Source organism: Gavia stellata, chromosome 30 (assembly GCF_030936135.1).
Source record: "Gavia stellata isolate bGavSte3 chromosome 30, bGavSte3.hap2, whole genome shotgun sequence".
Lineage (NCBI taxonomy): Eukaryota > Metazoa > Chordata > Aves > Gaviiformes > Gaviidae > Gavia > Gavia stellata.
Genome location: NC_082623.1, coordinates 217,191 through 286,025, shown reverse-complemented (window position 1 = coordinate 286,025; position 68,835 = coordinate 217,191). Strand labels below are relative to the sequence as shown.

Here is a 68,835-nt window from a genome sequence, read left to right as displayed (position 1 = left end):
GCTGGCAGGGGGCTGCCCCAGCTCTGCAGGGTCCCGTCCCTGTGGCAGACCTGAGCCGCAGCCAGGCACAGAGCCTCCTCTGCACCCTAAATGCCCGCTGCAACCAAGAGACCTCCCAGACCTGCTGGAGGAGCAGTGTCGTGGCAGGGCTGACACATCCCTGCAGGGTGGGAGGCTGGGACATGCCTGGCCTCCTGCGCACATCTCTCCTATCCTGGGGAGCCTCCTGCTCAGGCTGACAAGGTGACCTGGGGTCTTCCCATGCTGTGCCCTGATGTCCCCTGCTGCAAGACAGCTGGGATGGGAAAGCAGAATAGCATAAAGTGGGGTCCCCAGCCACTGTGGCCATGGACTGCAGCGAGGGCAGGGAGGGAGCTGTGTTCCTAAAGCCAGGGCAGTCAGGGGCACCTCAGCCAGGACATCCAGCCTCTGGCTTTTGTTGCTGCACCAAGGAACAAATATAACCAGTGCTGCGGACCACTATGGCTAAGCTGAGCTAAAAGCCTGGCTGCCCTCAGCAGCCCTGGGAGATCCAGCAAGATTGCAAGGTCTCCAGCTGCCCTGGAGATCTGGATGGGTTCCAGGAAACTCCTGGCTTCCCGCATCTCCACCGGGAGTCCAGCCAGAAGGCAAAGAACCCCAGGTCTATGTGCCCATTGATGGGGGAGGTGAGCAGGAATGCAGTCCCAGCTGTTACAAACCCGCCAGGCACTTGGCTGGGGGGAATCCTCAGTCCCAAAACGTTTCAGTTTCACATGAGCTGGTGGTGTGCTTTATTTATTCCAGGGCAAAGGGTTTTGCCGTGTCCACCCACCTCCCCCTGTGCCCCAGTGCCGCTCTGCTCTCCTGGGGTGACCTGGACGAGAGAGGTGGGGTTCAGCCCGGGCGCTGGCAGAACCCACATCTGCCCTTTATGTAGTTCATGACCCCACGTCTGTTTGCAAAATGAATGTTGGGGCGGTGCCGCACCCCTGGCTGACATGACGTCCTCGCTCAGCTCCATGCTCGGGGGCCCTGCCCACACGTACATGAGCGTGCACACAAACACACACAGACCTCCCACAATACAAACAGCGCTTCGGTTACACCGACCCTGGGTCAGCAGTGGTGGTGTGAGGCTGCAGGTCAGGCAGGGAGGGACCCACCGACCCGCTCTGGCACTGGCTCCACAGCTGTGCCTGGCTGTGCTCCTGGGAGGGGGTCAGTTTTTCAGCTCTCCCAAACCCTCCTCACTGCTTACATGCCCACCTCACTGGGCTGGTGCCCTGCGAGTTCTCTGTAGGGGGTCACTTCTCCCCAGGGCATTCCCCCTGCCCCCAACTAGCACAGGTGCCCCCATGCTCTGCTCTCCCCCTCATCCCCAGATCTTGGGGCCTGGGTGCAGCCCGGTCTGATGGACTCATACAGGCTCACAGGGAGTGGGGGACAGCTCTTTTGGCTATGGACAAAGGTCGCACAAGGAGAAGTGAATGTACAACAGTGTCGGTGGCCATATTTCAGCTGGAAAAGAGAAAATTTCCAACCATCATCAGGGGAGGAAGGAGCTGCAATTCTTTCCCAGGCAAGCAGCTGAAGCAAGGACCAGACATGGTGTTAAGGCAATGCTTGACCTGTCCACAAGAAGGGGGACCTGTGGGGTCCCTCAGCCCTCCGGGGCAGAGGTGCCTGCTGGGCCCCTGCCCTGGGCTGGGGATGGAGCCAAGAGCAGCGTGGCCAGACTGCCCCTTCGTTGGTGTCCGGCTGCGTGCTGGTGGCAGGGCTGGCTCTGCAGCCACGGGGCAGACCTGGGGCAGCATGGGGTCGGTGGACCTCAGCGCATCCTCAGCTCTCACAGTGCTTCCCTGGCCCCTCCTCTGTTTCCTGGAGGCCTTGGCTGAGGCCAAATCTTCTCTGTACAGACCACATGTGGTACCAGGTTTCCAGCCCTGACTCCTCCAAGTGGACCCTCTGGGTCAGCAGCTAAGACCCCCTCCAACACCTGAACCACCAGCCCAAGGGGTAGAGCAGGGAGGGACATAGATGCGGGGCCGTTGTGATAACTGGGATGGTCCTTCCCTCTCCTTCCCTTAGGTTTTGTTTCCAGAGAAGAGCCTTGGGCTTGCTGAAACCTGCAGACATGTGCTTTGAGCTACCCTGCCTAGGGCTGGATCCCACCACCCACGCTAGTTCACACCCTGGGGGGAGAAGATGGGTGTTTTGCAGGTTGACTATGTTTGTGGGATCCCAAAAGCAAAAGGGGGAGAAGAACCAGACAGTCCCAGGGGCTGACACATATGTGTGTGCACATAGGCACACAGAAGAGATGGGTGCAAAGATGGGGAGTGTGTGTGTGCAGGGCTGGGGTGTGCGTGAGAGGAGTGAGGGGTCTGTGTGGGTGGGGGGGGGGGTGGGGTGTGGTGCAGGGGAAGAGGGGGCAGCACCGCAGCCTCCCCAATGGCACATGGGGTGGGCATGGGGCCTGCAGGGGCTGTGGCCGCGGCATGTCCCAGCAGGAAAAGCAGCTGTTGGAGAGGAAGAGGAGGAATATCTTCCCCTGAAGCATCGTCAGGTCTTCAAGGTGCCCGGGGGTCCGATGCCTTGGCATGGCAGACCAGAAGGGCCCTGTACCCTGCAGGGTCGTGGCCCCACCAAAAGGAGTTCGCCCAGTTTGGTGATGAGGTGGCAAAGGAGAGCCTGGGGAGGGCAGGAGGGAGCTCCTGGGACTGTGGAAAGTGTTCTGGTCCATCTGGGAACATTTAACCCACTGGTTCTCAGGCTGGGAAGATGACAGTGAGGGACACACCGACTGCCAAGGAAGAAGGTCCTGTCCCAAGCAGCGGAGGGATGCGTTCATGCTGCAAAAACCATCACAGGAGGTTTCTGTTGATCCCATCCAGGTCAGGTCTCCCGATCTGACCCAAATATGACCCGTCCTGACCCCAACCCGCCTTTTCCGGCCTTGGTGATAATTATGCCCTGCAGACTGTTCAGGCTCTCTGCCACACCTTGTAGGCGGGGGCAAAGTCTACTGCTCCCCCCATCCATGCCCCGTGGCTATACCGCAGTGCCTGGTGCTGGCCTGCCAAGCTCCCACCTCCCCAGAGCTCCCGTGGAAGGAGGAGGGGGCTGTACCCTGCCTGACTGCCCTGCTCTTGCACCCCCAGATACCCCCAGCTCCTGTGCTCACCTATGCTTGCCCTGGGCCCCACAGACCTTGTATAACCTGTTCCCACTCCTCCTCTTGCCTCATGACAAAGCACCTGGCATGCAGCAAGGATGGTAACCACAGTGAAATGTGCTCATCGCCACCCCAGGGACAGTGTGGGACAATCATGGGGTCATGGGAGCTGCAGCCAGGGGCCCCTTCCCCATCCAGCTTTCTCTGAGGCACACCCTGTGTTAGGTACCTGTTTCCTCGGGATAAATGGGATTTGCTGTCACTGTCTGGGGACAGGGGGGCATCAAGCTAGATGTAGGCTTTGCATCTAGATTCCCAAAGCGCTGTTCTAGATCCAGGGTAAGCATCTGGTCTCCCCAGTGCACCAGTAGTTTAGCACGGGTGTCTGCATGGTGCCGAGTCACTTCTTGCTGTGCTGCACCCTCAGCCTTCCTCACCTCCCAGCTGCAGTCATTTGTTTTGAACCCTGGCCAGCACGTCTGCCTCATGGTAGACCTGATTGCTGCTTTCATGCAAGTGAGCTCCATCACGCTACCCCTGCTTTCTGGGGCCCACGTGTCCTGCTCACCCCACAGCCCCAGGGACACTTGGTGGCCTTTGCCTGGGCAAACTGAGATAAATACCAGTCGGTTGCTCTGGTGTGTGAACGACCTGCTGTGGTTGGCTTGCCAGGGCAGAGGGCTGCCCACCTACCTCTCCACCTGGGCAGCTACATGGCACCCTCACCCCAGTGTGTGAGGCACCCAGGGAGCTGGAACAGCTTCAGCAGCACCCCACGGGTGGGGGAGGTGCAGTGTTGGCATGTCAAGCAGGGGTCCCATGGGATCTTTGGGTTGCATCTCACAAGCAGGAACAGGAAGAGGACGTGGGATCCTCCTTCTGCCTGGAGGAGAGAGGCACAGCCCACACCTCTGCTTTGTTTGCAAGGGGGTTGAGATGTCTGCAGCCAGTTTGGGAGACCTTGAGCTGTTTGGCTTCTTTGCAAGCGGCTGAGCAAGATGCTGAGGCTCGTTGCCTGGAACTGGAGTAGCCCAGCCAGACCCTGAAGGCTATTTGTGACCCTCAGTTAGCTGCTGAGATGCTGTGAGTGCTGGAGGTCTCTGACCCCAGGCGTGTGTGTCCCTGCACCTCTGAGCTCAGGTCACCAATAGGTTCCTGGCGACTGAAACTAAGAAAATAACCAGCGTGTGATCACACAGCCCTTGGACACTGCCCAGCCATGCCCCAAATGGGCCCTCGCGGTCCCTGCTGGGGACACACTGGGTGGATGAGTGCCAGAGCAGGCAGGGTGCTGGCCAGCATGCCCACAGCTACAGGCCTGGCACTGCCAGCTCTTGCCGAAATACCAGGGATGGGTTAGAGTCCACCCATGGTCTGCTTGTACCTTCACCAGGCAGGGCTGGGGATGAGCTCCTGACTGTTGGGGGTTCCTGCTGCCTCAAAACAGGGAGCACTCACCCTGTATCCTCAGGTGCCCTTGCCTGTTACTTCCAGCTGGTCCAGGGAGGAGGGGATGGAGCAGGGCATGCCCTGGAGCAGGGCATGACATACCACCATGGTTCCTTGGCCCCATCAGCACCCTGCAGGGATTTCTGCCCATCCCAAAGCCCTTCCCAACCCAGGGAGCTGGGTGCAAGAAGACAGGCTGGGGACCAAGTGGCTGGACAAGGCGGGGGGGGGGGGGGGGGGGGGGGGGGGAGGTACCTGAGCATCTTCTGTGGGTGGTGGCAATGGGACACAAGTGCGCCTTGGGTTACCACCATGCTGGGTACAACCTGTGTGAGGGTGAGGAGTTTTGTGGGGGCTTGTGTGACGAACTGCATGTGAGTAACCATGTGTGTAACTGCTTACATGCCTGAGTAATGCAGTGTGTAACTCTGCGTGTGTCTGTGTGTATGCCTGCAACTCACACACTGTGTGTGTACCTGTGTGCGTGCAACGCACTGTGCATGTCTGTGTGTAACTGTGTCCGTAACCATTACGCTGTGCATGCATCTGTTGTGTATCTGCATTTGTGACTGTTTACCAGTGTGACACACTCTGCACGCATCTGTATGCATCCGTAACTGTATGTCTGCAAGCGTGTCTGTCGCTGTGTAACTCACAGCGTGTGTGGTCATGCATGTGCAACTGAGTGTGCTTGTGGGTAACATGCCACAGTGCAGGATATCCCCACGCAGCAGTGTGTTGTCTCCCGATTTCTCTCTGTGCCAGGGGCAGAGCTGTTCTGTCCCTGCAGGGTAGCACTGCTGGCCAGAGGCACTGCTCCTCCTGCCCGCTGCCGAGGGGCGATTCCTGGCAGGGCCCCGGCAGGTTGGGGCAGGCGTGCAGGCAGCGGGTGCCAGCAGCTGCCCCCACCCTTGCTCTACCTGTCAGACAGGTGGGGCTGGCCGCCTGCCACCACCAGCCACAGTCACTTCTGGGAAGGGAGGATGCGGGAGGGATGGGTCTCAGCACAAAGGCTGGGGACCTGCCCGCGGCTAGAGAGACCCTTGGGACCTGCTCCCTGGGATGGTTTGGGGAGGGCTCCCAGCACTGGGGACCCTGGGAAGCCTCAGGGCTGGAGTGTGCCCAAGGAGAGGGGACTGCAGCCCACAGACACTCAGCCCCTCTGTGTGCCCCTCTCCTGCCATGCTCAAAGAACCCCTGAGGAACATGCCAGGACTCCTCCCTCCCAGTTCCATGGCTGGAACAGGGTCTCCTGCACTTGGGTCCCACCAGACTTTTGGGGTGGGGAAGGTGAAGGGCTTCCCCTGCATGCCCCAGGGAAGTCAGTGCCCATCTGACCCTATAGATCCTACCGACCATCCTGGCCACTGGCAGAAGCTGACTGGGGGCCAGACACTTTCTATCCATCCTGGTGGACCTGCTGCCTGCTCTGACCCTGGCTCCTGACAAGGCCAACAACCCAGAAAGGCACCAGTTGGAGCCTGGTGCCAGACAGAGCCAGATCTTGCTGTGCTGAGCTGGGTACACTGGGAATTTACAGGGAAGAAAACCGGGACACCCAGCAGCTCTGGCATCTCCACATCTGCAAGCCTGTGTAGATCACCTGATGGGCACTAGCCACGCTGTGGCCACTGTATCAGATGCTGCTCATGCACTAGAAAGTGCTTGGTGCCACTAATGCAGAGGCTGTCCTTAGTGCAGGTGCAGAGGTTGTCCTGGTGGGGTACAGGCTGGGGCACGTAGATCTCATTGTGACAGTGCAGCTGGTGAACATGCTTTATGGTCTCATCCCACAAGACCTGTCCCCAAAGTCCCTGTCCCCTCTCAAGCTCAGCAGCACCTCCGTATGGCTCAGGCACCAGGCTTCTTATCAGTTGAGCCTGCTGGCCCCCTAAAACATGTCTTATGTAATGGCAGTGGTGGAGGTGGCTCCCACAAAGCGTGCTCTGAAACTCAGCTCATTTTAGAAAGGCCTGGAGGAATGAGATCCTCCCGTAGGACCCACCCTTCACCTGAAAGCAGGCTCAGGCCTGGACTTGCTCGCCTGCAGTCCTGAAGGCAAAAACTAGAAGAACGCCAGCTCTCTGGAGAGCCTGAAGCTCCCACAGGAGCTGCCACCACGTTACTCCATGATGACAACACCTCGGCCAGCTGTATGAGCCCCAGCTGAGTCTGGTGTCTGTGGCCTGGACACTGTGGCCACCAGAGCTCGCCAGCAGATGGGGGTCACCTTGCCCTGGGATATCTTGTGACAGCAAAGACCCTGCCACCCTAGGGGTCAGTCCCCTGAATGAAGAAAGCCTAGTTAAGGGGATTTGCCCCCCAGCCAGATCAGTGTGAAGGGACATCCTCAAAGGCTTTGTGTTGGGATGGCCAGGACTAGATCCTCAGCTCATCTCCTTTGGAGATGGAGGGAGCTCTGCCACCTCCACCCCAATCAGACCTTTGCCCTGGGGCTCTGGAAGAGAGCGCAGCTGACGCAAGATCATGTCTCGTGCTCAGCGGGTGTGCCCGCAGTTCAGCAGGGCACTGCCGTCCCTGTCACTGTGGTATGGACATACCACGCAGCTGGGAATTTCTGATTTTCATGGCCAATGACAGAATACATCACTTGGACTGACGGCAGTCACCCTGCCCCATGGCACAGCTATGCTCTCTGGGGCTGTACTTTTCTAGGAGCTTAGGAAGAGGTTGAGCTGGGGGATGTCCCCACTGGCCCAGCCATCAACTTCAGGGGCCAGCAGGCAGGAAAATCCAGCAAATACCATACCATATGGTACAGCAGGCTGGACATTTCATTATACAAATCTTCCATCTCTGCTCACCAACCCCTTGAGCCCAGACAGAAATAGACACAGGAGGGTTGTGACACTCCTGTCCATTGCCATGGCAGTCCTGACCTCCCTGGCCCACTGCAGAGTGACACACTGACTGTGTGATGGTTTCCATGTCCCTCGCAGGTGCTCTTGTAACATCGCTGGCCATCGGCAGCCCGCATGCCATACCTGGTGCTGGAGGCCAGGAACCCCCCAGACCTCTTCTTGGAGTACCCAGAGAGAGATGGCACTCTCCATCCAGGCCTGATGGACACAATAAAATGCTCAGCAAATGATTCCCCATGTGTCTGGCTTCTTTAGGCACCCAGGAACGTGGCATTGCAGCGGGGTGGTCAGCTTCTGTCTTCCAGCTCCTACCACTCCTTTGCATCTTCTCTCAGGCGTTTTGGACACCAGTGCTCCTCATCTTCGTCCCCTCTCCACCACCTTGTTCCCCTCTTCCTCTCTGACTGCATGTGTTCATGTGCTCTGTCACGGGTGCTGGGGTGCTTCAGCAGGGGAAGGCAGGGAGCTGGGACAGCCTTGCTCATACACCTCCATGCTGCAGCAAGGCAGGTCAGGGCAGGAGGACTGTCCTGGCCACACTGGCTTTCAAAACTGTGGCTTTCAAAGAGTAGCTCAACGACCAGCGCCTTGCTGAACTGGGGCCAGAATGTACCCAAAACGGTTTGGTGGGTTCAAACACCTTAATTTACTACCTGGATTCTCAGCTGAAAACTTAAAGATGAGCACATGGCCACGGCTGGGTGGGAAGGAAGGTGAGAATGAATGGAGGAGATCAAGGCTACTGGAGACCTCACTGTGAAATGAATCTGCACAAGCTGAAGGAAAGAAAATACCAACTGGGAGCTGCAGACCATGACTTAACACAGCTCTGTCCCCCAGATCCCACAGCTGCAGTGTTTGCAACTGTCCCCATTCCCATCTGCTCTCATCACCAAGCCTGGAGGAAGTCTTTCCAGGACACAGGGCTTTCAGGACCACACATCCTGATGTTTTGACAGAGGGCTTCTTGGTTTGTTTCTGTATGGTCTGCTCAGCAAGAAGTGGGGAGAAGAGCTAGAGGTGCGTGATCACCCATGAGAAGGTAGGACATCTCAGGAAGCATTGGTCCATTGAAGTGAAATGTGTGTGTGATGGGAGTCGGGCTGCAGTAACCCTGGGCAGCTTCTTCGGCATCTGCCAACCTGCCGCTGATGCCGTGAGCTCAGTCGGGACCTTCAGTTCATGCTCTCTCATTCGTGGACTTCCCAGCTTGCCCAGTGACTCCGTTTGCAAGCTGGTGCAGTGCCAGGCTCCGTGCTGTGTTTGGTGGATAACAAAGGGTAGAGTTGTCCAGGGAACAAGAATGCAATGAATATTTCTTTTTGTTTCACAATGAAACAGGACTGGGATTTTTGGTGGCAGTGGTGGAGGGAGGGGAAGGGAGGAAGCTGGGACATATCCACCCAAGAAGACCCACCAGTGCCACCCTTCTGAGGATGCCAGAGACCAAGGGCTGAACATCTATCCTGACCTGGGCAGTCTGCAGGAGGGGGAGCGTCTGCGCGGGGTACAAGAACTGGGGAGGATGCAGAGGTGAAGCTTTGTCAGACCTGGGTGGGAATAAAGTTTTTGGCTGGGAGCAGGTTCCCAAGTCTGTTCCTGAGGAGCAGGAACCAGCCAATGTGGCCAGTAGGAGCCACACATGTGCAGCACGGCCAAGCCACATGCAGAGCCCTGGTCCCAGAGAAGCAGCAAGCACAGCACAGGACAGATGGGGCTGGTGCGATCCCTCCCCATGGGTGACAGAGCAGCTTCTGCTTTGCTCCCAGGCTGTGGGGGAAACGCCTGGTGCTGAATCACCATGGGGGCAACCAGGAGTCAACTGTCTGGGGAGCCTGAACCCTCCAGCCCCATCCTGGATGTGTTGGCATGCCAGGGAGGCAAGCAGAGGACCTCCTAGTACAGACCTCTAAGAGTTCTGGCCGGAGGGGAGGGATGGGTGGGCTGCAGAAGCTTGAATGCAGTGCTGACCACAGGGAAAGGGGGAGATGGGCACGGGCAGGCAGAGACATGTGGCATGCCCCAGGGTGGTACCCATGTGCCCTGGGGGTGCTCCCCAGTGTGCCCAGCCCACTGGTCACCTGCTGTCTCTGGTTCCAGGCAGCCACCACAGTGGCTTCCCCGTTCCTACAGCGGGAACAGCCACTCTCTTGTTTAACAACCAAACAGCCCAGGGTTTTAACGGATGAGTTACCGTCAGCAGGTAGCTCTCCTGGACAAGCCAGATGCCCCCAGGGCAGCTACTGCTGGAAGCAATTATCAAAGAAACTGTTGGGCTGCAAGGCAGGGGGGAGTGTTGTCTGGGAGCCCAGGTAACTGCTGTTACCCCAGGGAAGAGGGACGCAGCCCTGGGGGGCCTGCCCAGCCCCAGGCATGCCAGCCCAGCCCTGAAACCGGGCTGGATTTGAGCCTGCCGTGGCAGCACACTGCTACAAACCCCTGGCAGCACTGTCCTTCTGAGCTCCTATGTGATACATATCACCTGGGCAATAACTCTGCCCTCCATACCACACCTGAGCAACAACCCTCCCCTCATATAATTCAGCTTCCAGAAGTGCAGGTATATAACACCCCCATCCCTTACAGCATGTCCCCCAGCAGCATTTGCCTTCCTGCCCCCAGCAGAGCCCCTAAAGCTCCATCCACGAGACTCCTCTCAGGACTGCAACCTGCAGCTGTGCAAACTGCCCCACATGCTTCACTCCCCCATGCAGTGCGGAGATCCCCTCCCATGCAATGCCCTTGGTCACCAAGGTGTACCTAGTTCCCAGCTCAGTGGATGTCTGTCCTCAGAGCACAGCCCGTCCCGCGACGGTGGCTCCCCTGCTCTGCCATCCCTGTGCACTAACTTTGGCTGCTCCCAAGTCAGCTCAGGGGTATGCAGATGGGGTCCTGCATCAGGAGGATGCTTCTCCAGGTTTATTTATGCTACCTGATTGTTAATCTGTCCCGCTGCTGGAAAAGCACACAAAACAGTTGGGCAGCCCAAACTGCCTGACACTTTTGCTCTCTAACAATTTCCATGGCAGAGTCTGGGTACTCCAGAGCCTGGTTCTGTCCATGCCAAATCCTGCACACCTCCCCCAGATACAGCCAGTCCTGAAACCTGGGAGACATTAGCCTGGGTGGCATGAAGCAAGCCCAGGGCTGGTCAGGAACTGGCAAGGGCAGTGCCAGGTGAAATCCAGTGGGGAGAGGGGTTCTTGTCACAGCTGCAGAAGTCCAGCTGCAAAAAACATCTCTCACAGGCTTTCAAGGCTTTTTTCCCAGACCCAAAGATTTACACATCTTTCTTTCTTTTTGCAAGCTTGTTCCCAGAGTCTGAAGGGCTGAGTCCCACCTGGACCAGGTACCCGAGGGATAAACACACCAAATGAATGCCCCACCAAAGAAATGTTTCCCCTGAGGAAAGAAGACATTGGATGTTTTGAGCCAACCTTCCTTTTGGGTCAGGTGCTGCCCTGGCCCCACACCTGGGCTGTGTCCTCCTGCCCTCTCTGTGGAGTCAGGGCCAGTTGCCATCCTTGTGCTTCTGGGAGCTCATTGCACATGGCAATGGGAAGGCAGCTGGGACCCCACACCCCCAGTCACTCCCAGTATGGGGTTCAGTCCTGCTCCCCGATCGTGCTGAGCCAGAGGCAGGAGGGTAAGAGGGTGAAAGCCAGTAGGGACTACAGGGAGCTTGAAGAAAAGGCAGTGGGAGTGGGAGAGAGAGCAGGGGTCCCAGGGAGATGGTCTCTTCCTCCCACAGGCTACCCCCATCCCCACCACATTCCCATCTACCCTGATCCGCTGCAAGGATGGCCACAGTCCGGCTTGGCTGGAAAATCAGGTCATGCTGTTGTGCTCAGGGGCAGTTCATGGTCTGGCATGTGGGATATTGGACACATTCTTGCTGGCCCAGCTGAAACCTCTCCCCTCACCCTATTTCTCTGCTCTCATTTGTCACATTTCAGCCACAGCAGCCTGCTGTGGGTCCATGGGTCCCAGGCAAGCGCTGGCCAGGGCAAACTGCCCTCCTCTTCTCTAACTGGGCCCAGGGATCAGCAATGGTCGCTGTGTCCCTTTGGGGGGTCTTGGGAGAGAGAAAATCCACTTTAATGCTCAGATTTGAAGGGTGACCAAGATATTGCCAGGGCAACTGTGTGCCAGAAACGTGTTCAACCTGGGACCACCTGGTGGGAAAGGTCTCCCAGCAGACCCCAGTGTAAATGTGTGAGGGTAGGTTGCTTTGCAGGAAAATACTCTTTTTCTCCATTTTCTGACATGGCTTGCCACAGACAAAAAATCCAGGCACCTCCAAGGAGATTAAAAAAACACAATCTATTTTTCGTGACAGTGTGCTGGGAGGCTCTGCTGGGTTGGCTCAATATGGGCTTGGAGGTCACTGTAGAAGTCACCCTGAGTGTGTGTTGGCATGTGCACATGTGTTGGTGTGTGCACATTTGCATGTGTGTCTGGTCTTGCTCGCCTTCCTCCAGCCCTCCCTGGCTCTTCACCCCACAGACCCACGCAGACTTCATGGGAGGCTCTGGTCCCCCAGCCTGTGCCCACACACCCCTGCCTCTTTCTCCTCCTCTGGCACAGGGTGCCTATACAGCTGAGGGGTCTACAGACCCCCTGCCTCTGCCCCAAGCCTCCTGGCCAGCATGCTCCCCGCTTGGCAATGACAGTGGGGTGGTGGCGGCGGGCGGTGGGAACACCGGGGGCACGGGAGGCGAGGTAGACAGGTTCCCTGCTGCTGCTGGAGCTGGTTAAACATTGTCCCAGGCCAGTTAGGTAACACAAACCGCAGCGGGAAAGAAATGAAATTGCTTGAGCAAACAAGGTGCGCTTGGCAGGGCAACAGGCTGCGTGACAAAGTGCTCCCCTCTCCCTGCCAACTTGCCAGGGTTATCTATTGATGGAGAATAAACACCTCGCCCACAACCCCAAACTCAGAGGGACAGCAGCCAGGAGCACAGACGGCTCCTGCAAGACCTGGCCTGGGGCTGGGCTTGCCCTGCTCACTGTGTCCCCTCCCTGGACACACTGATTGCCACCAAACACCATCCTGGCCCCTTCCCACGCATGCCGCTTGTGTGGGCAGCCCGAGCATCTCGGCATTGTCCCTCCTGCCACCCTGTCCAGCCTGCTCCTTGTGGCAGCTCCAGGAGGTCAGGGATGGGCCTGGAGCACCCTCCGCTTGCTGGAGCCAGCAGACGCCAGCCGGGAAAACCTGTTCCCTAGGGAAGGTTGCGCAAGGAACGTGACGGAGGTCTGGCTGCAGCCCAGACCATGGACTGGCTCCTGGTTCACACCCAGGGACTGGGACCTCTTCTTGCACCACAGGGCAACCCTGATGGCCTCATCTCAGCATGTGGATCTGGGAGCAGTACAACTTCAGCTTAGCACACTAGAAGGCAAGTGATGGAGGCCTTCCATATGATTTTGTCATCCCTGGGATTTTGCATGACTGCAGACCCCCCTCTTATGTCTTGCTGAATTACAAGGGTGGGCATGGCATGGCATGACCTCAGGAGACCAGATATCCCAGCTGGACCAGCAACGCAACTCCTCATGTAAACAGCAGTTGAATCCACCCAAAAGAGGTTGGATCTGGCCCATGGGCACCTCCTGCCCCTGGCAAAGCAGGTGGGTCATGCCCTTGATGTCACCGCAGCATCTCCAGGAGGTTCTTCAGCTGCCACTGAGCTCACAGCCTGGGGGCTGCCAGCAGAGAAGTAGGGCACCAAGAGCCATGGCCACTGGGAGTTTGGAAGTGAAACAGGAGACTTGCAGCAGGGTCTGTGGTTCCCCCAGCCCCTGGACCCATTCTTGTTATCCATATCCTGGTGAAGCAGGGGTCTGGGCTTTCCCAGGCAGCACAGTGGCTCAGCAGTAGGGATGCTCTAAGCCACCAGCCTCGCTCTCAAGCTGAGGCCAGGCACACCGGGAGCAGTTCCAGCTGCTGCAGCCAGGACAGTCCAGGGGACACAGCACAGACGGTCTATGTGAGACCTTGCTTTGAAGGACTTATTTCTCACTTGCATCAGGTGACACTCTTGTAAGTGCGGGATGGGTGATTTTTAACTGTACCGTGCCTCCGGTAGTAATGAGGGGCAGTCAGGGAACAATGGCTGGGTCCTCCTGCCAAAATGGCATCTCAGGCTTTGCAAGGCTCCCTTACTGCCTAGGGGCATCCTAAAAACTCCCTGCACTCCCCCCCCGCCCCCCCCGCGCTGGTGGTCTGGCTCCCCTCCTTAGTCACTCCAGGCTTGGGCGTCCCAGACCTGGTCAAGCTCCAAGCTCAGAGGAGGTGTCCCAGGGCTGAGCAGTGCTATTCACTGGATGCCGACATTCAGCAGGGTCCTGTACACCAGCAAGAGGTTAGGGTGGCAACAAGACCTTCTGGTGCCCAGCAGTATTCAGAAAGACTCGTCATGAAATGCGGGCAATGCATGTCAACCGGCAGCAATGCATGGACCACTGTTTGCCAAGCTCGTGGTAGAAACATTTCTGATAGCCTGCTTGGCCTCTAACCCCATGAATTCCTTCTTGCTGCCCCACAGACATATCTTGTGGGTTGAAGAGATCCTCCTAGCACCCCTGGGGCACCCTTCCTGCCTCCTCACAGTTGGGCTAGCTGGGGAAGGCTGGTGTTGCCATTGAGCAAGAAGGGGCAGATGATGTGTTTGGGCTGTCCACACTGTCAGGCCTTAGTGAGTGGTCCCCCTTCCTGAAGACACAGTCCTTGAGACCCACCCTGGTCCTAGGAGAGGCTCCCAAATAACCAGACTGGAAGATGGGCAAGCCTTAAACATATTGCAGCACCTGTGCTTCTTCTTGCTGTCCCTTCATGTGTCAGAAGAGAGCACTGGCCAGGGAGGGGCTGGAGGTCCTCCTGCAGCCCATGAGCCCCAGCCAGGCTGGGGACCTTAATGTCAAGGGAGCTGAGAGAGACACCCCCCCAGCCCCCCACACCAGACCACCCAGGAATTTGCTTCCCAGCAAATTCTGACTTGGAGCCGCTGCTCCAGGAAAGCCCTCCTGCAAAGGCGACTACTAGGGCTGAATTTCTGGGGGGTCCTCAGAAGGGCAAAGGTTTGGGAACAGGTGTAAGATGCCCCTGTATGGCTGGCTTTGAGACAAGGCCTCCAGATCCCACTCCTACCAGCCTAGGGACAAGCAGCCCAACTCACCCTAAGGAAGACCCTACGACCCTGTGCCAGGATGACCAGGCAAGTCCAGGCCACAGCAGGCAGGAGGGATGGTGGCAGGCGGGGTTGATGCAATGGGACATCCCGGGTAACATGAGCCTGGTCCCCACCATGTCTTTAAGTAAAACAAGCAAAATGACAGGGAGGTACAAAAAACCCAACCAAACAACAATTTATTCCTCTTATGTTCCCATTTGAAAAGGATGCCTGGCTGGGCTGGCATCCCGCTCCTGTGGCTGACACAGAGCCAGTCTGTGCCCCCGTGACATCGCTTCAGTCCAGCTGAGCATCACCACCTGCCACAAGACACGTGTGTGCCCTACAATGCACACTCTCACATGGGAACATCTTACTCATGAAAAAATATATCTGTACATTCATTCTGTGCTTTTTTTTTTTTGGTCTTACATAAATTAGAAGCTACTTTTGAGGAAAAGGCCTGTTTCTAGATACAGGCAGCCGGGCTGGAAATACAGAGTGGCCCTGCTGCCTCAAGTCCTCTCCCCACTGAGGGCTCTCCAGGGCCAGGTGAAGCTTCACAATGTTCCCATCTTCTCTCAGTGGGTGCCACTCTGAGAAGCTGCTGCACAGGGGGGCCTCACCCATCCCACGTGGAGCAAACAGGATGGTGGGCACCTTCAGCATGGTGCGAGCAGTGATGAGGGAGGACCCCATAGCTGGGACAAGGTCTGTCCGATCACAGGTGAGACGGTGGTGCTGACCCTCTGCCCGGGCAGGAGGTGGGTGACAGCAGGAGACCTGCTGGGCTCTCACTGCGGTGCCAGCTGCCACTCGAACTTCTCTTCCCCTTTGTGTTTGTCCACGCTTTGAAACAGCCAAAGTCACTGCGACTCCAGCCAGAGGTACGAATCCAGCAAGGGAGATAATGGTTTACAATAACCTACTGGAGCCAAAATACTAGCTTTAAACACCTCAGTGCCGGCAGTCACCAGCACACACAAGTGCACCCATGCAAGGGTCGGAGTTTCACACACTGCACAGGGCAGCAGCTTCCAGATACAGCTACAGGCAAAGTTTCCTGCCAAGGAGTCCAGCTCGGGGCTGGTGCCGAGGGGCTTGTCAGACCCCGGCTCATCCAGGACTCCTACAGCTCCTTGTTCCTGTTGAGCACCTCCTCCTCCTTCCAGCCACTGGAGTTCTTCCCAAACTTGTACACCAGCCGTCGCCCATCGACTCTCTCCAGGATCTCTCGTTTGTAGTAATACCTGGAGGAGATGGAGGTGGAATGAGGGCTCTGGATGCAGCTCCGCGTGCTGGGGAGCTGCTGTGGGGGATCAAGGCTGAGTGCTGGTGGGTCCGACCCAGCCCTGGGGGGCAGGTCCCCCCTGAGGGCAAGGGAGGGCACTCACCGCATGGCTCTGCTCAGCTTCTCGTAGGTCATGCTGCTGTTTTTCTTCTTCTGGCCCCAGAGCTGAGCCACCGCCTCCGAGCGCAGGAACTTGAAGACGCCCTCCTGCCGGTCCTCCCACTTCATCAGCCCCTCGTTCAGCTCGGGGTGGATCAGGATGTCCCGGATGAACTCCCACAGGTGGGTACCTCTTGGGGCTGGAAGAGAAGAGCAAGCTGTAGAGGAGGAAAGATCCTGTGGGTCCCTGCACTTTGGATCTCCCTAAACCCCCCTGCCAAGAGGCATGCCAGCGGACATGGCCCTTCCTCCCATCTCCCCTCCATGGAGCCAAGATGAGGGAGGCAGTCCAAGCTCCCAGGCTGGAGGGTCCACGTACAGTGCTTGCTCTTCCGGCTCTCCAGGCAGTCTCTGCTCTCCTCACTGAGTTTTCGGGGCCGTCCCCGTTTCCGCTTGCCATGTTTGCTGTCCCCTTTCTTGCTCCCTGCAAAGCCATCTGTGCACACAGAAAAGGGGACATGTTACGCTGTGCAGAGCCTGCTGGGTTGCAGCTCCCCCCTCCATGGGCACAGAGATGTTCTCCTCAGGAGCAGAAGCACGGGGGAGAGCTGGCTAGGGGGAAGAGATCAGGGGCTGCACCCTCTTTTCAGGCCCAAGTACCAGGGAACCATCCCCCTGAGAGCAAGGTCTCCCCATTCCCTTCAGCCTCATCCCACCCTCATCTGTGCCACCATGCTTAGGGCAGCATGCTGTTCGTTCTCCAAACCTTGCTGCTTCCTTGCATTCCCGGTATTCCCAGTATCATTGCCTGCTGGGATCAATACTGAACACAGATTTCAGTGTTCAGGATCTCTGGCTGCAGCCTTCACCCAGCTGCCACCACCTACCCCGTCCCACCAAGCTCATTGCTGCCCTGGCTATCCCAGCTCTGCCCCAGAGGCTGCACCATCACCATGCTCAGTGGAGAGAAACAGACCCAGGGTGCACAGAAAACCAGCCCCCTCCCTCCTTCCCAGTGTGAGGATGGATGTTCAGGTGTCATCCCTAAATCACTGCCAGATGGGATGTGTTCTGCAGCTGCTCAAGTGCCCGGGAGCAAGCCCTCCTCTCCCAGCTCGTGGTGGGAAGCAAACAACTCACTGTCAGGGAAGAGCTTTGCTTCCATGGGGTCAAGGTCGAGGTCACTTCCACCGGAGTCCTGGGAGTTGGGGCTGTGGGACATCACAGGCCCTGAGAGGCAAAGGGACAGGGCTCAGACCACCAACTGCTGACTTCCTCCCCGCTTCCCCCCCAGGCCCCTGCAGGCAGCCTGGTGCAAGACCCAAACCCGCCCTTGGTGGTGGGGCAGTTCCCCACTGATCTCCCAGATCAGCGCAAGTGAAGGGAGCTTTTCGCTAGGCAAAACACTGACCTGAGACATCAGAGCTGCCTGGGGACATGGCAGCAGGCAAGCAGGTGAAGTCTGTGGATAGGAAAGGGTTTGTGGGCTTCATGTCCTCCAGGGAGTCCTTGGCACAGGGATTTCCCAGCTCTGGAAGGGGGAGAGAAGGGAAGAAGGGGTTAGCCCTGCCTGCATCAGCACGTGGTCGCTGGGGAAAAGGCTTGGCCAGGACCCCTCTCTTACCCAGGTGGCTAGAGTCCAGGAAAGTCTCTTGGGAAGTCACATCCTCTTTTTCCAGCAAATCAATGATCCAGTTCAGCTCGTCGGAGGCTGCAGCAGTGGGAGGACTGAGATTAGCGATGCCTATTTGGTATGGACAGGAATGGTACACACTGGCAGCTGACCCCAGCCCTGCCTGGACTCTGGTCTGTGCCCCCACATCTCCCTGCGCAGCCTCCCCAGTGCAACTTCCCCCAGGCAGCCCTCCACAGTGCCCGGGAAGCAGCAGGTCCTGGGCTGGTGGGGGGGGTCTCAGCCTCATGCTTCGAACTCCCAGGCCTGGGACGAAGGAGACATGGGGACACTCACTGATTTCGTGCAGGCGGTCATAGAGCTCATCCCCCAGGGGCCCAAAGATGAGGCGCATCTGGTCCCTGGTGCAGTGGCAGAGCGCATGCCCATCCATGTTGCAGCAGGAGAAGTCAATGGAGCTGGCATCGTACTTGTTCTTCTCCACGTGGTAGCTGATCCACTCCAGCACCTGCACCTTGGTCCAGAAGTACGGGAGCTCACTGAACCACTCCGGCTTGTCTGCAAGGGACGGAGAGCGGGGCTCAGGGGCAGGGCGGCCGTGCCAGCGCCATGTGCAGGCTGCTGGCTGCAGATGGGCACTGGGTCCAGTCCTGTGGCGATCACGCGGGGCACAGCAGGCCCTGCGCTTGGAGGGTTATGGGACTAACAGGCACTTAGTGCCTGCTCCCAGGTCACCTCACTCTGCCCTGCTCCTGTCCTGGGGGACAGCAATGACCTGATGCTCCCTGCACTGTTGGTTTTGGTGCCATTTGTCCCATCTGTGCTGGGATCTGCCCTGCTCTGCTGGTGTGTTCCCCATGCCTCCCCCAGGGCCATCCCATGATGGTCCCACCGGTGGAGTGGGACACCTGTCACCAGGACTGTACTTCCAAACTGCTCTCCAGGTGAGCCCTGGCAGCCCGTCCCCTGGGATGTGCTGGGGGAGGAGGGCAATGATTCCCTCATCCCCCGTATGCATCTGATGTGCTCCAAGCAGCCACGCTTTGTGCCACCCAGGGTTGCCTACAGCAACCTTTCAGCCAACACACTCCTGGAGAAACTGAGGCATGGTGGAAGCTGTTAACCTGCCCCAGTGGGACAAAGATCTTGCACTGCTCTTCCAAGCCAGCTGCTCTGCCTCACTGCTGCCTTACATGCTGGCTCCCCTGTGCAGCCACCACTGCTCCCCAGGTCCTACCTGTGCTCTGTGCGGGGGGCTGGCTGGTGGGGAGGCTCAGCCCCAGGCTGCTGTCGTCCCCAAGGTGTCCCAGCATGTCCAAGGTTGGCTGCACCTCATCTGGCTGGTACATGGCGCTGATGTAGTTAGAGAAGATGTTGCTGATCTCGCAAGATCCCGCCATCAAGCTCTGTGCCGAAAGACAACAGTGAGCCCCGGCCCCGTGGAGGCAGGGGTACCGGAGCCCACAGCACCCGCAGCACCCCCGGGACTGGGCTGGGTGAGGCCGGGCTCTCCCCTCCCCCCCACCCATCGTCACCTCTCAGGTCACTTGTGCAGAAACAACCACCCAGCACCCGCCGGCCGGGGCTGGGGCCTGACTCACCACCGCCCTGGGGGCCGGGAGGGAGGGAGGCTGAGCCGGAGCAAACAGGGACACAGCGTCACCATCACCGTGCTTGCAGAAGATCCTTGTCCCCAGCAGCCTGGCCTCACCAGCCCTGCTGGCAGCCAGTACAAAGGGACAGCAAGCAGGTGGCTCGCAGAGAATGGTGTTGCACAGCCCCTCCATGGGGATGGGCATTGGAGGGCACTCAGCTGTTGAGCGCTCCCCCAGCCCCACAGCACAGCAGTGCTTGGGCTGGCACAGCCCGCTGCCCCACTGCCCACTGCAGGGACTCCAGTGCCAGCAGCTCCGGTCCTCTCAACCAGTTGCAAGAAGCACATCCCAGTAACTCTGCAGCCAGGAGGGGACCAAGCCACTGCCCGGCCCTTGTGGAAAAGCCAAATCTTGCTGTTCGCTTGACAAAACCTGGGGGCCGGAGGGGGGCCCCTCCAGACCGCCGTTTCGCTGGCCCCCCCGAAAGGGCTGGCAGCTGCAGTGGGAGAACAGGCGTGCAGCGAGAAAAGACCAAGCGAATCCCCCGGCGAGAGTGAAGATGCACAGGGAGGAGAGCAAAGCAGCCGTCCAGGGCTGGGAGATGTCAACAGGCCCCAGACGAAAAAGCTTTGGTACCTTCTGTGACGGCAATCCTGGGAGCGGCAGCTAATCCAGAGAGCAGTGAGGGGAGACGGAGCGCGCCCTGCCCGGCCGCTAGCCACTGCTCATGGGCCCGGGAAGGCTGGTGCCGATGGGCAAGCCCTGCCTGCGTCTCCTCTTTTATAGCACGGGCGGCGTAATGCGATCTGGCGGCCCGAGGGGAATTCCAGCCCGAAACGTTCATGCTCCCAGATCCAGGTGATTTGCATAATATGAACCACCGGGTCCCAGCCCAGCGCTGCCTTGCCGGGAAATCTGGGTTGGCCAGTTTAATCATTGTCAGAGCCTTTGCCCTGCCGGTGCCCAGAGTTTCACCCACACCGGCTTCGCGAGGTGTTTTCTTCGCTGCCGTTTGCCTGGCTCGTGTTTGTTTGCTTGCAGCTGCAGGTTCACTTGGCTCCCGCTGCCAAGCAAACACACCCAGCAGGGCTGGAGCGGGCCCCAGGGGCTGCGCATCCCTCCCTGGGGCTCTGCCCACGGCAAAGGGGCCGGGAACGCTGCCCTGGGCGCCCACCCGGCCCTGTGGCGTCTCCCTGCTCGGGAGGGCAGGGCAGCCCAGCCCTCGTACCGAGCAGGTGCTTGCATGGGTGCCTTGGCCACATTTGGAGCACAGGCTTGGTCGCTCCCTGGTCTGGCACAGGCACAGCTTCTCCCAAAAGGAGAGGAAGGAGCCAGTAACCAAGCCAGGCAGCAAGACTCAAGTGGGGATGGATGGTCTGTGTGGGGGTGGAGCAGAGACCAGGCAGGTGCCTGAGTATTACTGCTCTCGGGTAGGATGGGTCGACTTTTGCCTGGGGGGAGCTCTGTGACAGGCTGCAGAGCTGTGACAGCCCATTCCCTGCCATTTCACAAGTGCCTGGCACAGGCATACATGTACACTCAACAGGGACACATGCCAAGGGGCAAGGCAGGGTTGTGGAATGCATTTGGGGGATTACTTTCTGCCCCTCTGGCTCTTGGGCAGGGGTTCTTGGGACCCTGTCTGGATATGTTCGTGCTGTTTTTAGCCATGTGCTGGCAGAGGAGCCCCAGGCCAGTCCAAGCCAACAACTTGGCACCCATTTGCCTGGTGCTGGTACTTTGCCGAGCCAGCCACATCCATGCCGCACATGGGCTGGCACAAACCCAGGGCACTGTGTGAGCAGGGCAGACCCTGGCATCACACAGGCACCTCTAGGTTCTTGTTACTTCAGACCTGTACCTGGCAGCAAACCAGCTCCTGTGACAAGGTGGTGACAGACTGTCACAAACATGGATGCTCTACCTTGGCCCATGGGCTAGCAAGGGCAGGGTGTCTGTGTGCCCCATCTCCCTTGTCACGTCACCCTGGCCTGCCGTGCTGTGCTGTGGCCCCGGGGCAGGCAGGGCCAGCGTGCCAGCCAGGAGGCACCAGGTCACGCTAGCTGATCACCTGCCCCAGCTTCATTCCTCCGCGGCACAGTCACGAGTGCTAGGTGCTGCCAGGCCCTTTTGTTTCCTGGCACAGCATCCCACAGAGCACAGGGATGACCCCACACCTGGGAGCAGCCCCTGCCATTGCTGCCACGGGGCAAGCCAAGACCACCGGGGAAAACACCGGTGCTGGGCAGACATGGAGCCTTAAGCCTGCATTCAGCCGGGAGCTGAGCCCAGGGCTCCACTGTGCCCGGGGACCTGGCTGCCCGGCTGGGCTTCCAGTGTTTGTGGTTAGAAACCTGCCCCTGGGGAAGCTTTTTCCACCCACTGCTGAAATGCAGGTGTCTCTGGAGCAGAGTGGGACATGACAGCTCTGCACCGTGCCCTGGGCCACAGGCCAAGGGGTGATGGGAAAGGCATGTAGCATTTAGGAGTCTCCTGCCCAAGCCCTGCCCAGCCCACCCACAACTCTCCCCCTGCACCGGGGGATCTGATCATAGGCCTGATGGGGCTTTCTGCCATGGACCACACTGAGCATCCCCTTTCCCAGGTCTCCCTTCTCTGCAGACCCACAGCAGACCCCAGGGAAGTGCCGTGGTCAGTCCATGCACCCGGGCTATGCCACCGATGGGAGAGGTGCCCTCAGTGGGTGACACCCCACAGCCCCCTACGTGTTCCTGACATGCTGGGAGCCCTCTGGGTCCTCCTGGGGCCCAGCCTGCCCCCTTCCTTCCCCTTGTGTTTGGCAGCCAGGAGGCCAGCGGGCCTGAGCAATCCTCCCCAACACCCTCCAGGCACCCTCCGGCTTTACTGACTTGGAGAACTGGCCTTCCTGCCCATCTGCCCAACAAATGTGCCACAATCCAGGCCCTATAATGGGCCGTGGGAAGAAGATCACAGTGGGGGACACTCCCTGGAGATGCTGAGACACTGTGCCGGGAGCATGGGAGAGCATAAGCCTTTTCTGGGGTGTCCCCATGCCCTCCCCAGAGCCACAGGGCAGCAGCAAGCTGCTGGATGGTGCCCATGCTGAGGAGCAGCCGCAGCACTGATGGGCTCGGTGCAACTCCTCCTTGATCCTGGAGATGGGTGGCAGCGGGCTGCCACAATCTCATCACCAGAGCAGGTGGCTCCCAGGGATGTGTCCCCGCTGTCCCTTGCTGCTGGTCTGAGCTCCCAGGGCACCTTCAGTCGTGGGGGGAGCATGGCACAGGGTGCTGCCAGCCCAGGCTTGGCGTCTTGCTGCAGCGAGGAAGAGGTGGTCATGAGTTTGGAGTGAGTTGGTGACACGTGGGCTGGCAAGAAAAGGTGTCACTGGTGCAGTGAGTGGCTGGGACACCAGGTGGGAGGAGATGCTTTTGATGTCATCTGCCCTGCCAGGGGTAATTGGGCCCCTGATGCCCCCATCTTTGTTGCCCCACAGATCCTGTTTTCCCTGGCAGCACCGTGGTGTGGCTGTGGGTACAGAGGCTCACACTTGGATAAGCCATGACACAGGCTGAAGGTTACACAGGACACGGTGCTGGGGACTGGTATGGCTCTTGGGCACCACCAGCCCTCCAGAGACATTGTTAGGGCCAGACTGGCACCGCTGTCAGGACGAGCACTGCAAGGTGTGTTTTAAGCCCAGGGCTGGGGGGGCCCAGCTCTCACCCTGCGGCGGCAGCAGGGTGTGGGGTGCCTGACGCGGGCAGCAGGGTGTGTGCCAGGAGGAACCGCATCCGGGGTGGTCGGTGCGGGCACAGCCCATGGCTGGCAGCTCCCTGCTCAGCTGCTCCGTCCGACCAGTTTAACCAGTGCTGGCTGGCTGGGAAAGAGAAAGTGGAGGTTGCTGGGGCTGAGGCCCTGCCCTGAGGAGTTGGGGCTACAGCTTGCTGCCCCCCTCCCCGCCCTGCAGCACCTGGGGCTGGGGCAGGTTGGCTGCCCAGCGTCTTGCGGGGCACAGGCTGGTGCCAGCATCGGTCACCTCTGGGCGCTCAGCGGGCACCACACGCTGGCACCGGGGTCGCCTCCCTGCCGCACCTGCATCCCCCACCCCAGCATCCCCACCTGGGCAGCCCGGGGGGACCCCGCTGCCCCCCGCTCCAGCAGCTCTGCCGAGCCCCGGGCACCGCGGTCCCGCAGCCGGGGCTGCCACCTGCCGGCTGTCCCCAAGGCCACCGCTCCCCGCAGCCAGCCAGGCGGCTCCCCAGCGTGGGATGGGCGGGCGCCCGGGGCCCCCAGGGAGCCCGGGGCCCCCAGGACCCCAGCCCCAGGAGAGCCGGCTGCCCTGAGGGGTGTGCGACCGGGCAGGGCTGTGGGCAACCACCGCGGGCAGGAGGCACCCGAGCCCCTGCCCCGCAGCGCCCTTCCGCAGAGCCAGGGCCGGCCAGCTTGGGGACCCCTCGGGGGGGGGGTGATGCGATGCTGCAGGGCTGGGGATGCTCTGACTTCTGCGGCTGCCACTCTGGCTTAGGCCTGCCCGGTTGGCCCCCTTCCTCCCCTCTTCCTCCTCACCAGCAGAGAGGGGCAGAGCCAGCCCTGCCAGGTCTGTGCTTCCTCCACCTCAGCCCCTTGTTTCCCCCCAGAGCAATGACATCTGCTCTGCCCGCCCGAGGACTCTTGTGCCTGTAAGGATGCAGGTCACCTTCTCAAAATACAGGGTAGGGCCAGAAGGGCTGTAGCAGCACCAGTTCGCCCAGCCTTTTCCCCAGCACCTTTGCCAGGTGCATCAGGATGGGATGGGTGGCTCCCAGCTGTGCTCTTCCCCTCTTCAAAGCCATCTCTGCTCCGTCACTTCATTTCAGTACATTTTATTTGTGAAGACAAAAAGGCAAGGAACAACACAGCCATTGAAAAAAACATGTACATCATCAGACTGAAATAACTTACACTATTTACAGGAACACATCGAGGTATAAAATATATGTACACGCCTTGTCCTCTGACAAACCTAGACCGATGGGCTGGGCTGCACGACCCAGCAGAGAAAAAAAAGCCTTCACAAGAGTTGGCCTCTAGAAAACAGCTCTGAGCAAGAAAAGGCACCTGCTATTTGCGATACTTGTGCAGCGGGAAAGGGTGACGGAGCAGGTGACGCGACGCTGCAGCTGCCCAAGCCCTGCCGCAGGGCTGGACCAGAGGGTACTGGGTGGTCCCAAGTTGTGGGGGATGCAGAACAGCTGGCAGGTACCAAGGGCAGAGCTGTTATGGATGAGAGGACAAGTGCCCAGGGGCAGGAGGAAGGCGCAAGGGCTGTGCTTTTCTGGGGGTGAGGCCCAGGAGGCCAGGACAGGGCGTGGGGGGTCTGGGCTGTGCTGGGCTCCCTCCCGGAGGGTGAAGGGGAAGCAGGGAGGGTGTGCAGGCTGCAGGACGGAGCAGAGCTCCAGTGAGCTTGCTGAAAAGCAACTGGGAGCCCTGTGCTCTGCAGGGATTGTACCTGGACCCCATCCAGCATAGGACAGGGGAAGGACTGGGACAGGGGCACTGGGAGAGCACCCTGGGGAGCAGGCACTGGTTCTGCAGCACCAAGGCAGGAGGCAGCATCCGAGACCCCAAAGCAGCCATGCTTGGAGGTGCTGGGGAGGAACAATGTACCTGTGGGGACAGGACTGTGGTGCTCCAGCTCCTCGCAGCTGGCCAGACTGAGAGACCCACCGCCAGCCTGTCCTTTTGTGCCACAAGAGCTGTGGGTGCCAGGGAGGGGGCAGTGCCCAGGCTCCCTGGGTGGGCTCACAGTGGTTTAGAGGCCCAGTGCTTTTGGGCTCCTGAGTCATTTCCACCCTGTGTGTGCAAAGCTCAGCTCTGGGCCAGCACTACACCCTCAGCCGAGGCTGGAGCTGGCCCCTGTGTGCTGGTGGAAGAGACCCATGGAGCAAGAGTCAGGGCCCAGGGACAAAAGCATCACCCTGTGAATGGAAGGACCTCCCTGGACTGCAGGTATCATCATGCCCTTGGCACAAACCAAGGCACCCAAGGGCAAAGCAAAACGAGGTGCATGGTGTGAAGGCAGCTCCAAACTGCCCCTGCAATGGAGGGACTGCCAGATGGGCTCAGAGACCACAAGAAGGGACTTAAGCTAGGCAGCAGTGCAAGTCCTGAGCCCAGGGGAGCACCCTAGCACAGTGCAAAAGGATGGAACAGCTCACTTGCTTCCTCCGGCAGGCAAACAGCCCTTACCCTCATCCCTAGCCACACCTCCACCGTGGCTGTCCAGGCCCACAGCCCCAGTCTGAAGTCTGAAGGACCAGAGTCCAAGGGGCCACCCTTGCTAGACCACCTGCATGTAGGGACCTTGTGCTTTATAGCATTTGGGGAACCTGCCCCCTCCAAACTGACAGTGTGGCTCAGAGCTGTGAGCCCCTTCCCAAACCCCATTGTGCCAGGGGAGTGGGGTATGGCCCTGTGTCGGCTCCCCAGCCCTGAGTAGGGCATAATCTGGGGGCTCCAGGGTTACCCTGGTTTATCTCCAGTGCCTGGGACAGGCTCTGGATTCAACTGTGTTTTGGGGGTGAAAAAAAAAAAAAAAAAAAAAAAAAAAATCAAACATCACCCAGGACAACCAGCTTCTCTCACAGACTGTCCTGACCCTGGACAGAGGCTTTTACAGCACCAGTTCCCTGCTGCTCCAGGCTGCCACCGAATTACAGCAGGCTCTGGAAAACCGGGACTAGGACTAGCCCATTCCAGCTATGTGCTTCGCATGGACATTTCCCAGACAAGAAGGGCTTCACTGCATCCACAGCAAGTATCTGTGAGAGCAGAGGCAGGAATACAGGCTGAGCTGAGCTTTCAGAGGTCCCTTTCCACCCTTCAAAGGGACAAAAGGGACCACTTCCAGGCTGCAAATCAACCCAATAACAGCAACAATGCTGAGCCTCAGTCCAAGCATCCCACCAGCAATGGGAGCAAAATCTCAGTGTTGCGACTCAACTGGAGGATCCCACTGCAAAGAAGAGAGCTGGGAGCACAGGGCAGAGCAAGATGCTGGTCCTGCTGCACTGCCCAGGAGGAGACAGGGAGGGGGACACGAGGGGCGGCTCAGACATGCAGCGGGGTGGGGGTGAGGCCACGTGTCCCCAGGACAAATTCAAGTGTCAAAACCATAACAATAATTAAGAGAAGAAAACAAATCTAAAAACACAAAATCCCCACCCCATCCCCAAAATGAAATCCAATGACGAGAGCACCCAGCTTGCACCATGAGGTAGCTAAACCAGATCAATACCCGAGAAACGCTCTCCTGCATGGGAAATACCAACACACACAGATACTAAGATGTACACACACACACACACACAGAGCTACAGGATCACAGTCACCCCTCGCTTCAAAGACCCCCCTCTCTCCGGACACTTGCTGCTGTGCTGCAGTATCCAGCTCCCTCCACCTGCTGGCTGTGAAAGCCTTGAAGCCCCCTCAACGTGCTGCTGATGTAGCAGCGAGATGGAGGCTCAGCATCATCCAGGACGGGCCACTCAGCCCTGGGAAATAAAGCAGGCATTCGCAGCCTACACACAGGAAGAAACTAGTGGCGAAAGGCAAGGCAGGTCTGACCCCAAGCCTCCCAAGAGCAGGTCCCTCCATTGACTTCAGCAGGGAGCAGCGAGAGGTTTCAGGTCAGGCACTGGCAGATCTTGGTGCAGACACCGATGCACATGGTACACCTGGCTACAAACAGTCAAACACCCCCCCCCCCCCCCCCCCCTTTGGCCAAGCAAAGGTTAAACAGGCTGAGGAATGAGCAGGGAAAGCCTCTCCAAGACAGGTCTGGAGGTTAACACCTCCTCCAGTCCCCACATCTGTGCATTACTCTGGTGGCCGCAGTGCCCCATGCATTTTTGTTTGCCCCCTCCAGTCCCGCAGGGCTCACAGCCCAGAGCTGCCAGCACTGGCACCACTTCTCTACCAGCCATGGCAGGAGGGCTCCTCGCCTCGATGAAGCTGCTGGTCCCCGGGCTGTGCAGGGCTTGGCCACAATCACGAGGGACCGGTCACTGACCTGGGCAGGGTCACACCCACACATGCCATCATGCCCTCCACCAATACAAGGCAGCAGGATGGGTTTTTTCCCCCCAAAAGGCAAAAAATCCCCATCAAATCAATAGAGATGCTCTTGCCTTTCAGGATGTGGAGGAATTCCCAGGCTCCACCCAGAATGGTTTTAACAAGGGCTGGTGGCAAATGACCTGGGGCTGGTCCACAAGTCACTATGGTTGGAGAAAGCAGAGGGAAAATGGTCTGTGCTTTATGGGGCAGGTCCAAGAGCCCCTGGTCTCTGAGATCCCAGTTCAGTGCTGGTGGGATCACATGGAGAAATCCTTAAATTTGAGTTCAAACACTGCTTCTTCTGTGGCAGAGGGGAAGTGAGAGCATGTGAAGGAAGAGCACCACTCCTGGGGTCTCCTCGGCCATCCTGCGAGAAGCCCTGCCTGGCCCAGGACAGGATGGTGAAGGGAATGGTCCAACAGACCACAAGAGAGATGGAGGAAAGCTCCAGTGTGAGACCAGCCCCTTGCACAGGAGAGAGGGAGGAGAGAGCCTGGAGAAGCTGCGTCCTTGAGGACACACTCCTGGACGGAGGCCCCAGCCTTTCATGGAGGTTGGATTGTGCAAGATGATCCACTGCAGGATTGTTCTTCACGTGTGGGGTGAATCAGGGGACTTGTGCAAGACCGGCGTGTGCAACCCCTTCCTCACCCCGCTCCAGGCACAGCCAACTCCATCCTGGCCTGTCCTCCGCTGCTCCGTGCCTTGCTGGGCCCCCTCTGGCTCCAGGATCCATGGTGGCTGATGGGCCAAACCTGAGCTAGCCCCCTCCCTGGTAGAAGGCTGACAGCAGAGCCTGAGGGAAGGAGTTAAAGCTTCCAGCTCCCAGTGGTGGCAAAAAAAGATGGGCCAACAGGGGCGGGGGTGACAAATCCAGCCTCGGCTTCATTTCTCCATCTCAAGGGGGTTAACACACTGCAGGAACCCACCACAAAACCCCTGCTGAGGGTCAAGGTGTCGAGAGGAGGGCTAAGCAGCCCTTCTCTTCCCCACTGCAGAGCAGGATGGGCACATGGGGAAAAGACCAAGACCCATGGGTCAGCTGAGTTTACAACTGGTGTTTGGAGAAGGGAACTGCAGAGGGTTTGTCTCAAGTTGCCTGATGGAGAGCCTCCCAATCTTGCTGTGCCTCCAGAGCTGGGACATGGCAAAGGAGCTTAAAGGTGCACACCTCCAATCGCTGGGGACAGGTAGACAGAGGATGGGGAATCATGGGACTAGCTGGAAATCCTTCTGCAGACCCCCCACAGCAGAGGGGCTGTCCCATAAGTAATGTCTCCAAAGCAGCAGCCCCTCTATGCTATGGTCCTGGCCAGCAGACACCAAATGTCCTTGTGGCTGTGGAGTGGAGAAAGACTCCTGCAGGAACCAGCCCTGGAGCCAACAGCAACAGAAGCAGCACGTCACGGTGGAGGTCACATGAGCCCACGGTGGCAGGAGGGAATTGGGTGCCTCTGAGAAGGAGCCAAGGAGCTCTGACCCCCAGAAGTCCCGGCAGGCGTTGCAGCAGGGTGGGTGAGAAGAGAGACGAAACATTTCCTGGTCACTGGAAAACCATCAAGAAACCACAGCAGGAGGGAAGGTGGAGCTGATGGTGCCCCACGGAGCTGCCTCCTCACAGGAGCTGGCAGTGCTCAAAGTACCAGATGGGACATCGTCCACCCTGTTGAGTCAGGCACAAAGAAATCCCTATCCCTGGGCCAAGCTCCTGTAGATGATGGGGTCTTGCTATCAAGGGAGAGGTAGCCCGACCTTCACCCTCCTGTCATGTCTTCCAGTCTTTTTGCAGTTCCTAGTTCGACCCCGCGGGTAACCTCCTCCCACTCCAGAGCTTCACTGTCAAGTCGCTGAGAAACAAAGGTGAGAGGGACAGCGTGACCCAGGGGTTCCCGCAGGAGCCCCACAGACACGCTGCGGAGAGGCACTGCGAGGAGAAACGCTCCCCACCCCCAGCCCATGGCAGCATGCAGCCCACAAGACTTCCAGGCCCTTTTCTCTTGGCAGGAGGTTGCCCAATCTGTTTTGGGGAGCAGGCAGGCCCAATGGGGCTCAGCCTCCAGCTCACCCCACTGGCAGCAATTGGGGACAAAGGGAAATGGTGACCTCCAGGGCTAACCCCGACAACAGGACTCCTGTACCCCTTGAATGAGCTCTAACTAGGTCAAAGCAGTGATGCCGCAGGGAGCTGATGTGCTTGGTCTCCCCAGGGCAGAGGCTGCTTCAGGGGTGGCTGCTGACTCCCACCCCACCATCCATGCAAGAGTGCAGGCAGGCCACGGCTTCCATGGAGCTGCCACAGTAGATGTGGGCACTCGGCAAGAGAAAAAAAAAAAAAAAAGAGCAAACCAAAACAACGCAGGGGTATGGCTGGGACAAAGGGGCAAGTCACTTCTAGCAAAGATTTATCAAGTGGGGAAAAACGCAAAATAGTTTCATACCGTGAAGAAGCAGCTCAGACCAGAGAGAAAGAAAGAAAAAGAGAAAGAGAGGAGCAAAAGCAAGCAACAGAGAGAAAGACAGAAGAAGAAAGAGATGGAGAGAAAGAGAAAAGGAAAGACAGAAGAGTGCATGAGCAGGAGAGTCAGAAAGAGCAGGAGGGTCAAGGCAGACTAGTAGCACGGCCCTTTATGGCAAGGACGCGTCGTGGAAGGCAAGGGGTGAGCCCAGGCACGTAATTCCATAACTTTACCCGGCAGTCACTGTGGCACAGATGGGAGGTGGGGAGGAGGCGAAACAGAGAGAGACAGAGAAAAAGGAAGGGAGAAAAGGGACATGGTCGAAAAGAGGATATCAGTCTTGCTGCCAAAGAGCTCCCCGAGAGCAGCAGAGGATGCCCAGCCCCGGGGGAGAGGGGTCCCTGCATGGGGGATAACCCGGGGCGTTACCGGAGCATGGGCAGGGGACGGCCAGGGGAATAGCTCTTGGCACTGCAGTGGGCAGGCCGTGTCATGGGGCAGGCTAAGGTGGGCAAGATGAGATGAAGGAGTGGAGGGACTAGAAAGACGCGAGACTTCCCCCTTCCCTCCCTCCCTGCTCCCTGTCCACTCAGCACAAACCCACCCAGGCCCGGGGGTGACAGTTCAACCCAGGGCTCTCCCACCTCCCGGGGACTCTGGGGAGCAGAAAGCCCAGGGCTCACCTGGAGGCAGTGAAGATGTGCTTTGAGTTGGTGCAGATGGCATTGATGGGGCTGTCGTGCCCTTTGATCTCCCCAACCGGGGTAAAGGTATCCACGTTCCAGACTTTGATCACGCCTCCTCGGCAGGCACTCAGCACCATGGGGCGGCCGGGGATGAAGGCCAGGGCACAAACCCAGTCTTTGTGGGCATTGGGGATTTGCTGTAGGTACAAGCACAGAGTGGAGATCATGACCAACCTCATCTGCAGCACCCTTGTGCACCCAACCTGGGAGGCTCAGATCCTCACTGTCACCCTGGGGCTGATCTGGATCGTGGGGCTAGTGATGCAAAGTTAGGAGGCCAAGGGGATGGATTCAAAAGTCAGGGCTTGGTTTGTCCCCTGGACAGGAGACAACAATCCTGTCTTCAGAGCAGAACACAACACCTGGCACTGCAATTGAAGATGCAGCCTGTGTGCCACGGGGAGCTGGCAATCCTGAGTGCCCTACAGCACAAACTTATGGGGGTCAGAGCCACCTTGCACATACACTGCCAGATTCCCAGGAATGGGAGTGCCCTCCCTGATTAGCCCAGTGCAGGACACTGGCACCAGGTCCCTGAAAAAAGGTCCCCCCAAACTCACAGCAGCAATACTCCTCTGCCCCATGTTAACCCGAGGACCTGTGCTGTATGGTCCCCTCCAGACCTGGATAAGTTCCTGCTGCTCCAGATCCCACTTCTTTATGCCATTGTCCCTGGAGCCGCTGAAGAGGATGTCTCCCTGGATGGCCAGGCACTCGATGCCGTCGTAGTGAGGGGGCTCAAAGTTGTGAGTAGGGCCAATATTGCCCACCATGCCCTCAGCAATCTCAAACACCTGGGGGAAAAATAGTGGGTGAAAGACCCCAGATAGTACTGGAAACAGAGGTGACCCTCTCTTGGTGAACTTGGCCATCACTCTCTGTTTTCTAGGCTCAGGACACTCAGAGTGATGCTGGAAAGGGGAGTGGGCACTGGCCATTGGAGGCTTTTTTGGGGCTGAGGTCTCTCCAGGGGTCTTGCCACCATCAGATGAGGTCTGCCACCAAAGACAGCCCCCATTCTGCTGCATTTTACTCATGGTGAGCTTTCACACACCTCCATGAGCCAAGCTAACAGCTTGCAGCTGTCAGAAGAGTGGGATCCTTGCCTCCCTCATCATCTCACCAACCATCTTCACTCCCCTGGTGCCAGCTCCAATTCAACCTGCTAAAAACCAGCAAAAACCTAAAAGGAAGGGGCAAGCTCTTGCTGTCCTGGAGCTGTGCATGAGCAGGTGTGAAACATCTGTATTGGGGAGGAGAATCGAGCAGAACAGGGCAAGCTGCTAATCTGGGTCAGGCATAACATGCAAGTACCAGCCACAGACCCCAAGTATAACAGAAATGCAAACCCACCTCCAAAGGTGCATTTGTATTGTGGACCAAGCAAAAGGCAAGATTTGGGGTGAGGAGATATGCAAAAACCTCACATGCAGAGGTGAAAACTGAGTCTGGGCTCAGATTTCAGGGGGAGAGAAGAGACCTTAGGGGTTGCCAACATCTGTACTTCCCTATGGGACACAGGGCTCTGCTCTCCAAGGAGGAGAGTACCTTGACGTAGTGATCTTTGGAGCCTGTGACCACCAGGTCATGGTTGCTCGCCGTCTGGTTTACCGTGAGACACATCACAGGCCCGATGTGGCCACTCAGCTTCCCGATGGGCTGCAACCTGAATTCAATAACATGGGTCAGCCAGCCCCTTCCTGGGTGCCGAAGCTCCTCCAAGGGGCTCTCCCAGGAAGAGACCCCCACAGCCCTGAAGCCCCCCAGTAGGGGTTGTTCCCTTTGGGGGATTGTGAGCAGGGACACCCCTCTTCCTAGGGATGCTGGGGGAGGAAGGCAGCTTCGGGGCATGTCAGCATCCGGCTACAGAGCCTAGGCTGCAGCAAGAGATCAGCAGCCCAGTGCCCATCTGGCAGGGAGGGGGGCAAGGGCAAAATCAGGGAGGTACTGCTGCTCATCCCACATGTCTTTCCCCTTCTCCTAAGCTCTGCCCAACTCACGGACAAACCCCCCCACCCCAAGTAGCTCCATTGCTGCTCATCACCCCTCAGGTCCCATAGGAAAGGGTCCTGAAAGTTCTTATTCCAGGCAACTTCCATTGCTAAAAAAGCTTTCACTTTCCCTGGGGGGAGTAATTTCAGGCCCCTCTGAGGAAACCATGTCCACTTGGCATCCATAAGCTGTCCTGCCCATCCCAGCACTACCCCTCACCTGCTCAGCTCCCAGATGCGGACAGAGTTACCAGTGGCAGCGTAGAGCATGGTGCCAGTGGGGTTGAGGGCAATCTGGTTGATCTGGTGCTCCCCCTGCACACTGGTGACAGTGCGGGTGGTGGTCCCAGCACACGCATCCCCAGAGATCACCTGTCCAGAAGATCTGAGAGAGAGAGAGGTCAAGGGGGGAGGATGAGCAGAGATCAGAGCCACCAAGGCCCCACTGAGCTGGGGCTGTTGGCTCTGGGCTGACACAGGTGGGTCCCACACTGGGGAAAGGCCCTAGAGGTATCACTGTCTCTCTGGCCACAGTGGGATCAACGAGACCTCTGTCCCCTAGGCCAGTGCCCTGCTTGCAGAAGGAGCCGAGGATGTCAGGTGTGTGCATGAGATGGAGCATCCTGCCCTGGTTTCCATTTGAGGGCTGCTCTTCTCTCTTCCCATTCCTCTTTGCTTCCTGCAGGAAGAGCTGGCTAGTGCTGGCAGTCAGCACAGGAAGGCAGAGGTGTTTGGCCTCTGCGCCAAGGGAGAGGCACCTTCAGGCCAATGTAGATGAGCTGAGGCTGGACGGAGAAAGGAGCTCTATGCTGGAGTAAGCTAGTAACCCTGGCCTGCCATACTCTCCTAACATTTGGGCCCTGCTCCAGACTGGCAGACCACAGCTACAGCCTGTCCCATGCTCCTTTCTGGTCCTCAAACTCCTCATAAAGATCTGAGTTTCCCACTGGAGAGCCTTTGATTTGCTCAGCCACAATGCTTTTAGGGGCTATGCCTCCTCTACGGAGCTGCAAGCTCTCTTGGCCATGCCCAGAAGTAGCTGCAAATTTCTTCAAAGCTCTTTACCCTGAGCCTTCACTGCAGGAGGTCCCCACGGGGTCCCCTCACCCCAGGCTCTCTCCCATCCTCCCTGTTCCCTAAGGATGCAGCGCTGCAAACTGGCACTAAAGCAGCTGGTACTTGGCCCTGTCCCCAGCCCCAGTAGGTCCTGGGAATAGCTTCTGCAAAGCCAGAGATGCCCAGAGTGCCCAGGGTCCCCGCCTGCCACATACGTGAGGGTGCGGATGCACCGGGCCGAGTCCCGGATGTCCCACACTTTGATGTATGACGTGGACACGGTGAACACCAGCCCCGTGTGGCTGCAGTACTTGATGGAAACCACGTTGTTTGGGTGACCCTTGAGGGAAGCAATTTCTTGGCCCGTCACCAGGTTCCACATTTTGCAGCTCCGGTCTGCAGAAGGAGGAATGTGCCCAAGAGTGTCAGGCTCAGGGGGAGGCGGGGAGTCCCTCCAAGGGCGTGGTGGCTTGGGGGCAATACCCCTTCTGAGCATTGCCTCCCCCCCCCCACAGAGCCAGAGGAAAGGAGCCAGCCAGCCCCAGCACCGGGGCAGTGCAGGGCAAGGCTCAACACTGAGAACAGGAGAGAGGCCCACGAGGAACCATCCCCATGGTGCCTGGCACTTCATGTATTCCCCCGTGCCGACCTGCACGTAGTGTCTGCAGGCCAGCAACCCCCACGTCCTCTCTGTCCATCACGCACCTTTGGACCCAGTGAAAAGCAGCTCGTCGGTGGCATCCAGGCAGAGCACAGGCTTGGTGTGTCCTTCTGCCACAGAGACGCATTGCAGCGGGGCTGTTCGGGCATTCTTGGTGCCACCCACGGGGTTAATGATGCCCCTTGCGTGGGAAAGAAAGAACAAGCATGGTGGGCTGTGTGTGGAAAGGCACCGTGCTACACAGTCCCAGGAGCATGGGAGAGCAAGAGCTGCCTCACCCCAAGCATCTCCCACTGCCTGGCAGCACGATGGGCCCCTCAGTCTGAACCTGGCATGTCTGAGCACAGGTCTTCATGGAAACCCTGGGAATCTCCCCAGGAGCAGCCCCTGTCTACTGCCTCTGTGCCAGCAATACAGACTGGGAAAGGAGGGGCTGCCCAGTCGCCTCCGCTCTCCTGCTGAACCTCTCAGACCTGGCCAGCACAGACCGAAGGAGCCAGGAGACCCAGCTCATGGGTCCTCAGGTCAGTTTGGGACAAACTGCACCTTCTCCAGCCTGAAGCTCTGCTGGGATAAATGTTTCAGGCTACCAATATCCAGCACCCCAGTTACTTGGAGGCTGTCAGTCTGTGGCTGGTGACATTCAGAGATAGGGCCCTGCTCCTTTACATAAAGGTACAAGGATGACAAAGGACAGCACCGGCATTTGCACCCAGCGTCCTTGTTGCAATGGCTGTGGAAGCTCTGCACCCACCACTGGCTCTGGGTGGGGGAGGACCTGTCCCTGCCAAACCTTCCTCCAAGGGACACCTGCTGCCTGTCCCTCTGGACACAGCATCTGCCAATCCCCTCCACTTTAGCAGTGGTCAGGGTGCTGAGGACCAACAGCCCTACCCTTCCAGACCCTAGAGTGCATGGCCACCAACAGCTCTTCCCAGCTGGCATCCCAAAGCACAGCCTCCTCACATCTGTGGGGCCCTGGCTTGTGCTAGTCTCTTCTTACAGGCAGGGAAACTGAGGCACAGAGCTGGAGAAGGGCAGGCCCGAAGCCACGTAAGATTTGTATTAGTCATGAGGACAAACACAGGCTCATTAACTTGGGTTGGGCAATCACATGCCTGTGATCTTTCTTTCTCAGTTAGCACTGCACTTACTTACAAACTCAAATTAAACAGCCCTCCCCTGTCCCCTGGTGTTTCTACCAGTCTCGAGGTGACACTGAACCTAAATGGAAATCTCGGCTTCCCAGGGTGAGATGTTCTTGATGGACTTTGGCTGCTGCCTGACTGCAAACTGCCCAAGGTGACGCACCACGGATATGTCTGGTGCCACCTCCCCAGTGACTGGGCACCTGTGGGAACTCAGGGCATGGGCAATGTGAAGGGACACCTGGGTGCTGGAGGGCTGATGTTCCTAAAGGATGGGGGAAAGGTGGCCCTTGTGTTGGGAAACTTCCATAGGCAAGAGGGTACAATGGGACAAGGCCAGGAGCACCTTAACCCCAAGGTGGAGCTCTGCACCACAACCCAGGACCAGGGAAGCACAACCAGGTGTGGGGAGCACCTGGAGATATTTGCCTGGAAGACGCTTGCAAGAAGGACACTATGGTAGTGCCCAGGGTTGCTTGCCCCTTTCCCCAGCATCACACCGTCCTGCTGGAGAGCTGGGGGATGGGATGGGACATGGTGGCATCATGCTGACAAGAGCCCGTCAGAGATGGAGCAGAACATGCTGCCGCCCCAAAACAGCCAGTGCCCGTAGGTGAGCCCAGCGCCACGTTTCCAAGGGCTGATCAGAGCAGAAATGGTTCAAACTCGCAACCGAGGGGACAGTGTCAGACACTAGAGGTGGCATGCCAGGAGGGGACAGCACACACAAACTAGGAGGTTGGGAAGAGCAGCAAGGTGCAGGTGGAGCATGCAGGGACAAGGGAGAGCAGACTCGTGAGACAGAGAGAAGGAGGAGGTGAGGAGGAAGGGATAATAAATAGAAAGTTGTCTATACCTCAGCACCTCCGAGACAGAGGAATCGCTGTCATCAGACCTAGGGGCAGAAAATTAGCAGGATTATGGGAGAGAAAACCCAGGCTAGAAGAGGCAGCAGAGGAGTCAGAGATGGAGGATTGTTATTGCATCCAAGCCAGTGTAGGACAGAGAGAAGGGGGAGGGGAGAGAGGGAGAAAGAGAAGCACACGTGGAGAACCAGGGGAGAGGGCAGAGGAGCAGGAGAGCATGTGAGGATCAGACAACAGGTCTCCATCAGGGAACGTCAGCACTGCTAGCAATGCTCCGAGACAAGGGCAGCTGCCCAACCTGTTGCAGGGGGAGGCTGGAGCAGCATTTGTGGGTTGGTGCCGGTCCGTCAGCTTCCTGCGAGCCCCCATCCCGCCTCACCCCATCCTGCTCCATAGCCTTTTCCAGTGGTTCAAGTCTGGCACCGCCGTGTCTCCAAGTAAGGCTTAGCCAGAGGCCAGGACTGCAAGCTCCTGCAAGCGGCCAGCTTGGAGGGGACACACAACAGGCAGGACAGGGCACAGGTCCAGCATGGCCCTTGCAGAGCATCTGCTCCCTCATGGAGTGGAGCAGGGAGCGAAAATGGTGGCAGGAGGCTGGCTGGAGCCAACCCAGGTCTTGTGATCCTACACCTCACCGTGGGACCTGGTACATGCCATTTGCTATTATGGCATGGGTCCCTCTCACTCAGACCCTCCCCACCCACCAGGACTTACTTATCCAAGGCAGACCCCTGGCTCTGGTTGCTCGTGAGACGAGAGAAGACATTGCGGTCGTTGCGTGGACGGGTGGGTGGGGATGAGGGAGGCGTGAAGCCAACATCTGGAGGCCTGAGCCAGGAAGGATTAGAGGGACACATGACTTGGGAATTGCTCACCTGGCAGCTGCCTGGCACACCAGGGCCCAGCAAGAGCTGGCCCAGCCAGCATCTCTCCCCACTTGTCTGGGCTACCCAGCCTCTCCCTGCCCATGTTGCCATTTCCACAGCTCCCAAGCTCACCTGGCAGGTTGCCCACGGTCATAGGATTTCCTCCTTGTCAGAGGTGAAGTGTCCGAGCCACGAGATTGCCTGGGACTAAAGCAAGTGAAACAGAGCACTGTGGGTGCCTGCGCCCCCTTGCTGGGATCCCTCCATGCTGAACACTCATGTCCTTCCCCAGCAGGGCAAAGGAGAAGTTGGGCTGCCCTGGAGTCACAATCACAAGATCAGAGGACGCCTCGAGTCATCCCATGGGCACGGAGGCTTTTGGGAACCCAAGAAGCCTCCAAGAAGGCTGATAACCAAGGGCAGCAAGCCGGGGGCCCTCGCACACCCCCCTTCTTTCCCCCCTCCTGGAATACCCATCTCTCCATCTGCAGAGGATACCAACATACTCCTAGACACTTTCCAAGGCCTGCTGGAGAAATCCACCACTGTTTGCTGCAGACAAGCCTGGATAGATGCGGAATTGGTCTCACCCTCACTGCTCTGCAACTCCACTGCCAAGGCACAGCTTCCCACCTGCTGACCCATGCCTCCACGAGCCTCCCAGTGCCCAGTGACCCATCACCCCATGCTCACAAGGTGCTTCCTCGCGTGGGCAGGCTGATGGTGCGTGACACCTTCTCCTTGTAATAGGGGTCTCTGATAGAGAAGCTGATCCCATCCTCTTTGATCTCCATGAGGGATGCCAAGGACTTGGTGATGTTCTTGGTGGAGACGTCCAGCGTGGGTCCTAGACACTCAGCTGACACTGCCTTCATCTGCCCCGAGAGCTTGGGCTCTCCCTAGAGCAGGGCAGAGGGCTCAGGCACAGGCAGCACAGGGGTAGGACAGCAGCAGCAGCCAGAGAGCTGTGGGGTGGAGCAGCTCGTGCTGTCTGGCCACAGGAAGTTGAGTTCCCCCTGCATCGTGCTGCAATGCCCATCACAGTGCCAGCTCTCCATAGTCTAAGCAAATGTGACAGCCTGTGCAGAACAACGGGCTCTCCTCCACCTTTGCCCACAATGGATGCAGCACTGCACAGGGACCTCCTTGGTGTCCACTCACATCTGGAGGGTATTGGCTGGTGTGGTGGATGCTTCCCGAGTCTCTGGTGCTTCAGAGCACCACAGGACCAGAAGGCCTGGGCTCCCACTTGCCTAGAGCTGACCCCACCTAGAGACCAGCCATACTGCTTTATGCCAAGCCTGGCTTTCCAAGGGTGAGACTACGGAGCAGAGTCCTGGAGCATTGCTGAACAACATGCCCCTCCATCCCTCCTCCCTGTCCCTGTGACGGGGCCACATGGAAAGGCCAACTAACCTTGAACTTGAAGTCATCCTGGCTTGCTGAGCCCTTCATGGTGAAAGACTGAGAGATGCTGCAAGGAGATGGGAGCAGAGATGGATCTTCAGTGACAAACTCCTTTCAGAGAGCCAGTTGCCACTGGCCTACCAGACTCCTTGGGTCACCCCCTCCTGCCCAGCACCCCTTCTCCAAGCAATGACCTGGTCTTCACTTCCTGCTGGTGTCGAAGAGACATCTCTGCTCCCCTCCCCAAGGGCTGGGTACCACAGGAAAGCTTAGGTGGGGCTTTGTTCATCTGTGTCCATCTGTGAGGTCCCGTGGGTGGCACCAGACATCCCATCCCACCCCTGTCCTCCCCAGCCACCACCAGCTCAGGCAGGGCTGGGCTGCACACTCACCTCCCATCTGAAGCCAGGCTGAACTCTGAGACCTCCTCGTCCGTGCTGGTGTAGCCGTTCTCTGTGCAGGAGGGAGACAGCACATCAGCAGTGCAGAGGGGACCCCATTGTGCCGAGCCCCATCTGAACCGGAGGCGGAGGGGGCAGCCCTGGCAGCTGGGGGGGCGGTCCTCATCCCTGTTGTGTGGTGGCCGGAGCACACATCCCCACCCAGAATCACCCTCAGAGCAGCCCTGGGCATGCTGGTCCCTGCCGTGGCACCTCCAGGTGCTTCTTGGGGGGCTGGCACGTGTGGGCACCTCACCCCACAGGCAGCACGCCCATCCCAAGGATGCGCCAGCCCTGGGTCCCACCTTGCTGGACATTGTGGATCAGGGCCTGCAGCTCGGGGTGCGACTCGGCCTTCTCCCGTAGGGCATCCAGGATGGCGTGGTTCTGTGAGGAGCCAGTCACGTCTGTCTGCCGCAGGCGCCCCTCCAGCAGGCGGATCTGGGCTTCCTTCTGTGCCACCTGCAGGCCCTGGGGAAGGACACCCATGCCGGGTCTCAGATGGGTGTCCCGGCTCCCCTCCACCAGGTCCCCACCCTGGCACCCTGCTCCCCTCCCCAGCTGCAGGAAACGCTGTCATGCGTCCAGATCCCGGCTTGGCCCCACACCTTGTCGATGGAGGCCTTCAGGAAGTTGTCCAGCAGGAGCCGGGCTTCGGCCAGGGAGCAGGAGCTGATCACCACCGAGGTGTCCGTGGAGTCCAGCTCCTCCTGAAATGTGGAGGGATGGGTGTTGGATGCAGTGGGGGACCTTTGCTGCTGCACATGCAACGGGCAGAACAGGCACCGCGGCCAGCACAGCACTTCCACCCCCCTGCCAGCACTGCCCAGTCCTGACACTCACTCTCCTCAGTCTACCCAAGTGGCTACCAGGGAGATCCGGCCATGGAGGTGGCCAACGCAACCTGAAGGGCTTCTGTGTTGCTACAGGAATACTGGTGCCAACACCTAATTAGACACTAATCTGCAGACACCAGCCTCACCCGAATCCACACCAGATCAGGCCGCCGGCCCAAAGGCTAGTGTGAATTAACAACAGACCTTTCTTCACTGCCAATCTAGGTGACAGCCGGGGACAAGCTGGGGACAGCACACAGCCTCCAGCCCAGGCTGCAGCCGCTAGAGGGGAGCCGGGAGCCGCACATCGTCTCTGCAGCGTGCCCAGTGTCTAAACCGGACACAAAACCTGCAGGGTTTCTGCTGGAAAAAAGTCAATCCTCCCCAGGATGTTTCCAGTACATGAAAATCCCATGGGGACAAGTGACCACCAGCCACACAGGCAGGATGCGGGCTGCAGTTTCCCTATGTCCCACGGTGGCAGGGCACAGGGCACCAGCAGCCTGTCCATGGATGTGCAAGGACCTGGCAGCACTACCCTCCACAATTAATCACCTAATGAGAAGTGACTGCGGATGCACCCCCACAGAGTGTGTGGCACGACTCAGACAAGGACACCCTCGCCTCCCAGTGATACTCCTGCTCTCCTCCTGCCAGCTAGGCCCAGTCCAGCCACCCACCTTGGTCTCCTCAATCTGCATGATGGTGGCCTGGCAGTCGGAAATGCTGTCGTTGATGTAGTCAATGTTGGCCCCCAGCACCTCGATCTCCTCGTTCAGCTCCTGCAGACCCTTCTGCTCCTTGGGGCTCTCTGCCTGCAGTTTCGCCCTCTTGCCCAGCAACGCTTCCTGCAGCAGTGCCAGCTCCTCACGTTTCTGGGGGAAAAGGGAGGGGGATTGGCACTGTTGGCATGGCTGTCCCCCTGCCCTGCACCCACCACCCAGCCCTCTCTGGCCCAGCGCCACCATCACCTTGATGAGCCGCTCCATGTCAGCCTCCAGGTTGACGATGGTCATCCTCTGCATGACGATGTCGAAGATGCGCCGCTCCAGTGATTGCCACTTGAGGCGGGCAGCTTTGCTGAAGGTCTGGCTCGCCCCCTTCTTGGGGAACTTCTTCCTACAGCCAGAGGTGAGAAGAGGCACATGGGTGACAGGCCTGGAAAGCTGTGCTTACCCCAAAAGGATGCCTGGGCTCTGGCTGGCCAGGAGCAGAGGAGGCATCTGCATCATTTCTGGATTGTTCAACTTTTCCATCATCCCTTAGCAAAGAGAGGGACAAGAGATGAGCCCAGCAGGGTTTGTGAAGTGGCATTTAACACTTGTGGAAGGCCAGCACTGGGCTCAAGCTCAGGTGACAGTCAGTCACGTGCTGCCAGCATAGCCTGTCACTGGGTTGGTGGTTTAACACGGGCCAATTGCACAATAAGAAGCTGGCGTTCAACCTCCGCCATCAGCCAAAAGCCAGACATGGGAGTTCTGGGATGCCTTATCACCAGTCCATGCATCCCCTGCCCTGACCTGGCAGGCCGAGCCCCATTCACGGAGGATGAGGGGTCTCCCAGGAAGTTGTTGATTTTTCTGTTCCACTGGCGCACGATGCTGGAGACAGAGCGAGCACCGGACTCTGGCTCGGAGGAGGTGGTGCTGGCTGAGACCTCTGCACCGGAGTCCAGCATGGCTGGCTTCTGGCTCGTCCTGCCCGCGACCCGGTCTGACATGGGCTTGGCGAGACGGCGCAGCGCTGATACCTACCCAGAGGAGGGACAAAGGAGAGGGTGTCAGATGGACATCCCCAACCCAAACCTGTCGCCGTCAGCCCCAGGTCCCCATGGGACCAAAAGCGGCAACTCTGAAGACCTGAAGCCCTGCGACCATTTGTGCCCCATGGGTTTCCCCCTTCTCCCTTGTAGCCCACCCCCTGCCGCTGGGCTCAGCTGCTCTGGGAGATGGACAATTCCTCTGCTGCCTGCAACCATCTCCCATCTGGTTACTGAGCTGTAAAAATCCTCCCATGCTTTTGGAAAACCCGCTCCCAGAGCTGGCACTGCCTAGAGGATGGGGTGTCTCTGAGCCAAGCGCTGGGGCCAGGACCCCCACGGGGGCTGGGGGCTATGTGAAGGCAAACCCCAACCCCACCCCTCACCTCCTGGGTTTTCCTCCGCAGCACGATTTCCTGCTGCCGCTTTTGAGACTCCAGAGCCCGGATCTGAAACTGCACGAGAGAGAGAGAGAGAGAGACTCCCCTGGGGTCCTGCCCAGACACCCCAGCAATGGTCACAGTCCCAGGGCTCCCACCACCAAAGCTTGGAGCAGTTACTTTGGCATGAACAGTCTCACTTCCGCTTTTAACAGTGAGCAGGTTTCCAGCCTCGGGGATGGCACATTACCCCCGGAGCATGGCGGGGAGCTCACAGCATCTCCCACAACCACACTGGGAGCTGTGGGAAGCCCTTGGAAGCCATTCAGCCAGGTGTGCTCTACTGGGGCTGCAAGGCCCCTGGCGAGGCCGTGGGTGCAACGGGGCCCTGAGCTTCGCTGACTGATATTTATGAGCGCCTCAGAGTGTCAGAGCAGGACAAACATCCACCCCCAGCCAGCCCAGTTCGCCTCCTGCACAGGGATGCCCAGCGGCATGCAGGCAGGCTGGGCTCTCACCTCCTGCCGGCGCTGCTCCTTCTTGAGCTGTGCGATCTCACGATTCCTCTTCGTCTCTGCCAGCCGCCTTCGCTGCTGCTCCTCCCGCATCTGCTTCATCAGCGCAACCTGGAATGGGAAGGTACTGTGTGTCGGTTCAGGCACCCGACTATCCCAGGGCACCCACGCACCAGACAGACAGACAGATGTCCTGCACTTGCCACCAGGAGTGGAAAACATCGCTTCTGAGCAGGGAGCCAGCCTTGACCAGGGGATGCCCTCCCCGCCCTGGCATGTCCCAGGTACCTTTGCCTTCTTCATCTCAGCCACCTCTGCCTGCAGCTTCCTCAGCTCCCGCTCGTAGCGGGACTGGTTCTTGAGCAGGCGAGCATGCTCCTTCTGGGCTGCCTGGAGCTTCTGCAGGTCCCGGTTCATCTCTTTCAGCCGCTTCTCGTAGTCTGCTTTGATCTTGTTGGCTTTCTCTTCTGTGTAGCACTCCATGGTGCCTGGGGAAGCAAGGAGAGGCCTTGCGATGGCCACACACCCCAGGCTCCTCCTGCACCTACACACCCTATCTGGAGGCACCAGGCACTGCTCCCTCCCCATCCCGCCATACCCCTCCCTCATCCCTCTGCTCTGACCCCATCACAGGCTGGGGTCTGTCTAGGGACACCCACTGGAAGAGATGGGTTCGGGCTCAGCACAGGGTGGGGACAGTGGGTTACAGCACAGTCACTGGGCTGAGAGAAGCTGCAGACCTAGACCTACAGCCATGTGCTTGGGTGATCCTGCCCTGCTGAGCCTAGAGATCAGTTACACCACTAGGTCTTTGGGGTCTTCATGTGCCCCTCAGCACCTCAGTTTCCCCAAGTGTTCCCACATCCCATGAAGCAATGTTCAAGGCTAGAAGAGGCTTTGCCTTGCCGTCCTTTCCAGCCACCTCTCCAGCACCAGTGGGGTCAGGAGCTCTTCAGCTGACTAGTCCTGCTCCCACAGCAAGACAAGCAGAGTCTTGGGAGTCCCAGGGCCTCAGGCAGAGGCAGGGGGATGGCAAAGCTCTACCAGAGCCAGCATTGCATGCAGGAGGTGGATGCTTTGGCTCTGAGCGAGCTGGACAGGAGCAGGGACTGGGGCCTGATGCTGTGGGGATGGGATCCCACGGGTGAGGTGGTTCTCACTGAGGTTCTGCAGGACCCGGTCCCGCTCCAGCTGTGTGTCACGGATCTTGTTCTGCAGCAGGATCAGCTTCTCCTCGTACTGGTGCTTGAGGGTCTGCAGACGCCGCTGGCTGTTCTCCAACTCATCAATCAGCTTCTGCTTGATCTCTATCTCGCAAGTCAGATCCGCCAGGTCGGCCTGGAAATTCACAGCTGGAGGCCGGTGGGGGACAGTCAGGCTGGGAGAGACGGGGGAGCATCGCTCCCATGGCCCCACTGACCCACAGCACAAGGAGGGGACAGAGGGAGCCGATGGGAACCTACATCACTAGGGGGTGGCAGCACCCCAAAGAGCATTGGAGACTCCCTGCAGCAACACAGAGGAGACATGGCCGGGGTGTCCCAGCGGACTCTCCCTTCCCAGGACCACCTCAGTGCCAGGAGACACCAGCAACTGCACCCCCATACCCTGGGCTGTATGCGTAGCTCCGCACTTTACCCTTCTCCTCTGCATCTGAGTCTGAGTCCACCAGGCTCTCTTCACTGCCTGAGTCCTCATCTTCATCCTCACGTCCATCCTCTTCCTCACAGCCGCTCTCGTCCTGTTCCTCCTCCTCCTAAGAGACGAGTGCCTAACCTCAGCTTCCAGCATAGCCTTGCCCTTCTCTCTGCAACTCTTATCTCCTCCAAACCTGAGCTCACCCCACTGCAATGGGCTGCAGCCCCCACAACGCCCTCAGCCTCCCACACAGGATGCCCAGGGGCTGCAGCACCATTTCTGGACTGCCAGCGTACACTGTTGAGAGGAGCAACTCTGTGTCCCATCCAGCCTTACATGCATCCGCTCCCAGCTGAGCAGCACTGCATTGGCCACCCCCGTTCACCCCTGCTTGTTGGAACCAAGCCCAAAAAGATGTGGGCTCCTCGCTGTACAGTGGGGCTGACTGGGGAGCATCCAGCTCCCCCCTACTCCAGCATGGAGTCCTCGGCTCCACAACCCACGTCCAGCCTGCTTGCAGGGCCAGGATGGGCTTGGTCCCTCTCCCACGTGGGGCAATGACAATGCTCCACACCCAAACATCCCTCTTGGTATGAGCACAAAGTCCACTCACCTCTTCCACCTCATTCTCATCTGTCTCCTCCCCGTTGTCCTGCTGCAGCTTCTGCCGCTTCTTAAATGCTTCCTTCTCCGGGCTGGGGGAGAGCAGAGGGGTGCTGGTGAGTCCCAGCGTGGGGGAGCCCAGGGACAGGTCCTTCCGGGGCCCCCCTAGCCTCCTGCTTTTGGACCCTTTGGGGAAAACACTGTCTGGGATTGCATGGTGGGTGAAAAGGAGACCAAGGGCAAGGCAGTGCTGGGAGGGGAACCCAGGTGTCTGGGCTTTGTCTTGGTGCTCTGGCTTTAGCACGGATGGGGGAAGAAGCACGATACCCAACCCCACAAGGACAGACATGCTGTCTCCCCCTTCCCATCATCGCACAGCAGCTGCCTTCACCTTTTCCTCTGCTGCCTCCTCTCTTTTTTTTTCAGGCGCTCCAGGTCCTGCTTGGCCCGTCGGAGGACATCAGAGGCCTCCGTCTCCACCGGAGCAGCGGGGCTGCACAGGCCAGCCAAGCCAGATGCTGGGGACGAGCCCATGGAGTAGGGGGGCCGGGCAGAGACACGCGAGAGGCTGCGACGCAGAGACTCGTTCATGGACTCACTCTCCAGGAGCTTCGTCCTAGGGAATGGAGACAGGATGTGATCAAAGAGGGGACAACCCACTGTTCCCGGAGGAGAGGATCTTGCCTGGTTTTAGGGTGGTGTAAGCCAGGGACAGAGTCACCTCAAAGCCATTCTCATTCATATTGGGTTAGGTCAGGATGCTGCAAGACAGGGTCCCAGGATCGTGCAAGAGACTGGGATGGACCCAGCTTTTGGGGGGCCAGCATCCCCTGGGAGACACCAGGCACTCCTGCCAGGATCTCCCCCTCCATTGATAGCCACGCAAAAGATGACAATGGCTAAAGCACTGCCTGGCACCAAGGCTGGGACTCCCACAGTCCCAGTGGTCTCGGCTGCTACTCCATCAGGGCTTATGACTCACCCCAGTGATGCTGGAAGCACGGAGCTGTGAGCCACACCTGGGCTCAGAACCCACCACGGCACCTGCCGGCCCCGGGACCCAGGTGACTCACTAGCCCGCGTGCCCAGCTCACCTCAGCTCTTCAATCTCCCGGATGTAGTTCTGGATGAGGGCACCAATGGCTTCATTACCGTCACCTGGAGGAGCAGAGGCCCAGGTGGATCAAGGCAAGGCATGGGCTGTACAGCAGCACCCATCACAGCTACACTGGCTAGGCTGACCCACCATGCAATGCACTAACCCAGCCTCACCTGCCTTGGCCAGCATCAGATTGGCCTCCTGGCTCATAAGGTGGGTGACTCTGCTGTTGATAGCATCGATGGCTTCCTGCATGGCCTTCACCCGCATGCGCAGGGCGCTGTTCTCCTTCTGCAGCATGGCGTTCTCACGGAAAAGGTCACTGTAGCCCTCCGAGCCATCCTCCCCGATGACCCGCTTGCCCTGCGGGGACAGGAGGGCAGTCCCTGAGTGCAGGGTGAGCTAGGACATGGGGGCCCACCACTGCATCCCTGGGGGCAGCCCCAGCCACCAAAGTAGGGGCAGGGACAAATCTAAGGACCAGAAAGGCCTGAGGTCAACAGGCAGAGGGTGAGAGATGCTTCAAGGCTTCTCCCTGGCTTAGCATCCCCAAGAGACTTGCCCAAGGTTCTGCCTGTGGCAGGGCAGGAGCTGAGCCCCTGTCTCTTAAGCCTCCTGACCTCTCCTAGAAATTACCCCTATCAAGAGGGGCAGAGCATGGTAGGCAGGAGGGTCTTTCCCACTAAAACCACCCCAATTCAAACATGAGGAGGAGGCTTTCTGCTCCTGCCTCCACCCCACCTCTGCAGACTCGCTTGGCCACTCACTGCCTTGTACTCCATCAGCTCCATCTGCAGGCGGGCGATCTCGGCCCGCAGGGCACTGATCTGCTGACTTGTCTTGTCCTGGTTCACCACCACCTTGTTCTTGATGTTGCGAGCCCGGTTGGCGTACTTGAGCGTGTTCAGGGTCTCCATGAAGTCCCGGTCAGATGGACTCACGCAGGCGATCATGATGGTTTGGCTTGGGGAGGTGAAGATCAGGGTGAAAGGAGAGTTTCCCCCACCCCGTGCCAACTCGACATCTGGAAACCTGGGACCCAGCACAGGTGACATGCTCCCAGACATCCATCCTAGGCCCTTCTGTGTATTATAACCAAGATATAAATTGGGTTCAGTCCCTCCCAGAGCCAGAGCACCGACAAGACCCCATGAAGCACTGAGCAAAGCCAACTTCCACCAGCCAGCCCACACATGCCAGGATTGCTGGGGAAGAATGGGCTCTTTGGAAAAGTACCCCCAAAGCAAGCAGGGAATTCAATCCATCCCATGCTGGGCAACACCACCTGCCAAGTCCCAGATCTGCAAGTGCTCTGGAGTGTTTTGCACCAGCTAATTCTGCCAAAGCTGGCTAATTGCACCTGGGACTCAGGAGAAGCCAAGGTCTTTACATCTGCGAAGTTATGCACTGCCTGCCAGGAGGCATCCCCTCTCCACCGGGCAACCCACCAGGCATTTAAGTCCTGAAACAGCTCTTGCATGGCTCCACAGACCCTCGGCCCTATTTGCAGGGGACAGCCCCTGCAGTCCTCTCCCAGGGCTCAGCCCCAGCCTGGGACCCCCTTACCTGTTGCCGCCGAGGGAATCCTGCAGCAGGCGGGTGAGCTTGGAGTCACGGTAGGGCACATGCACAACTTTCTTGCTCTGGTCTCCGAGGGCACTAATGACGTTCCCCAAGGCCAGCTACCAACACAAAGGAAAGCCCCCCCCCAATTTAGCCCCTGCTGAGAATACAGCTGTCACACAGCCAGTATGACAGGCCTGGGGCGTGTGCTGCAGCACAGGTTTGGGGTGCAAGAGGTGGAGGCATGGGGCTTCCTGTGCCAGTCTCAGCATTCACCCCCGTTCCTCGGGCTGTGCCTCTCTCCCACGTGCACTGAGAAGCAGCATCAAGCCCTGGAGTTTTTTTAAACTCAAGTTAGCAGACCTTGAACTTTTGGGGACTTGCACCCTTGTGCCCAGCTGTACCCCTCCCCATAGTCCTGCCCTCAGCAGCAGAGCTGTGCCCTCACCACCGGCATTTTGGACTGTGCATATTCCTGCCTAGAGGGCCAGGTAGCATAAACCCCAGCAGAGACAGCAGCAACACCAACAGCCCAGAGCAGCTCCAAGGAGGACCCAAAGGTGCCCCAGGCTCCCCCAGGCAGGTCCTGCCTCTTCCCTCCCCTTGCACACCAGTCCCGGGGCCATACCAGCCCACAGTTGATGGAGATGCCTTCCTTCGCTCTCTCGCCAGTAGCACCCGTTCGCTTCAGCCTCTCTGAGCCAGCGAGGTCTACGAAGTGAAACTTGGCCGTGAGGGTCTCATACTCAGTGGTGGGCTGGGCTCCGTCCAGGAGGCTGGTCACCTCCCCGTTCACCTGCAGCCAGGCACACATGGAGAGGATCACCACCACGGACCTGGAGCACGCAGGAGCTCCCTTGGCTGCACTCAGACATCAGAAAAAGCCTGAGCATTCACCCTCCACATCCAGCCCCTCATGAACTGGGGAGAGGATCCCAACAGCGGCTTGCTCTGGGCCATCCCTTGGGCCAGACCATCCTGCCTTGGATGGGGCTACTCCAGGGCAGACCTCAGCTCCCATTAAATGCTAACGCTGTCTATGACTGGATAGAAGCAAGACAAAGTCCTGCCTCTCTTTGCAAGACTTCAAACCCCCTCCCCTTTCCAAGGGACCCCTACACATTGCCTGGGTATCAGAGCCAGGAAAGACCCAGCCATGAGGCAGGAGCACATCTCACCAGCTCTGGGCGGGTGCATACTCTCATCTGGCACAGGTGAATGGTGAAGATGGCGTGGGACCGGGAACTCTGCACGTTCATCTGGGTGCTGGCGGTGGTGCGGGAAAGAGCCCCCTGCTTTAGGCACTGGATCAGCTGCAACAACATGGGGCAGGGAAGAATGAAACCTTGAAGCACCCTGCTAGGGAGTCAGGACAGCACCCTGCCACAACCCCGCGGGCACACTGACCTCTCCCTGCATCACCCCGGGGCTGCTCTGTCCTGTCCCTGGTGAGATCCCCCCCTCGCCTGGCTGTCCCCATGTAGCACATCCCTGGTCGGTGGGCACCCAGCTGCTATCTCTCCTCCATGTCTGCCCCATCCTGCACCCACCTCGTCCTGCGAGCTGATGAGGCGTGATGTGACCCCTGTGGTGTAGATGCTCCCGCTGGCATCCTCATGGATTTTGATGTTGGATTTGCGGTGGCGTGCGTCAGGGTCGCGGGCACTGTCAAACAGGTCCAGGATCTCCTCATTGTAGAGCTGAGCGGAATAGAAGTGGGTGTGGGGTGAGTAGTAGTAAGCAGGAGGCTGCTAGAGCCTGGCACAGCAGGACCGACAGGAGCTGCCCTCTGCCATCCTGCTGCTGCAGTCCTGAGAGCCAGGAGGACAGGCTGCACAGCTGGGGGTCCACGTGTGTTCACACATATGTGCATATGTGTGTACTTAGGCAAGGCTGACCAGGAGAGCTGGTGTGCGTGCAAATGTAGGAGAGGACGCACAAGGATGTACGTACAGACAGGAGATGATGCACAGGCAAGCCCTGACCCGCATGCATGGGTACCCAGCCAGGACAGGAGGCCTGGAAGGAATAGTGCACGCGTGTGTGCAGGTGTGCATACACGTGCCTGTCTGCCCCACGAAGCTCTGAGCCACAGTCTGGGTTGGTTCCCGCTGCCCGACCCCTGTGGGACAGCTGTGTGGGAACCAGGACACTTTCAGAGCCCTGCCCCCAGAGCCTGAGCGGACACCCAAGAGCTACACAAACCCTGGCCTTCCCTGCTCACCCGGGGAGCCCCTGGCCACACAAGCCAGCGGAGCCCCTCTCCCACCACAGCTCCCTGAGGTCACCTCTACCAGATGGAAAGGGGACAAGGGGCACCAGGGAGTGCTGGACAAGCAGGGAAAACCCTGAGGACACAGAGCTGGCAGAGGATGCCCCCATCCATATCTTGACACTGAAGCATCCTCTCTCACCCTGGGGTGGAGGGACACCCCTGCCCATCTGTCCCCCCGCCACCACCACTCAATGCCACACATCACCCTCTCGCACCCACGTCCCAGTGCAGAGAGCAGGGTCACCCGAGGACCGCAGGCTCCTGGCCAGCAGAGCAGATAATGCTAATCCGTCCCTGGCCGCCCCAGGTGTAAATGGGCTCCCCAGGGGTTTAAACCCTGCTCTGACAGCCTGCTCCCAGAAGAGTCACAGGACAGAGATCAGCAGGGCCAAATCCTGTACCACTGCCAGGACAGCAGGGTTGGTAACCAGCGTCTGATGCGGCCACGTGCCCACGCTGGCACAGGAGAGCCATTATCACCACAAAACCCTCCCTGGGTTGCCTGGATAAGGGTGGCTGTAGGACAGGTCTCTAGGACAGGTCTCAGCGCAGCAGCACAAGAGCTCCTTCTTTGATGTCCATGCCTGCAGGGTGGACCAGTGGGCAAAGCCCTTGACAGGCTCCAATGGCCTTGGCACCAGGCCATCAGGCAATAGGTTTCTACTCTCCCCACACATAACTGGGCCCTTGGAAAGCCTTCAAGGCCCCCCAGCTGGCAGATGCCCCCACCCCGGGGTTGCCAGTGTCCCACTGGGCATGGATGGCCTGGGGAGTGTGACCACGAGCAGCTTTGAAACACAGCAGAGGAAGCCTTGTTCCCATGCTCCACTGCAGCGACCAGACAAACATCTCCGAGGCTATTTTGAGAGCCAAAACCACAAGGGGTCAGAGGTGCCAAAGAGAGAGAAAGGCTACAGGAAATCCCCACAGCAGCTGGTGTGACCCCGTGCAGGACCACTGCTCCATCACGCCCAGGTGCCCCTGGGGTTGTGCTGGAGCTCTTGGTCTGCAGAGGTGCAGGTCTTCCTAGGATGGCCTGGGACAGAGGCAGCACAGGCGTTCCCCTGCCCAGTGTTCATCCTTCATGTGTCCCAACCCCAGCTAACAGGTCACCCAGCTCCTTGGGGCAGTGTCAGGTCATCCCAAACTGAGTGGGAGAAACTGAGGCAAGGGAAACTATAGCTGGACAGTAGAGGATCTCCTAGAGGGCGGATACAGGGGGCTGAGGGGGAAGGAAAATGTGTCACATAGGGTGAGGGGACACACATTGGGCTGAAGGCCAGTATCTGATCCTATAGCCCAGGGAAGGCAGGACTATATCCTGGCCCCAACAGGGTTGGGGGGACACTCCAGCAGGGAGAAAGCCTGACAAGGTTCATTCCCCAGAAGGACTTCAGAACAGGCAGGAAATTGTCCCCATTTCCATCCCAGCCCACAGGTTCCCCAGAGCAGAGCCCCATGAGGTCAAGGACATGTGGGAAGGCAGCCTGGATCTCAGACAGGCTGAGCGGTGGGGAGGGAAGGATGTGATCAGACACAACAGCACCATGAGAGCTAACAAGCGCTCTGCAGATGGAAAGCTGATTGGGACGGATTTCTCTGGCAGGGAGGTCAGCTCTCCAGGCTAGGAGGTGACTTTGGGCACTGCTTCCACTCTCCAGGCCACTGACATCTGGAGGAACCCAGATGTGATGGCCACCAAAGCCACGTGGAGACAAGATCACAGCATGGGGCCTCTCTCTCTGCCTGCCTGTCTTCTCTGGGCTGTACCCCAGATCGGGACACCAGCCAGATTAAGTATGTTCAGCAGCTCAGCTTTGCTCAACACCAACCTACGTTTTCTCACCAGGGCCTTAAACCAGTTCCCATCTTGAACTTCTTTGCACTTTCACCCCAGGACCAGCCCCGAGGGAACCGCTGCAGACACACAAGGTCCGCAGGCTTTCTGGGACAAACTTCTCCAGGGAAAGAAGCAGTTAATAGTAGAGGCTTTTGAAATGGAGAGGCCAAAGCAGAGGCGGGAGAGGATGCAATGAAGCATTCTCAAGGTCAAAGATGCAGCAAAGGACATGGGAAATAACACAGCCCTTCCTCAAATCCCTGAAAGAATGGCACTTTTTCCTCTCCTTGTTTCCCTGGTCCAGACCCAGGGGAGCAAGTATGCCGCCATCCTCGACCTCATACAGGAGTAAGCGAGCCCAGAGCCCCCTGCATCTCCAGGGGACCAAGGCATAAGCCCCTTCCCCATGGAGAAGGACTCCCTGCAGCCAAGAAAGTGCCACCCCAGTTTGTGGCCATCAGGAGGTCAACAACATTCAGGTGCTTTGAGTCTCCTCTGCCATGGCACGCAGAGGGAGCAGCCAGGACTTGGAGGACTCAAGGAGCCCAGGACATGGGAGCTGAGCAAAGGACAGGGTAGGGCCACAGTGTCACCCAGACCTGCTGTCACCCACCTCCAGGAACTGGGCGCTGACTTTGAACTCGGGTGCTGCCATGCCCTGACTCTGCGCAGCCTGCTTGCGCTCCTCAATGCCACTGAAGAGGTGGCCGATGGCTCGCGGGATGATGCCCTGCTCATCCTCGGAGATGTTCATGTCAAAGCCAGTGCCCATGGTATAGGTCTTCCCCGCTCCAGTCTGCAAAGAGGCAGTGAGGGGGGAGCTGGCTGGGCCCTCCCAGGCTCAGCTCTGCCCACTGCGCCCCACAACTCCCCCTGCCACCCCAGGCTCCCCAAACGCCTCTGCTGAGCCCCTCTGATCCCCAGCACCACACTAGCTCCCATGCTCCCACCCCAGCCCTGCCTCCCCCTCCTCCCACCCACGGACACCCCTGCCCCAGCTCCCACCTAACCCAGGGACAACTCTCTATCCCCTCCACACCCAGGAGCTTATACACCCCCCACCTTCCCTAATCTCTGTAGGTGCCATCTCAGCATCCCCAGCACCCAGCGCAGCAGGAGAGCCCAATGCCCATGCCAGAGCCCAAGGAGTGGGCAGAGCACATACCTGGCCGTATGCCAGTACGGTGGCATTGTAGCCCTCAAAGCAGCCTTCGATGAGCTTGCCCACGCACGTCGTGTAGATCTGCTCCTGCCATGTGTCCAGGTCAAAGACAAAGTCGTAGGTGAAGGCCTTGTCCTTTCCCAGCAGCACCTGGGGCTCACCAGGCGTCACCGAGGTGCAGATGTGACATCCCTCTATTTTCTCTTTGGATAGCTGGGGACGGATCCTGCAGGAAAAGAAGCGGGCTGAGGGCAGAATCGGGGCTCACCCCAGTCCTGGGGGACACAAGCCTGGTCCTGAGGATGCGAGCGTAGCCCATGCCGGAATCGTGGCTGCTGTGCGCAGGGGACCGGCAGCACCTCTGCCTGCAGTGTGGAGCAAACAGTGCAGGGGATGCTTCAACTCCTGCACCCAGCGACAACCTTGATCCATTTGTGGCTGAGGAAAGAGGTTGGTGCATACCAGCAATGCCACCAGCCACCTCCGCAGCTGATGTGACAGGCAGGGCTGGGTACCTCGGCACAGGCAGACCTGGTAATGACATGCAGCCAGCACTTAAAACTGCCCTTGCACCAACAGCTGAATACAGCCCAGCACGGCCCATACAGGGCCAGCCAGCCCCCCCCATGCCTATGTTGGCTCATTCACCGCGATGCCCCCAGCCAGGCAGCGAGCTCTGGGCTGCACGTAGACACTGATCAATACATCGAAAGCCCTGACGGGGACTGCCAGGGTACGGGCAGGCAGCTGGGACGTGCTGCAGCCAGCAGCGCTCGCTTGAGAGGCAGCAAGATCAAACTGCAGTTACAAAGGCTTGAAATGCAAAATGCAAAAATGCGACGAGACAGTCCCAGCGCCAAAACAACCATCTAAACCAAACCACCGCCCAGCCCGATGGCTGTCCCCAGCCATGGACTTGGCAGATGGGAAGGGGACAAGCGAGGCTGTGCCGGACTCCTGGCTCTGCCAGCATGCCTGACCGACCCACTGCATCCCCACCCACTGCACTCAACCCCTCCCGGAGAAATCTGGGTACAGAACGGCCAGATCCGTGCAGGCATGGCTCTGCTTCGGCGCAGGCACTGGAGCGTTAGGGCTGCAGCAGCTCAGGCTTTTGGTGGATGTGCCTGCCGGCTGCGGGAAGCTGGCTGGTCCTGGGGGACTCATGAAGAAAGAGGGAGTGCGTAGCCAAGTGCCATGGCAAACAGCTCTCATTAGAGCTAATGACTGCACATCTCCCCTCCCTGGGTGCTTCATAAACACAGCTATTAATTCCTCCGAAGCCGCATCGCTGGCAAGCTGGTGCAGCGACCGCAGCAGACGCTTTGTGGATTGGGGCTCTGTACGAGCCGCCGCTCCTTGCCAGCCTGGCCGGTGGCAAGCAAAGCCCAGGAGGGCCAAAACCCACTGTGTTTGGGGGGACAGGGTGTCCCCGGCAGGGTGGGAGGCAGCGCGAGCACCCCGCTCATCCTGCCGGCAGCCTGCGCAGCAGACGTGTGGGAACAGCTATGTGCGTCCGTGGGTATATTTAGCTCAGCAGCCACAATAGAAAGCAGCTTCTGATGTGCTCAGCCCTAGACTTGCTCCCGTCGCCTTCCCAGGGTCCCACCCTCCTCCAAGAAAATTAACCCCAGCTCTAATTACTTTTTGACCAACATGATGCTCTTTCTCCCCCTCCCCACCCCAGACATGCACAGCGACAGTGTCCCCTGGGAACGGGCAGAGGAACAAACTGGAACCATTGTATATTTGGAAAATTTTTTTCCTCTCAAGATAAATGAGAACAGGGTTTTCAACAAAACATTTCTTTCTTTTTTTTCCCCCCACTCCTGCCAGGTGATTAAATATGTGCTCTGGGTTTGGAAGAGAGGATGAGTGGCAGCATTGGATGGGTGTGCGCACATGGATTTGCCATAGGGCATTTGGGAACCCACCTCGAGCCTGCCCGTGCTGAGCTGTTCCTGTCGTCCACATGCCAACACCGGTGCCTCCCTGACTCCTGCTCCCCAAACCCTGCTGCCCAGCCAGCTCTGAGCACCCGAGGGACCCCATCACTCACCCTGGCTCTCACAGCCAGGGGACCTGCAGGGGCTGGAAGGGACCCAGGTGCCAGCCCTCAGTGTGCTCCCCTGTGCCATCCCAACTCCCCAGGGTGACTGGAGACATGGGAACCCCCCCTGGGAGGGTCCTGCTCTCCAGGCAATCAGCCAAGCATCACCTGGGGATGTCCTTAGGAGCTCCTGCCAGGTGCTGTGCTAATACTACAGCCCCCCTGCTACAAGAGCGGGACAAGCAGAGCAGGCAGGCAGGGACAAGCTCCAGCAGCAACCAGCAACAACAACCCCGCATTGGACAGCACAGAAATGCCACCCAGCATCACAGGAGATTTACATGGCCACCAAGAGACATCACAGAGGGTTTCTCTAGGTCAGTACAGCTGCTCCTCCCGCTCCCCAGCATCCGACTGTCCCAGTTCTCCCACACTGGGGGGGGTCCCATCCCTGCCCTCCCAGGAGGAACACCACCATGCCAGGCACTGGGCAAGGTGAGACCCTGGTTGGGCTAGGTGGGTGTTCATGTGTAATTCAAGTCATGCCCAGGCACCGTGATACCTCCTCCAAACAATACATAAGCATCTGCAAAGCCAGCACGTGCTCTCTCTTTGGCCCTGTCCTCAACCCCACCAGGTGATGCTGGGGGAGCTGGCAGCTCTTGCCATGCTCTGCCTCAGCTTCCCTGCTCTGCAACAGAGATCAGCAACTTCAGTGGTCATAAAGTCACCATCTGGGTGCGTTCTGGCACTCCTTGTCCCTATGTCTACCAAAAAAGATGCTGGCCATGTCCTGTCTGTCCATGGGTCCGCAAGAACTGGGTGTGATGCTGTCAGGGCCCAACCTGCGCGACGATGGAGCTGCTCCCTCACCCGTACCTGGACACAGCCAGCCAACCTGCTCTGCGCCTGGTCATGGGCCACCAGCCAGAAGGACAGCTTGTGCCCAGCACCAGGACCCATTACAGAGCCAACCATGCTGGGATGCCCTGTCCTAAAGGGCTGGGACACCCGCAGAGAGCCCGGCTGATCCCCTGAGAGCCCATGGCACAGGCTTCTATGGTTATTTGGCAATTAGGGACTTATCTGCTAAGCAGCAATGAAAATAAACCAGCACTTAACCCGTGGGGTGCTGCCTCACCACCCCCAGCTCAGGCAGCAGCGGACCAGAGCCCCAGCTCCACTGGGCAGCCTGCGCCCAGCCATCCCCATGCTGGCACAGGTGACTGCTTCTCCAGCTCAAAGCCAGCGTGGGGAGGACACAGGCTGTCCTGGGGCTAGCAAGATGTTCAGCGCCAGCCCCCATCATCCTCCCGCCCATGCTGATAAACCAGCCTTGGCACAGGCAACAGACCCAGGGAAGAGAAAGCCGGCAGGACCACAGTGGCAGCACCAGCCTGGCCACCACCTCCGCCCCCTCCCCGCTCAGCTCACTGCGAAGGGACGGTGACAAGGGATGGAGCACTCAGGACGGAACTGCACGGTCCCAGCTGAGCGTTCCTGCCAAGCAAACCTGGCTGCTTCCCAGCCCCGGGCACCCGACACACAGGGCTGTGAAGCAGACGGACGCGCAGACAGAGACAGAGGCGCAGGCAGGGGTGGAGACTGCTCCTTCTCGAACCAGCAGCTCTCGCTGGGGCGATGACGGGCGACGCAGCAGGAGCCTGCCTGCTCCAGCATCAGCATCCAAACCCAGCAGCATGAGCAGCGTGTGTGCCAGGGAGAGCTCGCAGCCGCACGAGGACACAAAAGGGCTCAGCTGGGAGCCTTTCCATCGCTCTCCTTCTCTTCCCTGCCAGGCTGGCAGGCTGTGAAAGCACCGTCTCCACGGCTGGGCTGCCCGGGCGACCGAGCATCTGGGAGGAAGGGGGAAGTGGGTCCCGCACCCCAACGGGCAGGGAGCTCCAGCGCGCACACAGGCCTGCTGGGCGGCAAGCACAAAGGCCAAGTTGTGCAGCGCTGCTGCCCTATGCCAGCATTTGCCCAGTGAGGCGGGGAGCCAAGCAAGGCTGGGAGCCAAGCACTGGATGGGCACCGCAGGGCAGCCAGCTCCCACAGGCAGCCCTTGTAGGGCCAGCTTGGGGGTCCCTCCACCCCGGCAGGAGCAACCCCCTGGGGAGAGACCTGCCCATCCCAGTATCTCAAGCCCTGCAAGCAGTGGAGGAGATGGGGTTCACCACACCGGGCACAGCCACTATCCCCGTGTCAGGGCTGCATCCACCAGCAGACACCGCTCAGCCCCCCTGTGCACCAAAAGGAGGCTGTTTCCTTGCACAGGAAGGCACAATTCGGCTGACATGGACGGATGGGTTCATGTCCTCGTGTCGCCCTGCCTCCTCACCTGACAGCCTCAGTCTTTCCCCTCCCAGCCCACCGCTATGGCAACCCCAAGGGGCTCCAGAGCATACTTTGGCCCCCAGCACTTTGCCAAAGCTGTGGCAGCACACTCCCATAGCCCTCCTGCCCACGGTGAGAGCCACGACACCCCCCCACTCCAAACTGCCTGCATCCACAGCCAGGCCCACGCCAAGCTCCCCCCAGGCCGCCCCACCCCGCTGAGACACAGCCACGCCGGGGGCAGGGTGGCCATCCCACCCGGCACAGCCCAGCAGGAGAGGATGCGCATGGGGGCAGAGGGGATCCAGCCTCCCCCAGACCCATCACCCAGCATCATCCACCTCAAACAGGGGCTGTCCCCGCTCCCCAGGGAGGCTGAGCACACACCCGCTCACCAACATTTCTCAGCGCTGGTAGGGGGCTGCAGGGCAGCCACTCCAGACTGGGGGTGCGGGCGACCCCCCCAGCTGCAGCTGCCTTTCGTTGCCTTTTATAACCTTGCAACTACAGATAGGCAGAGCCTGCCCTGGCTGCAGCAGGGAGCTCGGGTCCCTCCAAGACCGCTCTGAGAGGGAGGCTGGCTGCCTGCAGACCCCCTGCAAGGAGCGGTTCCTCTCCCCTCCCGAGGCCGGAGCCAAGGAGACTGCCCAGCCAGGCAGGGCTGGTTTCCCAGGGAGCCGAGCCAGAGAGCCGGGGAGCGGCAGGTGGAAGAGCTCCAGAGCATTTTCCCTCTCTGTGCCAGAGCCCGGAGGCTCAGAGCCACTTGCTCTCATCCTCCCCGCCTCCAGAGGGGCAAGGCTGCCCGCTGCGATGCTGGCAGCTCCGGCACCAGGTGAGGGGCTGGGGCGCTGCCCCCCGCCTGGCCGCGGGCACCTCTGCCAGTGTGGGCTGGCAGAGGTTGGAGCTGGCAGACCCCGACTAGCCGCAGAGCCCGGCTGCTGTGGATGTGCCTGCCAAGACAGGCAGGCTGGGCAAGACCAGGCAGCACCTGGCTCTGCTCCCCACATTGCCTGCATTCATCCTGCTCCCATCCTCACTCCCTGCATCACCTGCGTTCACCCCGCTCCCCACATCGCCCGCATTTGCCCTATTTCCCCTCCCCACATGACCTTGCATTCACTCCCATGCCCGAACTGCCCATGTTTGCCCCACTCCCATCCCCGCATCACCTGCATTCACCCTGCTTCCATCCCCACTCCCCCCATTGCCCCATCCCCTCTCCCTGCTTGCACTCCCTCCAGCCTCCCCAGCATCGGAGCTGCAGGAGCATCTGCCAGACAGCCCGGACTCGCACGCAGCCCATCTGCCAGCCTTGCTACCTGCTCTGCTCCCCACATGCTTTTCTCTCCTCTGCCCCAAACCTGCCCTCCATGCTTTGCTGCTGCCTTGCGATCCCACCCAGCAGCACAGGGCAGCCAGGACAGCACCTGTAACATCATCCTGTGCCCCCCTAGGACACCCTATGGGTCAAGGACACCCTGGGCATTGCAGACCCAACAGGCAAGACAGTGTGTGGCACATGGAGTGCAGCGTGGCGGTGTACAGGGCACTCAACCTGGCCAAGCAGTTCCCCAGGCAGCCGGGTGCTGCCAGCATCACCAGGGTAAGATCCAAACAAAGTGCTCCACGTTTTCCTGTATCTCCAGGCCAGCACAGCAAGCCTGGGGCTGCCCACCCTCACCAGCAGACAGCAGCTCTCCAGGCCTCAGCTCAGCGTGGCTTGATCCTGTGGGGGATCTGCCCCCTTGCCCAGGAAGTGATGCCCCCGGCCCCATTCCCCCTTGAGCATGGGGTCCCAGGAAAGGGCTGGCTGCCAAGGGCTGGCTGTTTGCACACAGGTTGCTTTGGACCCAAATCAAGACAAAGTTAAGCATTTAATTACCACGGCAGGGAAGCGGCTCAGCAATCAGAGAAAATTGAATCAGGCTCCCGGGGGACTGCCAGGTCTGGTCAGCAAATGCTCCAATTAAGAGATATAGCAAGCCACCTCCTAGCAGGAGCGAGCACAACACAGGAAAGCGCCGGGCTCAGCCTGCCTGCAGAGATACCCACGCCACGCGATCGCTGCCTGTGCTCCACCCAAACACTGCCAAAGCAGAAGGTGCCATGGCCAGCACAGCTGGACCAGTACCAGTGGCAAGATGGAGCTCCCTGGGTGCTGGGTCCGCACCCCCTCTGCAGCGCTGTGCATTCTGGGGACAGGCAGGTCCCCACAGAGCTGGGGTGTGCTTGGAGGCGTGCTGGACACAGCTAAGTGGGGGGACCTGCCTCCACGCCACATCCATCCCCCTGAGGAAGCGACCCCAATACACATCCTCCCCAATACACATGCTCCTCCGAATGGATGTACTGGCTGTGCCCAGCTCCCAGCTGCTCAGCCTGCTCCCCTGCAGGGCAAACCCTACTGCCTCGGACCCCAGAGCCCCCCGGAACCCCGCTAATCCTCCAGCTCCAGGTTTTCCCAGGCTTAGGGAAACCTTTAAATCAGGCCTTGGCAGCTGCCATGCGCTGCTCATTAGCTCTGGCAGGAGCACACCGGTGCGGAGCCGCGCCATCTGCTCTGCACCAAGACCCACCATGGCTCGTGGACAAGGGACGGCGCTGCCTGCACAGGGACCCAGCACCCAGGGACACCCAGCCCAAGGCAGCGGGCAGAGACCAGCAGGGCCTGGGAGAAGCACAGGATCGTGCTTTACCCAGCCTAGAGGGGAGCAGGAGTGGACCGAGTCTGGGATCTCCCCGGACTCCGGGATCTCCCCGGACTCCTCCTTCACCCACATAGCAACCGGCAACACCATCAGCTCCATGCTGGCTCTGCCCAAGAGAAAAGGCTGGGAAACACCACGAGGATGTTTGCAAACGACAGACCCAGAACAGTCACCCGCAAAGGGGTGTGGGGCCCCAAAACCCCGGGTGGGGTGTACAGCGCAAGGAAACACACGTGTGGCAGCACACGCGATTCGACACACATCCCAGCAGGGCCCCCGCTCCCCTGTGACCACACGGGAACGGCAACGAAACCACTGGCTCAGCAGCACTGTCAGCAATTACTGGAGAGCAATAGGAAACCATAGTTAGCCTGAAGACTCTGGGCCTGATGGGCCATCAGCCTGACCCTGGGGGGGGCACAGTGATGCCACAGGTCCGATGGAGACACACACTCCCCCTCCCAATTCTGCACCCCAGTACTGAGGCTCCCATTTCCTCCCAAGCCAGTGAATCACACCCACAGGGTTTCTCCCTTTCCCAGGTGCCCTTGTGAGGTCCCCATGTCCCAGTCCTGCCCCAGTACTGGTGCGCCCATACTGGAGATAAGGCTTTCCCAGCCTCCTGAAAGCAGGCATGCCTGCTGCCCCACGGCATGCTCTGATTGCCACTGGGAAAACAACCCGATCTTAGCAGAAGATGCTGCAACCCCAGAGCCCACAGGGGACATCTCGAGCAGCTTGCCTGCAAGACAGGAGAATAGGTGGCACAAAAGAGGTGCCTCTCCACGCACCTCCCCCCCCAAAATAAATCCCAAGCCCTTGGCCAGCAGGATGGGTGATGCCACAAAGCACCCAGGAGCAAACCTGGTCCCACAGCTGGGAAGGGAACAGGCATGTTCTGCCCTAACATCCTCCCCTCGGGCAGGTGCAGCATGAAATAATAGATGAGCAGAGACCGCAGCGACATGGCCCAAGAGACCCCTGCTCCTAACACAGGCAGGGGATGGGGTTTGCCTCCCAGCCCTGCAACACTGAGCCAAGGACGTGCCCTTGCTCAGTGCTTGGAGGGCAGAGAGGAAGGCAAGGACCAGGAGCCCAGCTCCAGCCTTCCTTCCCCAACACACTGCCTTTCCTCCTTTGCCAGCATTGCTCATCTCCTCCCAGACCAGTGCAGGGATGGAGACATCCCACTCCGGCCACCCAAGCAGCGTGCCCCGAGCACACCCACAGGGCTCTGTCAATGGGTTATTTGGGTTATTATACGTGGCAGCACTGAAGCTCCCATGAAGCTCATGGAACCCTTGCGACTTCCGGGGAAGAGCGTGCCGAACAGACCCGGCACGTCCCACCCTGCCCCACTGAGCCTCCTGCCCCCAGCACCTCCATCCCTCTTCCCGGAGCACCCATACCTGGGTCCTTGGGCTCCAGCACTCAGATGTGGCTCAGGTTGTGGCCGAGGAGGAAGGAAGAGCCCGGGAAAGAAGTCGGAGGCAGTTTTGTGCCTGCTACTTAAGGTCAGGCTGCATTGCTCTCCAGGGAGGGGGCTGAGAGCCTATGGGGCCCTAGCTGCAGCAAAGCCCAGGGGCAAGGGGGCAGAAGGACCTTTATTAAATCTTTCAGCCCTGGGGAGGGCCGGGCCAGTGCAGGAGTACCCCTTGGGCCGCCCCAGTGGCAGTCTCCAGAGCTTTGCCCTTGGTGCTGGCCCAGACGTGGGACTGGCGACACTGGGAGAACAGATCCAGAGCTTGGAGGGGGACTGCTGAGCCACCCCCCCCCCCCAGGACACCACAGAGGCACCCACCAAGAACAACAGCCGGGCACGGGCTGATGGGCAGGGAGGTGTTCACAGGCCTGTGGGGTTACATGGGGGGGGGGGGACAGTGGGACAGGGGAGCTTGGGGCCAGGCTCAGCTACAGCAAGCTGTGACAAGAAACCCCCCCGCCACGTCCTGGCCCCAGGGAGCTGCAGAGGAGGGGAAGGGATTTCGCTGGGATCTCTGGGCCCTTGGGCTCAGCCCCGAACTCTCATTTTGAAATGGGGACAACGACCGTGTTATGTCCACATGGAGCAGGGCAGAGGGGCAGATGCCAAGTGGGATGAGGCTGCCAGCCGCCCCTGGCCTCACAGCAGTGCAGAGCCAGCGGGGACATGCTGGGGCAGCACTGGACCAGCTCCTGGTCTGCCCGGAGGGGAAGGGGTGGCGGGAAGCCGGTTGCCTTTCCTCCCATCAAGCTAAAGCAGAAACCCATCAGCATCCAACCAGGGTGGGGAGTCACCCCACAGTGTGCTTATCTCCTGCAGAAGAGCCTGGTGGCAGCTGCCCTCACAATCCACCACATCCCAAACCCGTCGGCTGTTTAACCAACAACAGGGACTGTTTTGACAGCCTCTGACAGGAAACAGCCCCACGGGACCACCGGGGCCAACCCCCCCTCCCAGTAGGAATAGCACGACAGCCGCCCGGCCAGTTAGCACCGGGCTCAGTGGGGGTATCGTCTTCCCTCTCCGGGGGCCAGGAGCTGTGTTCCCGACAGCTTTGTTTAGGCCTTCATCTCTTGCAATTTTCTCCTGCCCCCAATTTTGCTGCTGGTGCAGGAAAGCTGCAGCTGGCTGTCCTCTGGCTTAGAGACAGCCCCAGCCTCCCAAGTTCCTGAGACTTCTTGGCATTACATATTTAAATCCCTTGCCGACGGGTGATGGGTACAGGCACCAAAAGCCTCTTAAAGCTGCTTTGCTCCAAGAGATGCTGCAGGCGATGTCGTGGCTGCGTGGGACCGCAGGGCGCGGCCCTGCTCTCCTCTCACACCGGCACCGTCTCCATCCCCTTTCTAACATTTCCGCTGTAAAAACCAGCGAGTGCGCGCCTGATTGAAGCCAGGCACAGAAAAACCCCTTGCGCCCACACACCTGGGCTCAGCGCTTCCCTCCAAGACCCTGTGGGGCCCCCCACCCGCCACAGCCCCCAACATCTCTCTCCAGACAGGGGAGGCCAATTTAACTGCTCACTGGGAGCCAAGAGCATCGCACAGGGGCTGGGAAGCCCCAAAGTGAATCCAAAGAGCAGCAGCTCGCCCGGATGGGTTCAGCACAGCAGCAAAACAGCCACAGGACATAGGGGGCACCCGCTGCCAGGGCTGAGCTGTCCTCGGTGGAGGCAAAGAATGGGGAAAGCGGCTGGGGGTGCTGGTGCTCTGCTTGCCCAGCACTCCCAGGCTACAGCAGCCTCCTGAGATATTTCCTTCCTGGGAGCAGGGCGGCTCGCCAGGGAGCCTCCCAGCCCCCGCAGATGGGAGATGGGGCACCCCAGGGCTGGGCTGTGCCACCACAAAGACAGGCTGTCCCTCCCATTACCACAGGAGCCAGGCACATCCCATGCAGTGGGGTGTGTTTGCCTCATCTCTCCCCCGCAAGGCTCTGTGACATCTGAACAAAACCAGCCCAACACCAGCCAGACCTGGCAGAAGACAGTGTCCCATGAGCCACCCCACAGTGTCCCCCCCCGGAACCACACCGAAGGGGCTCAGGCCTGCAGCAGCACCACGGTGATGGTGGGCAGCGGGTACCAGGCTGTACCGCCCCTCTCCATGCTGGAGCCCTTGGGCAGGATGTGCACCACCGTGGCACGACTTGGGCTCACACCACCTTTCCATCCAGACCCAAAACTGCCTTGGGAGGAGCTGGTTTGGAAGGGCTCCAACAACTCTACCTCCTTGGGGACTGACCCCAGCTGGTCCCGGAGGATTCAGGTTAGCAGAAACCACCCCAGCAGGCAGAGGAGCCCTGGCCACGTCAGCAAAGATGCCAGCACCCTGGCAGGGCTGGGAGCCCAGCTGATCCCGGCACCTGGCCTTTGCCAGCATCCTCCCACTGAGCCAAGGCCCTCCAGGGCACATGGCGATGGGCGCGTGACTCTGCCCCATCCTGAGCGGCACATCCTATCCTTCCCAAGGAGGAGGTGGGAGCAGCTCCCGGGGGTAGGAGACAGGCAGCACCGGGCTGCCCGTGTAGAACGCAGAGCATCATGGCAGGAGTGTTTATGAGAGCAGCGGAGCACTGGAGGTTGCAGGGTTTAAATAAACTTGAAATCCGACTCAACTTCCTTCCCCAATTTCACAAGCTCCGTTTCCTGAGTCTCTGCAGCCGGCCAGGCGCACGTGGGTGCCGCGGGCAGCTCTGGCACAGGGGGTGCCACTTTCTCTCCGATGAGCTGGGCAGTTTGAAAGTGCCCTCAGGGACCATTTCTGCAGCTAGCCCGGCTTCTCAGACCTCCCCCGGCCAAGGAGTTTAACGGCCTATGGGTCAGTCAATACGTGTCATCAGCCCTTCCTGACACAGCAAAACCACCAGCACTCAACGGCGCTGGGCTCCACCTCCTGCAACCAGCACGGCGAGTCCCGCTCCCCCCGGCTGCACCCCTGGCTCACTGCGTCTGCAAGAGCTGACAGCACCTGACTGCGAGCTTGGGTGCTGCAGGGACGGGTGCTGCTGAGGCTCAAGAGGGGGCACAAGCCTCAAATCTACAGCTGTGCTCCCGGATGGAGGGCATGAGCAGGGAGCTGCCGAGCTGGCTGCGTTACAGCCACCCATTTGAAGGTCACCTACAGAAGGAAACAGCAGTTGTTGCCTTCCTCAGTCTCTGAGGAAACCCCCACCAGCAGCAAGGAGCAAGGGCTCCCAGGCCACTCCACTCAGCACCGTTGCGGCTGGCGGCAGCTTCCTGGCTGAGACCGTTACACCAGCACAGGGCGCACGAGCACCCAACCCGACTGCTACCGGCAGCTTGGACCAATTGCTTCCTCCCCAGCAGCATCTGCCGCAGCCAGCAAGCTCAGACGCACCCATGAAGCGACACGCCAGGCTTAATGCTGACGGGCAAGTGAAGGCAGACCCTGCCTGCGGGGAGGGCAGGAGTTGGGGCAGGATCCAGCCCTTCCCTTGCAGACAGTGCAGGTCTGAGTTGCAGGTACAAGGTGCAGGTACAAATCAGCCTCCGGGCCAGCAGCAGCCGCTGGGCCTACATTTCCCTCTGCCGACAGCAGCGCTGCAGCAGGTACCAGCCATTTCATTCCTGGCATGCAGGAAGCCTAAATAACACCACCGTGCCCCAATCAGTGGCTCAGCACGTGGGTCCTTTCAACCCCCAGTGCCAACAGGGCAGTGGGGGGGGGGTCTCCTGAGGGGAAGATGGGAACCTGTGAAGTTGACAGTGAAATGCCACAGCCTCTCTCCTGCCAGGCCAGGAGAACCAGCAAGAACTGGGGTGCCCCCAAGGGCAGCACAGCTCCAGCACCCCTGCTCCTCTGTCCCCACTCCTCCCACCCTGAGGGCTCTGTGAGGCCCCACAGATGGGTCCCAGTGGCTGCAGCACCTCTTGACATCGGCTGAACCATCCCCATCATCCAGCCGTTTAACCCCAGCAGCACAAGGCGCAATTGCTTCCCAGTGTCCCTGGCTCTTCCCCACATCCCACCTCACTCCCACCAGCAGCAGGGACACAGAGACCCCAAAGAAATGTCACAGCTGGCACATTCATGTTATTATAAAGGGACAAAAGGGGAGCTTTGATCCATGTCCTGCCGCACCCCAGAGGCATTCAACCTCCTCCATGCTCTGATGGCTGCGGGAGACGGGAACTGTGGGCAGGTTTGCTCCAAGGGTGGGTGTTCCTGGAGACTCCCCCAGCCCAGTTGCTCCACCAGCAGGGTGCCATGAGTGCTCCCTAAGGAAAACATCGCTCTGCTCCCACCCCAGGGCTGGGGGGGACCCATCACTAGGCCCCCAGGACTGCTTTGGCAGAAAAGCTGGGTGGTCCGCAGGGAGAGCGGCTAAGCCCTTGGGCGCCCAGCCCAGCTTCCTGCATGGCGCTGCAACCTGCCTGCTTTGTCTTGCAGCCTCCTTGCTCCCACCCCTCTTCCTTTGTCTTGCCGGATCACCTTCGCCACTGCATCACCCCAGCCGACCGGCACCCACCAGCTGCACCAAGTGGGATGCCGGCTCGCTCCCTCATGTAGGGGGTGGGAGAGAGTTGGACCTCCCCCCCACCCTGGAGCCTTGCCATGGGCACCCCAGCCCCACTGCAATGCTGCATATTCAAGTCACCTCCGGATCATGATCCCCTCCCTGTGTACTGGGCAGTCCTCGACCCCATCACTGGCAGGGACCAAAGGGATTAGGTCAGAAGAGTCCAGCAGAAACAGCTCCACAGCCGCCATCCCCAGTGGCACCCACTCCATCTCCCAGGGAAAAGGGACCCTGGCCTTGAGCTGGGCCTTTGTTAAAAGGCTGCATCCCAAGAGAAATGCTGGATGGAGGACGGGCAAAGTCTGGCCAGCAGGAAATCTCCACGCTGGTCACCACCATCACTCGGTTCCCGGGTCAGCGTCCTTGCACGGATACCTCCGCCTTGGCACAGCTCAGCCCTGCCCCTGCACGGGCACCCCAGCAGCACCCACACAAGGGGGATGCTGTCACCTCCCTTGCAGCTCCCCCATCCTTTAAAACCAGAGCCTGGCCCCGATTCTCAGCCTCTTGAACGGAGCAAGGCAGAAAATCACTACCGCCTGTTTCCAAGACAGGAAGACCAGCCAGGCAGGCAGCACTGGGAGGTGTCCTGGTGCACACACACGCATGCACACGCACATAGACATGCACACAGGCAGCAGTGCGCACAGCCCCACACCCACCCTCTCTCCCTCCATCACTGACACTGCACCCAGCATCTTTTGTGCTCTCAGTCTGCCCAGGCAGGCAGGGACGGGCCAGAGCAGTGCCCTCTGCAAATCCTCCTCCGAGAACTAACACAGCCCCTCTGCAGACTGCCATCAGCACCCCGATCTGCCTCATGCCGTTAGGGGTGCGGACGGGGGGGACACGGCACGCCCTGCCCTCCCCATGGCGAGCCTGCAGCCCCACGGTGGGAGTCAAGGCAGGCACAGCCAGACGGGGAGGTCGGCGTGACCGTGTGGGGCTGGGCCTGCCGAGCCGTGTCCCCACGGGGACCCGATCCTTCCCGCGCCCAGCTCCACTCTGACACCCTACACGGGAGCGGGGGGCACCGAGGGCCAGGCCGGGCTCACGCTTGTCTGGAAGACGCGAGCAGGGGGAAGCCGCACGCCCGGTCCCTTCCCCACGCTGGCTGCCACGCGGGACGGCAGCTCCGGCCGTGGCAGCCGGGCAGGGTCCCTCCCTGCCTCTCCCGCTGGCTTCGGCGGGGCTCGTACCCCCCCCTTGCTCCGGGGGCTCCTTCCTCCTCTCGGGGCAGAGAGAAGCGAAAAAACGACGTCGGTCTGTGGGACCCCAGCGGCTGTGCACAGAATGCACCCAGCCTGGCACGGCGCTAACAAAGAGCCCCCCGGTTTCACCCACCCCCGTGGGGCTCTGCAGGCGATGCGTGGTCTGCCCCGCCGGCTGCCGCCCAGCCCAGCGCCCCTCCAGCTCCCGCAGCCCCCCCGGGCCCCCGCATGAATAACACGCCGCCGGCAGCTCCTTTATCGAGGTGCAAGATCTGGAAGGCGCATTGTTCCCAGCCCGGAGTCCGCACAAAGGACACCGAGATGCCGCATCGTTCTCTACCACCTAGGGCGGGGGGGACCGGCAGGGACCCCCCCCACACCTCCCCGGCATCTTGCCCGACACCACTGGGGGCCAAACCCACCCGCGACGCAGCCGGGAGATGCCGAGCTGCAAAGGCTGGGCGACAGCCAGCTCTCCAGGTGACGGGGCCGGGGGTCCCCAGCCTGCCCCCCCCCCCCCCCCGGCCGCGGGGGATGGGGGGGGGGGTGGGCATCGCGGGGCTGCGCCGCGGGGGAGCGGGTGGGGTGAGGGGGGAGGCGGCACCGAAACGATGCGGAGTGGGGGGTGGGGAGGATAGCGGCGGCGGTGGTGGTGCTGGGGGGAGGGCGGCCAAACCCGTCTCGGGGGAGACTCGCTGCCCCGGGGACGGGCAGCGCCGAGCCGGGCATCCGCAAGGCCTCCGCAGCGCACACGCAGCTGCAGCCCCCAACCCGCCGGTGGGCGTCGGGCCCCCGGGTGCACCCCGCGCCCTCGGGGATGCGCGTGTCCGTCCCCCCCCCCGCCCCCGGAAGCCCCGAGCGCCCCAGCCCACCCCGGCACTCACCTCACGGCCACCTTGACACAGCTGTCCGGGGCCGCCATGCCCCCGCCGCCCGGGCACCGCGGCCGCCGCTGCCCGAGAGCATCCACGGGCGGCGGGAGGCGGCGGGGGGGAAGGGGCGGGAGGGGGCGGGGCGGGGGCGGGCGGCCCCAGGTGCCGGGCGGGGCGGGGCGGCGGGGACACGCCCCCGCAGCCTCACTGCCGACACGCGGACACGCGGGGGAAAGGGCGCGCACACGCACACGCAGAGCTGCCCACGCACACAGCGCTGTCATGTGCGCCCCCCCGCGGGGCCCCCCCCCGCCCGCAACCCCCAACCACCCTCACACACCCCAGACGCCCCCCTCCCCGCTCACGCTCTCATACAGACACACACAACACGGGCTCGCCCTCACGCACACTCACGCCCCCCCGAGTCACCCTCACCCACCACAGAAACGCATCCGCCACCCCACCCCACCCACCCGTCGGTCGCTGCCGCCCCCTGCCGGGCCAGCGGCCTCACTCCGGCCTGCGCGCGGCTGTGCCGGGCTGTGCCGGGGCTGTGCGAGGCTGTACCAGCGTGTACCGGGGCAGTACCGGGGCTGTACCAGCGTGTACCGGGGTGTACCGGGGCTGTACCAGCGTGTACCGGGGTGTACCGGGGCTGTACCAGAGTGTACCGGGGTGCACCGGGGCTGTACAGGGCGTCCCCCTCCGGGGACGGCGGGAGAGCAGCCCGGGGTCCTGCGGGGTGGGTGCTGCTCGTCGCCGGGAGGGAGCCCTGGCAGATCCTGGTGTGGAAGGACCCCCGGGGAGGCCACCAGCTCCCTGCCAGGCCAGTGCAGCCTGGATCAGCCTAGTGTAACCCGGTTCAGCCCGGTGCATCCCAGTGCATGCCGGTGTAGCTCCGGTCCAGACCTGACTCCCCTACCAGCCCTGGGAGAACCCGGGTCCCCCCCAGGATCTCGTTCCCC

General features: G+C 59.7%; 2 protein-coding genes across 2 annotated transcripts; both read right to left on the bottom strand.

Annotated features, from left to right (window-relative positions):
- Positions 1-15,792: 15,792 nt before the first annotated feature.
- On the bottom strand, positions 15,793-19,086 carry ELF3 (E74 like ETS transcription factor 3). Its single transcript, XM_059831290.1, has 8 exons — positions 18,924-19,086; positions 18,023-18,244; positions 17,678-17,797; positions 17,465-17,584; positions 17,194-17,283; positions 16,433-16,549; positions 16,058-16,253; positions 15,793-15,913 (listed from the first exon to the last, which is right to left on the bottom strand). Exons 1-8 carry the CDS (start codon positions 19,084-19,086, stop codon positions 15,793-15,795), a joined length of 1,149 nt encoding a protein of 382 aa, XP_059687273.1.
- Positions 19,087-29,155: 10,069 nt separating this feature from the next.
- On the bottom strand, positions 29,156-67,920 carry KIF21B (kinesin family member 21B). The gene is made up of 35 exons (XM_059830992.1): positions 67,883-67,920; positions 52,674-52,896; positions 52,122-52,304; positions 48,944-49,093; positions 48,572-48,706; positions 48,022-48,189; positions 47,397-47,512; positions 46,598-46,793; positions 46,004-46,193; positions 45,826-45,889; positions 45,123-45,347; positions 44,742-44,823; positions 44,129-44,246; positions 43,651-43,842; positions 42,779-42,978; positions 42,494-42,601; positions 41,982-42,050; positions 41,357-41,586; positions 40,808-40,955; positions 40,517-40,711; positions 39,609-39,710; positions 39,306-39,471; positions 38,953-39,013; positions 38,570-38,627; positions 37,847-38,052; positions 37,286-37,360; positions 37,002-37,115; positions 36,278-36,316; positions 34,318-34,454; positions 33,828-34,008; positions 32,777-32,941; positions 32,114-32,231; positions 31,189-31,359; positions 30,503-30,702; positions 29,156-29,210 (listed from the first exon to the last, which is right to left on the bottom strand). Exons 1-35 carry the CDS (start codon positions 67,918-67,920, stop codon positions 29,156-29,158), a joined length of 4,878 nt encoding a protein of 1,625 aa, XP_059686975.1.
- Between the last annotated feature and the right edge of the window lie 915 nt (positions 67,921-68,835).

What these genes read in the sequence shown, in the direction of transcription:
- ELF3 (XM_059831290.1), bottom strand. Translation starts at nt 19,086, where the DNA reads ATGGCGGGATCTTGCGAGATCAGCAACATCTTCTCTAACTACATCAGC. An exon ending in TGACCGCCTGCACGAAATCA is followed by an intron (nt 17,798 to 18,022) that starts GTGAGTGTCCCC and finishes CATACCAAATAG; the next exon opens with GCATCGCTAATCTCAGTCCT. An exon ending in CCTGGACTCTAGCCACCTGG is followed by an intron (nt 17,585 to 17,677) that starts GTAAGAGAGGGG and finishes TCCCCCTTCCAG; the next exon opens with AGCTGGGAAATCCCTGTGCC.
- KIF21B (XM_059830992.1), bottom strand. Translation starts at nt 67,920, where the DNA reads ATGGCGGCCCCGGACAGCTGTGTCAAGGTGGCCGTGAG. An exon ending in GACCGTGGGCAACCTGCCAG is followed by an intron (nt 37,116 to 37,285) that starts GTGAGCTTGGGA and finishes TTCCTGGCTCAG; the next exon opens with GCCTCCAGATGTTGGCTTCA. An exon ending in CGGTGCATCCGCACCCTCAC is followed by an intron (nt 32,942 to 33,827) that starts GTATGTGGCAGG and finishes TCTCTCTCTCAG; the next exon opens with ATCTTCTGGACAGGTGATCT.